General features: G+C 42.7%; 3 protein-coding genes across 4 annotated transcripts in view; 1 reads left to right on the forward strand and 2 right to left on the reverse strand.

The window, feature by feature from the left end:
- The first annotated feature begins 700 nt into the window (after positions 1–700).
- Positions 701–12,379, forward strand: LOC140323703 (FH2 domain-containing protein 1-like). The gene is made up of 12 exons (XM_072401001.1): positions 701–940; positions 4,080–4,655; positions 5,386–5,447; positions 5,547–5,649; positions 5,735–5,820; positions 6,623–6,723; positions 6,917–6,987; positions 7,920–8,027; positions 8,353–8,423; positions 9,747–9,864; positions 10,021–10,185; positions 11,061–12,379. Exons 2-12 carry the CDS (start codon positions 4,164–4,166, stop codon positions 11,817–11,819), a joined length of 2,136 nt encoding a protein of 711 aa, XP_072257102.1. The 5' UTR covers positions 701–940; positions 4,080–4,163; the 3' UTR covers positions 11,820–12,379.
- A 2,652-nt stretch (positions 12,380–15,031) lies between these two features.
- On the reverse strand, positions 15,032–37,101 carry TRIM3 (tripartite motif containing 3). Of its 2 annotated transcripts, XM_072401019.1 has the most exons (12): positions 36,969–37,101; positions 35,928–36,071; positions 31,057–31,291; positions 30,818–30,969; positions 29,525–29,705; positions 27,962–28,685; positions 27,168–27,271; positions 26,914–27,081; positions 26,630–26,810; positions 25,893–25,963; positions 25,019–25,159; positions 15,032–23,300 (listed from the first exon to the last, which is right to left on the reverse strand). In XM_072401019.1, the coding sequence occupies exons 2-12, from the start codon at positions 36,038–36,040 to the stop codon at positions 23,148–23,150; spliced, it is 2,223 nt and encodes a 740-aa protein (XP_072257120.1). In that variant the 5' UTR covers positions 36,041–36,071; positions 36,969–37,101; the 3' UTR covers positions 15,032–23,147. The 2 variants fall into 2 exon arrangements, with proteins under 2 accessions (XP_072257120.1, XP_072257110.1); XM_072401009.1 differs by having other exon boundaries at positions 30,818–31,291.
- A 12,166-nt stretch (positions 37,102–49,267) lies between these two features.
- The window catches only part of DCHS1 (dachsous cadherin-related 1), a 46,160-nt gene continuing 23,338 nt past the window's right edge, over positions 49,268–72,089 (reverse strand). The window contains exons 5-21 of the mRNA XM_072401032.1: positions 69,374–69,610; positions 66,768–67,748; positions 66,452–66,639; positions 65,913–66,009; positions 64,831–64,988; positions 63,909–64,749; positions 62,886–63,125; positions 61,948–62,073; positions 61,651–61,860; positions 60,578–61,447; positions 59,600–59,713; positions 59,208–59,419; positions 58,478–58,632; positions 58,094–58,224; positions 57,021–57,307; positions 56,296–56,437; positions 49,268–55,660 (exon numbers count right to left, since the gene is read on the reverse strand). Of these exons, the coding sequence (XP_072257133.1) occupies positions 53,067–55,660; positions 56,296–56,437; positions 57,021–57,307; positions 58,094–58,224; positions 58,478–58,632; positions 59,208–59,419; positions 59,600–59,713; positions 60,578–61,447; positions 61,651–61,860; positions 61,948–62,073; positions 62,886–63,125; positions 63,909–64,749; positions 64,831–64,988; positions 65,913–66,009; positions 66,452–66,639; positions 66,768–67,748; positions 69,374–69,610 (7,583 nt within the window). The 3' untranslated portion in view covers positions 49,268–53,066. The remainder of the gene's footprint in view (positions 55,661–56,295; positions 56,438–57,020; positions 57,308–58,093; positions 58,225–58,477; positions 58,633–59,207; positions 59,420–59,599; positions 59,714–60,577; positions 61,448–61,650; positions 61,861–61,947; positions 62,074–62,885; positions 63,126–63,908; positions 64,750–64,830; positions 64,989–65,912; positions 66,010–66,451; positions 66,640–66,767; positions 67,749–69,373; positions 69,611–72,089) is intronic.

The following is a 72,089-nucleotide window of genomic DNA, read 5'->3' on the forward strand; positions in this document are numbered from 1 at the left end:
GATTGATGTCTTATATCTGGAGTGACACTGGATTAGGACTAGGGAATTGGAGAAAGTCTGATTGATCTTTTGGATCTGTAGTGACAGGAGATTAGCACTTGAAAGCAGGACTAGCATAGACAGGTGCACTGAATCTGGAGTGACAATAGATTAGGATGGGGAACATGAGCAATGTAGACCAGTCTCCTGAATCTGAAGTGACACTAGATTAGGGATGGGGATTTGGGTATCTTCAGACTGTTCTCTTAGATCTGGAGTGACACTTAAAAAGGACTGGGGGACAGGACAAGCAACATTGTATAGGACTGGGGATCAGGACATTGTGCACGCTTCTCCTGTATTTGGAGTGGCACTAGATTAAGACTGGGGAACAAGAGAATACAGACCAGTCTCCTACATTTGGAGCAACACTGGATTATTACTGAAGACTGAGGACAAGTGTGGGTCAGTCCATTGGATCTGGAATGATCATGGATTGGGAATGGGGAACAAGGCAAGTGTGGACATTTCTATTAGATTTGGAGTAATACTGGATGAAGACTGGAGAACCAGAAATGTGCAGATGTGCCTCCCAAATCTGGAGTGACACTGGATTAGAACTAGAGAACACAACCAGTCTAGTCTGGTCAGCTAAATTGGAGTAACATTGGATATGGACTGGGAAGCAGAACAAGTGTGAACTGGTTCCCTGGATCTGGATTGGGTTTGGAAGCCAGAACAAGTATGGACTCCCGGATCTGGACAACAGCACAAAACCGGACTGGTCTCCCAGATCTGGAGTGACACTGGATTAGCTCTGGGGAACAGCACAAACCCGGATCGGTCTCCTGGATCTGGGTTTCCTGTCATTTAAAGTTCAGGTTTGAGTCAGGGCAGATCCTGACGTCTGAGTAGATTTGTGTGAACAATGAGGAATCTGCAAACATTCGCAGGCACTGAGGTCAGTGTGAGGTTCCTGAGCCTCCATATTGGATGGATTATTTTTCTGTCCAGGATTAGTGATTTATACAGGTGTATGGTGTACTGCAGCTTTGTGATTTGGGTTTTGCTGCCGTTTGCATTGCTGCATTTTCTGCCCCTGATAAGGAGAGATTGTAGCAGCTGATACAAGGTGAATCATTCACTGTTTGTGTTAGCAGGCAGCATTTCTGGTGATTAGGAAATCTCAGCTCACTTGTGCTGGGATTCACCTGGCTCATCTGGGGCTTGTGAGCTAAGACCAGGCTTTGATATGTCCAGCAGGCCAGGATTTCTGGATTTGTGTTTGCTAGCTCTGCTGGCAAGGGGATCAGGACGCCCTGGCCTGCAGGAGAGCTGATTCTGGTGATATATTGTAATCCCTGACATGTGTTTAATGATAATGAACTTTAACTCTCAGGTCTTTTTCCTGGTTTGGCCTCAGTCTGTGACCCATCTGTAAGCTTTGCAGGTGATGCACAGGTGCTGCAGTGCAATTCATTTTGGATAGAACTTCAATGCAAGAAGCTGCATTGTAACTCTCATGTACACCAATATAAGGCCATGCATTACATTAGTAAAATGAGGAAAAAGCTGAACTTTTTTGCACATATTATTGCACTTCAGGCCAGTAAATAGGCCCCTCCATTATTATTAATAAACAGGATTTATATAGCGCCAACATCTTATGCAGAGCTGTACATTATAAAGGGGTTGCAAATGACAGACAAAGACAGTGACGTAGGAGGAGGAGAGGATCTAGGATTGCTTTTAAATGTTCGCATCAGTGCAATAGAAAGCTATATACCATTGATGAAATGGCAAAAACAAAAAAAAATGTTTTAATACCTTAATAATAATATTATTAAATATAGTAAAATATAAAAGGGTAAAAATGAGGGGGGGGGGGTGTAACATTTTAGGAAACCAACAAGAACTTGCACAATGTTAGAAGAGATCCAATCCAAGTAGGACAGGTGCCTTGTCTGAACCTCTATTAAAGGTCGGCAGATCATTGAACATTCCTCACATAGGGCTCTAGTTATAAATTATTCCTGTCAATTCTCTTTACATTCTTTTATATATTTTGTGATACTCCCCCCACCTCCTAGATTGTAAGCTCTTCTGGTCAGGGTCCTCTCCTCCTCCTGTGTCACTATCTGTCTGTCATTTGCAACCCCTATTTAATGTACAGAGCTGCTTAATATGTTGGCGCTACTGTTTAATAATAATAACTTTCATTAATACAGATAGCATTTCCTATTGTAACAGGTGTGCACTTTTGAGATTGACCACTAGGTGGCAGAACGTGCCATTCTTTAAATAGGAACTGGAAAGAAAAGTTTAGAGAAATTCGAATTTCAGATGATTTGACAGGGGAATGATTTATAAATAGAGGACATAATTTCAGGATTTGTGGCTGTGACCCCACAGTCTTGAGCACTAGGAGGGTTAACAAAGCATCGCCTTCTCATCTTATGAAAGTTTTTGCATTGCAGCCATCGATATCTGATATGTGCTGGTGCTCTTGTTTGTCCATGTATCTTGTTTGTAAAATATGTTTGTTGGTGCTAGATCATTTATAAAGTTCTGATGACCAGGGCTCTATATGCTCATCAGATAATTGTCCCCCAAGACGAATGCTTGTGCAAAAAAAATAAAAGTCCCGTCCAGCAGTCCCGAAATTGTTCATTGACCTATCATCATAGCAGATTAATGAATGAACAATCGCCAAGAACCGCTTTACATTTTAGTTGAGGAGAGCACAGCGGGGTGTTGCTCTCTTCCCTCTTAATAGAATAGATCAGTACTGTGTGAATGATACTCTTTTATTCATTTTTCATCAGAAGATAATTTTCAGCGACAATCATCCTACGTTTGTGTACATAGCGTAAGGGCTCATTCTCTCTTTATAAGTGTACAGTGCAATTCTTTAAGCTTTAAGTGCGATGGGATCCTACATTGTTGTGCCTCTAAAATATAATCTGTGAATGGACCCCAAATCCTTCTCTCTTGCCCCAAAAAGCTGTAGCTGGTTAGCTATTTGTCCACTTTTTGCAGCATTGCAACAACTGCACTTTACTGCTCCTTCCTACAAATCTGTGTCAGCCAAAAACCATGCACTGCTTAAGTGGAGCGATGCCGAGCCCCCCCTAGTGACCAATGTATGTATAACTGTATTTCATTTATCTTATGAGCTACAAAGCAAAGTCCCTCTATGAGAGGAGAAGGGGTTTGTATTCCAAATCCAGGGGTATTCCAAATCCAAATACACAGAGGGCCAAAATTAAAAACTTAGACAAAGTCGTGGGCCAACTTTGAAATTTATTGAAAAAATTGAGGACATTTTTCCTTCCTATTAGATATAAACCCATTTCATATGAAAACAAAGCGGTTTTGCTTTACATTCAATCTGGAACAAGCTTATAATAAAGAGGCATAACTTTTTTTTTTTTTTTTAAGAAAAATCTCAATAATATAAATAAAATCTTATGCTTCTTTCTCTATTAGCCTTTTGAGTTAAATTTCAATGGTAACCTTTTTGCACAGGCTAACAATAATAACAATATTCTTCTATGAAAGTCCAACCATTCAAACCATGCCTTGGAGTAGCAAGGAAAGGTACAGCTGAGGGGGAGAGCTGGAAATGCCAGACACGGCCAATGCGGAGCTAAACCTTATGAGTGGCCCGCTGCTGGGACTCCCTCTTCATTGATATAGCGCCGCTACTAAAATTCCCGGCATAATTTGTGTCTATAAAACGGTCCAATGTGGGGCCACGCATAGGCAGAGAGCCCACTGGTCTATAGACGTGAGTGATGCCGGGAATTGTAGTTGCGACGCTATTTCAATGCAGCAGTGGGCCAGCTGCAGTTCATATAAAGGATTCCTTTGGTGGCCAACAAAAAGGACGTTGGGGCCCAGATTTTGATCCAGGCCAGAGTTTGACACCCCCTGGCCTAGGGTGACAACGCTATTCCTTTATAATAAATATGGTGTTTTGGCATAGACACATTAGGATATTGGTGTGTTACTGGCAGGATTTCCAGATCTTTTAGTACTTATATTCTCTGTGTAGGAATAGAATATTTTCTGACTGTTTTATTTCTCTTCTTCCCTAGGTTGATCTTGATCTGCCATGAAAATGCCCTGATTAACCCAGTTTTTACGGAAATTGCCCTTGTGTTGCCTTTCTCTTGTGGCAGATGGATGAGACCGCTTCCCTAAGCATGGTGACCTCAAGGAATGCGCCTTCCCCACCGTTACCTCCATGTCCACCCCCTCTACCGCCTGGCGGGCTTTCCATGGATCCGCCGCCCCTTACTCCCTCCACCGGAGCTTTCCTTCCCCCTCCTCCGCCTCCGCCGCCAAGATTCGCATTACCCCCGCCTCCACCCCCACCTGTGCGGACCTCCTTACTTCCTCAGCCCGCCAATGACTTTTCCACCACCCCCCCTGCACCTCTACGATTGGGAGACCAACGCAGACCCAAGCTGCGCAACTTCAACTGGGATGCTCTGCCCGCTGACCGGGTGCTGGGAGGGCGTAACCTCTGGACCTGCGGCCCTCAGGGGACGAGTTTACAGATTGATGTCACCCACATGGAGGAGCTGTTTGGCCAGAGGGAGGAGCCGCGCAAACCAAGGGGGGCGAGGAGCTTTAAAGTACGGACGGTCCACGGGGGGAGCGAACCGGAGGTGAGACATAGTGGCTCATGTAGTAGTTGTAAAATGTCAGCAGACCCTGAGATTGCACAATCCTGTGAAGCACCCCCACCCTCAACAAGTAAAAAAAATTTTCACATTCACTCTTCGGGGGTGAATGGGGTGATATCCTAAACCCTCCTTCTTTTTCATTAGGCCTGGGGGGTTCTTACATTTTGATTGGGGGATTATATAATAAAATATGGCCACTTAGAACTAGGAGCCACAGGGTGTCTGACCCGCCCCCAGGGGGTGTGTCCATGACAGCCTGGGCTTACCAGTAGCTGGTTAGATGATACAGGCCGTCACAGTGGTGGCTGGAGTTGTTAGGTCTCCAGGGACAGCACCAGAGAGAAGGTTAATATTACAGCAGAACCGAGGGGGAAATAGGTCACTGGACTCCTAATATTGACACCAGCAAAAAGTCCTATTTTTACATGCCCAGGTGGACAAGTAGGGAATCTTGTCCTCAGCTCTGCAGGAAGTGAGTGGCTTGTTGATGGAAATACAGCCGGTGAGCTGGCTTTATGAACGAGCCATCATTGGGGTTTGATTGTCCTCCACAATACTTCATCTGGGTAAGGAGTTCTTCCTCTCCTAATGCCTAGGGCGTCATCAGAGCCATTTTTTGAATGAAAATGACAAATATTGATATCTATGGTGGCTTTGTCCCCTCTATGGGGTGGTGAGGGTTGGTTTTATTCTGTTTTTTTTCTTTTTGCAGATTACCTTACTGGATCCCAAGAGAAATATGAACCTGGGGATCTTCCTGAAACAATTCAAGAGGTCAGATTTTTTTAGCTTTGGTTCAGCCTCCTGAGCCTTTGTTGTTCCTCAGTTCTCCTCTAAGAACATATTTTACCCAAAGTCTTCCTCTCTCTTTAGGCCGGTACATGTGATGGTAGATGATATTAGGAGAGGAGTCAGCTCAAACTTTGGAGCTGAGAAATTGGGGGAGCTGCAGAGACTCCTTCCGGAGAAAGATGAGGTAGTCCTTGGCCTGTTCTATGTATAAAGGGTATCTGGGTCTTCTATTTATGGGGCCATAAGTCATTCTTCTTTATCCCACCAAGGTGAAAAGGCTGAAGGCTTATAAAGGAGACCGAAGTCGTTTGTCTGATCCTGAACTGTTCATGTTGATGTTGGTGGAGGTTCCCAGGTGAGGCATTTGTGAACTTCAACTGTAAGCATTCTAAAACCCAACGGGTCATCCAAAGACCTATTGCTAGATAAATGGCATCTTCATGATATCACTTGATTTTGCATATTGATGGCCATGTTACTTTTCACCTAAAGTCCTAAAACAAAGGATCAGGCAGGATGAATTCTTTCACTATCTTGCATTTGTTGTCCATACCTTTTCTACCCATCTGAAGTTAACTCTGGAGCCAAGGACAGAGCCATGTGGGAATGCCTTCTGATTACATGGAAATTCACTGGGCCCTGAATGTTCCCAAACCTTGATAGCTAGAAAAAAAAGCAATGAGGGAACAACATATTCCTGGCCCTACCAGTGCAGCTGGGTGGCCCTAAGTAGCCTCAACTAAAAGTTTTAAAAAAGGGGAGCTTGGCAATTATTATCATCATCCAGGTAGTCACATAGCACCAGACTAAAAATGGAGTCAGGTGACTAGAAGGTCAAAGGTTTGCCTACAAACTACAGCCCAGACCAGAACCTGCTTCCCCAATGGGCATCTCTGTGGTAGTGTTGGAAAGCCAACTTGGGCACTGGATGTCTTCTATATCAAAGCCCACATATATGAACTTGTCCAGTTCCATGTTGCCAATTTGCCTTTTTGCTGTATAGTTTTAGCCATGATCGGATGGTTTTTGGTCTATTTTTTTTTTTTTTATACTGGGGCTTCTTTATTGGTCTTTGAAGCCTCTACAGTTAAACAAACTAAGATTCGGGCCAGGTAATAGTAACTCTACCATAACACTTTGTGTTGCTTTTATTGCAGCTATCCTCAGCGTCTTCAGGTCATGATTTTAAAAGAGGAATTCTTTCCGCAGCTCAACTCTCTTAAACAGTCGGTGGAAATCCAAACGGCAGCAGCGACAGGTGAGTGGATGGTGTAATGGTGGGTGAAGACCATGATATATAGCAACATGGCAGTCATGGATTATATGGGGATAAAGGGTAAACACTGGCTGTCCATCCTCCACATAATCCATTGTTTTATGTGATTTCTTTCAGTTGCCATATGATTGTATTTGTCTTCATTGACCCATCTAATGGTGTGTTGTGTTTTCAGAGCTGCTGCAGTGTGAGGAACTTCACACCATCATCCATTTGGTGCTAAAAGCTGGGAACTACATGAACGCCGTGAGTTGTTAACATCTATATGTCTCCAAAACTGAAAGCCAGACACTTAGTTTGGGGGAGTGGGGGGATAATGAAGGGAACATTTACTGGCAGTGGTGGTAAAGAGGGCAGCCACCAGGAAGGGTTAGGTGAAGGGCAGCCACTGGTGGTAACACTGTACCATTACCGCTACCATTGGGCAGGAGGGCTACCATTAGGTTGGGGAAGTGAGAGTCACTAGGTTTAAGGGAGGGAAGATGGCAATCACTGGGGGAGGGCTGGTAAGAACACCCATTATTGGGGTAGTGACAGGGAGAAGGGTAGTGAATAGTTTGGGAGTGATAGAAGAGCCTGTAGGTGGGGTGAGGGAAGTTAGTAAAGAGGGGAAGAAAATAATGGGAGTAGGGAGAAGAGAGTAAATATGGAAGCCACTGAGGAGTTAGTTTTTGGTAGGGCTGTGATGCTGGGGGTTAGTATGGTTTGGGAATGGGGGGAGGGTAAGGGAAGTGAATAGCTGGGGCAAAATAATAAGGTGGGCAATCAAGTGCAGGGAAGAGATAGGGAAAAAGTCGCTGTGGAGGAGGAGAGTAGTGGTGGGTTTGGGCTGTCAATAGGAAAGGGGTTTGGTGGTGGAGATATCAGCTTTGGGGTAACATAGAAGAGAAGTGGTGTTGGGAGTTCATTTTCAAATGCTATTGGGTACAATTCTTCCTCTTGCAGGAATACATTCATCAGGGTTTCTTCATAAGCTTAAAATTACTCCAGTCCCCTCCTCCTGGTATTTTCAACACTTTTCTCTTACTGTTTGCACAAATATTAGGCTTATGGATGGGTTTGCAGGGTGCTGTCCCGCCTGGTGCCCCCATCCCCTTTAGTTTGGCTACCTTTTTCATCCCTGTACTGTTTCTTCAACTCTCACCAGTTGCACCTTCTTAATGTTTGTCCTTCTGCAGGGTGGTTACGCTGGCAGCGCCATGGGTTTTCGGATGGGATCCCTTTTGAAACTGGCAGACACTAAAGCAAATAAACCCGGAATGAACCTTATGCACTTTGTAGTCAAGGTAAGAAATTAGGGATTTTCTCCACAATCCACAGCATGTGCAAACCGGGGGGTAGTCGGCTTTTTCATTGTTAGATTACTGGATGGAGCCACAATTGATGTTCTGGTCACCAGACACGGTTACTGCTTTAAACTGAAGACTGGTAGGTTGGTCAGTGATACTTCCACTGGTTGACTGTTGGTGCCATGGTTGGTGCTTACTTTGGTGGTAAATTGGTGGGAGGGCTTCTTCTGGGGTTCCAAGTTGGTTGGTTGCTTTAATTGGAAAGGCTTTGAGATATATATATATATATATATTTATTTATTTTTTTTTTTTTTCTGTACAGGAAGCTGAGAAGAACGATCGGGCACTTCTGAGTTTTCCAGAGAAACTGACTCATATAAGCCAGGCGTCTCGGTGAGTGGCTCTAAAAATAAATCTAATCCTTTTAATTCTTGTTTTGGCTCTGGTAATGCTCACACTTGCCAAATTGCTGGTTATTATTATTATTAATAAACAGGATTTATATAGCGCCAACATATTACGCAGCGCTGTACATTAAATAGGGATTGCAAATGAGAGACTAATACAGACAGTGATACAGGAGGAGAGGACCCAGCTCGAAGAGCTTACAATCTAGTAGGTGGGGGAATTTCACACACAATAGGATGGGAGATATGTAGTGGTGGGAAGTAGTGATGGTTTCAATTGACAGAAGAGGATGGGTAGGCAAGTTTGAAAAAATGGGTTTTGAGTGCTCTTTTAAATGAGCAGAAAGTAGGAGCAAGCCGAATAGGACGAGGAAGACCATTCCAGAGAGTTGGGGCGGCTCTAGAGAAGTCTTGTAACCGTGCGTGTGATGAGGTTATGAGTGAGGAAGTCATTAGTAGGTCATTGGAGGAGCGGAGGGAGCGGCAGGGGGAGTATTTTTTAACCATGTCAGAAATGTACGTGGGACAATAACTGTGGAGGGATTTGAAGGCAAACCACAGGAGCTTAAATTTGATTCTAAGGTGAAATGGAAGCCAATGGAGAGAACTACAAAGAGATGCAGCGGAGGAGGAGCGGTGGGAAGGATGGATGAGTCTGGCTGCAGCATTCATAATAGATTGTAGAGGAGAGAGTGTGGTTAGTGGAATACCAGCGAGAAGGATGTTACAGGTTACTACTTCATTAAAGAAAGATGTTTGCAAAATAAAAATAAAAATGTACACATATACATGGTTACATAGTCGGTTTGAACCACTAGTTGGTCCATCAAGTCCAACCACTAGGGAAATAAACAAATCCCAGATATAAACCCTATAGACATTGTTGATCCAGAGGAAGGCAAAGTTGCCCTTCTCTGCACTTTCAAATTCCACAATATAATTTTTGTGAACTAGTGCCCAAAACTAGACTGCATATTCCAGATATACAGTACACTATTTAACATTGGTTTACCATGTTGCCCCATTCCCCATATATTCGGTCTTTAGACTTGAAGATGCAATGCTCAGGCCCAACGAACAATGGCTATCCTGGCCTCTGTATCCTCCCATAAGGGGTGTGTGGGGGTTACAGCCCTTGCCTTAGTTACCAGAGGACCTTGCTAAGAATATTATCTAATTTCATCTCCAGGCTGTTCGATATGATTCGTATGTGAAAAAAAAAAATTATACACTATATATTTTTAATAAATTATCTGCCTTGTTATATATTCGGCCACCCATTTCCCTGATGACCCCCTTTTGTCTCTAGCATTACGTCCCTGGAGATGGAGAGTGACCTGGACACCCTCACTCGGCGGCTTCGCAGCACCAGGGAAGCCCTCCGAGACCAACCAGACCTGAAGCATGAGATGGCGCCCTTCCTGCAGGTGGGGACTCACTGCAGCCCATTGGGAATTGATTTGTTCCTCAGCACATGAGGGGTACAAATGCTACTTGTAATAAACGTAGACACCTATTCATGACAAAGGTATGAGATAGTGCCAGGTGTACAGATCGGTCACAAACTCTTCTCTGTTTTGCAGGTAGCGGAGGTGGAGCTGTGTGAGGTTTACTGCTCTCTGCAGAGTCTGCGGGATGCCAGGCGGGCCTTGATGGATTACTTCTGTGAAGATGAGTCCACAGTCAGACTTGAAGACCTCTGCCTCATCTTCACCACATTCTGTGCCAAGTTTCTGGCTGCTGCTCAGGTAAGTAATTAATCTGAATAGTTCATATTTACCTTTTGCAGCCAATGGGTGCACAGATGTTGTAGTATAAAGTATGTGGACCTCCTCCCATGAGTTCAGGTGTACCCATCAAAAAAACAGCATACAAAGACCTTGATAATTGTATGCTTCTGATAAGTTGGTATAAATTTAGGGTAAGCTTATCTGCTCCAGCATACCCGTGTACAAAGCTCCATAAAGCTCCATAAAGACATGGTGTCACCAGTTTGGTGAGGAGGAACTAGAGTGTCCTGCACAGAGCCCGGACCTCAACCCTACTGAACACCGTTGGGTATAAACTAGAATGTCTATGACAAGCCAATTCTTCCCATCCAGCTTCAGTATGTGTCCACAAACTATCACAGACCTCCAAAATTACAGGGAAAGCCTTCTGAAGAATGGAGATGTTCACCAATGTTTGGCCATATAGTGAATCAAGGCCCTTTATTGGGTAGAATAATCCAATAATCTATTTGTCCTGGTGAGGGAAACCCGTTGTCACCTGAAAATGAATATTGGTGTGAACATCCAATAGGAACTTTGGTGCCAAACTGTCCTTTAGGGATATACCTCAGTATAAAAGTTTCCTAATGAGATACAACCCCCCCAAAGTAACATGTCATTCTCACTCAAAAATGGTGAGGGGGGGGGGGGGTAGTATTTTCTTTAAATTTTCTTCCAAAACTACTCGGTACACAGAGTAACCACACAATTTTGACATTGAATAAACAGCAATGTAACTTGAAAAAGTTGAAAAAAACACAGATCAACTTGCAGTACTCCATCTTATCCAGAACGTTTTTATCTAAACATGTTTAAATACCTCTGATACAAAATATTTCATTATTCTTGTGCAGGATAACCAGGAAAGGGAGAAAGCAGAACACCGGAAGGAACGCCTGGAGAAACGGCGCTCTATTGCCAGCTGTTCCATACAAGATAAAGACCTTCAGGACGTGGAGTTGGAGTTCTTACTACTTCGGCTTCCCCGCAGAGGACGTCCCAGTAGAGGACCACGCCCTCTTCCTCGTAGCCACTCCACTGAGGTTCTTAACTCTTCCCCAACCAAACCCTCAGCTAACACTGTGGCCAAGGTTTCAGAGCCAATCAGGGAGGAAGAACCTCCAGTACAAGTAAAGCCAAGCCAAGGATTAAGGAGGCCACGGGAAGAAAGCACAGGGAGTGATGGACTTCAGGGGACTCCTGGAAAAATGAACAGGAGGCACACATTGGCATGTCTCCCATACAGGGGTGAGGTAGACGTGCATTCTGTGATTGTTACCTCACCCAGCGGACGATGTCGGGAGTCCTTAACGCAGGGTTTAGAATCTGAGTCTCAATCTGTCTCTACACCAAGTACCCCGACCGCCAGCATTTCCTTTAGCCAAGTCTTAAAGTCTTGGACTACCGATTCTCAGAAGGACCCTTCTTCTTCTCCATCAGGCTCCCCAACTTCATTCCGCTTAGGAGGACTGTTTCAGAGGAGAGGAAGTTTGAAAAGTCCTGAACATCTAGTAATGCATGGAGCAGACACCTCCCCGAGAGGAAGCAATGAAGCCTCTCCTCTTGCCACCTTTTTCAGACGGGTAGACAATGCTCTGCGCTCCCCTAAATGAGGACAAATTTGTACCCCATTCTGACGGTTTTAAATGTTTTAACTTGAAGTGTGATTGTGTGTATGATAGTGGAAAGATTGTTCTTCTTGAGTCCATAAAGCCTCCAGATGTTGGATGTGGAAGTCCTCTTGACCCTTAACCAACAGGCTGGTCGCAATAATCTCAATCTGTGTAGTTTTTGTTTTTAATCTTGTAAATGTAGTAATAGTTCCCTAATGGGGTATATCTCCATGGAGCTAGGCATGTGACACTTGCCAGTGGGGAAGACCTAAATCCCCAGATAGTAACAGAGAAGGGGCTATAGGAGGGAAGGGAGGGTCCAAGGACAGATAGCAGCACTTTGTATAGAGTCTGGCGAGAGTGGCTGGAAAAGAGAGCAGCATTTTATCTATTGGGATATTTCCTTTAGGGGGCAAAGCCAAGACTGGTCTGCTTTATTAATCATTGTGTTCCCATCATGCACTTGGATAGATTTGCGTTACAGATGCATCAAAATGTTTGTTTTATTGTGCAGGCACGATGGTTTGCTATTGGATTTAATAAAGGGGATTAACACTGGAGTGAATGTCCTGTTTTTGTAATTTTATGTTCCAGGCAGTGGTATGTTGGATGACTTTGATCTTCTGCTTTCAGCAGGGGTGTAAAAAGGCAAACAAACCCAATAAAAGCCACCTTTTCTATACAGCTATAGCCACGTTGGTAAAACATCTTAAATTGCCTTCCTTCTTCAGGCACCCACCTCGCTGCCTAGGCATTGTGGACATTTAATTATGGCTGGGTCCTTTTTGAAGACTGCAGTGGTTGTTGTCAGAAAGACAACCAGTCCACTGCAGTGTTGGATTGACCCAATTATCACAATTTGTGTCGGTAATAGATGAGAGACGTCTAGAAGAGCTTTTTCAGGTTTTTAGAAGGAAAGTGCTGGGTGGGAAAGGAAAAGGTGTTGTGTGAAGATGGACCCCGACCTGAAGAAGTCGGGTCTATAAAATTGCTAGGTGTGCCTACTGATCCACCCAAGTACATACCTGGTGGTGACATTTGTCCCATGGCCCAGTACAAAGGTTGGGTTGGTGACCCTGAATGGAGATCCTATCCAGTAATCATAGTTAGCTATACAACACACCCAGCATGTGTCACTATCTGCTCTCTCTTCAGCCAACACTCTTCCGGCTCTACAATGCTTCTGAATGCTGTGTGAGCTATTAAGCCATATTGGAAGAATGCAAAATTGAAACATATCATATGTGTGTTAGTTGTAGGAAGCTGTAATAAGAGATATTTATGATGGGATTGGATTTTTTTTTGGGGGGGCGGGGAGTTTACTTTCACAGAGTAGCAACCATCTTGTTCAACTCATGAAGTACTTGGTTTACAATCCCATTTTTTTATGAAAAGGTGTTACAATAAATTGTTGCCTGCAGACATCTAAACCATGGCCATCAATTACTGTGACAGGGTGTACCTTCAGCCCACAAACAGCTGTCCCTACCATGAAATGGTTTATTTGACCCCCTCCCATGGTGTAAGGTGAGAGACATTTTAGTGACACCACTGCTGACAATCACTGTAGCATACTTTACTTGGTGTACCTTCAGACTGTCTTTGCTAATTAAAGGACCATTAGTTCCCATTATGTTGTCAAAGAGGACACACACCTTGCATGAAGGCCCACAATCGCTGTGATAGTTGATGTTCTTTTAGCCCAAGAGGCCATGAGTCATGAAATGGTCTACTAGGTTCTTCTAACCTTGCCCCATGGACAATGTGGCAAACGGTGCAGAGGGTACTACAGGACGCTTTCCGTTTGCCACTCGGGTCATAAATTCCATGTAAGCCCTGATGGGAATGAACTCTGACTTCAAGATACGGGACAGAAGAGATCAGAGCCCACAGAACAAAACTTTGCATAAAATATTTATAAAAAAATGTGTATAAATGAAATACATTGAAGCTGATCAGTCCTTATATGTGATAGCTACATTAATATTTTCAATTCCCCTTTTTCACTTGGAGCTAACATTTCCAGTCCTGGAGCAGCAACTTTATGACTACGGACAGGAGTGTGACTACAGAAAGCTTCCACCATATTATAAGGGACATGCGTTGTACTGTTTCCACATTATTTAAAACATTAATTGTGTGGTGCATCAATTTTGTATTACTGTGTAATGAGTAGAGAAAAAGGTTCTCTGCCCTGTGCTGGTTTGGGGATGGCACTAAAACAATACCTCCCTCCCCTAAGTCAGTGGTGGCAATGGAAATAATAATCCTTTCCCTATCAAAAGTGGTGGTCAGTAGTTTTAGGATTTCACCCCTCCCCACCTGCAGGAAATGTCAATAAAAATTGATATCCACACCACCAGTGGGACTGTACAATTTTGGGCACTGGGGAGGAGTCACTTTTTGCAATGATTTGAAGCCGAGTGCTGGAGTGAGCGGTCTAGTAATCGGCTGTGGGACACATCCTGGCTATGCGTGACACCCGGACCTTCTGGGACCGTCCCCATAAGACTTGGTGGGATAACAATAAAAAGGTAATGTACTTCTGCTCATGGGGTAACTCCACTGGCACCATTCATATTTCCAAACAAAGTCTTTGGTGGAAATGGGTGAACCAATGGCAAAAATATGCACACAATGTCTGAGTGTCACTGAACGCAATGTTTAAGATGAACCTTACTGAAGAGCTCGAGTTTTTCTTTGCTTTATTAGTAAAGTGATTGGCAAGGTAGACATTGGATGGGAAATGGGTGTTCCATGGGCCAGTGGTTAGCAAGGCAGTTCATTATACAGTATGGAGTTTGTGCACATCCTCATCAGCCATGAACTATACGACCAGCCAATGGGTTCAATGCCTCTATGTCCCTAATAACCAGTACTCACTCAATATTGCCTTTCGCTTTTTAAAGTTTGCCTGCTCAAATCACGACATATGTTCATTGAAATGGTCAAAGCCCAACCCAACAAGGGATCAAAATTGAGCCGCCCTGTATGGAGTCATTGAGGTTTTCAAACCAACAGTGACGGAGATGGTGGTAAACCAATGGCGGCTCCAACCATAATCATAATTAACCATTGGTGCAACTGGGCTTCATAATCATTTATAGAACACAGAAGGACCCAGGGACAGAGCCGAGGTTCAGCCACACGTTTGATGTTTATAGGAAGTATCTTAGTGGGATTGAAGATGGTTGGCCATCAGAAACGAGACATTTCCATGGTGTGATATGGGCTTTATTTGCAGCGAGCCGTTCAGTGGTGTCTTTCCATACATTTATAATACAGTGGTGCATTAATCAGCTTCCTATGTCTGTCATCTTCCTAAATCTGACCCCACCGCCAGCCAATCATCCATGACACATCACACACACCAATCAAAACCTCCCATGCCACCTTGTTATAAACTAGCAAGTCAGTTATGTTGTTCTGACCAGTAGACCACTCACCAGAAGTCTCCCAAGGGCCTCCCTGTGTGACTAATTTTTGGTCCTCCTAGGAACCCTCTGTGCAACAAATTTTTGGGCCCCCCACTGAACTACTGGTAAACCACTGATGGACTGCTTGTGAGGTGTACCTAGGTCTATGTGACAGTGAGAAGGATCCCAGCACCCATTGACCTACCTCTAGCACAAGCTAGGTCCTGTGCAATGTGCACCCCTGATGATGACACCGGGGTCTGTGCACCCATCCTCTAGTGGGCCAATCAGAACATGCAAAGGCTCCTAGTAGTGATTACGAAGATCAGGGTACTACAGTCATGTGACAATAGGCCAGGCATTGAGTGTCTCTCTACCATTGTCAGGTAGCTAATATATAGGATGACTTGATATGGAAGATGACTTGATTTTGAGATTACAGCTGTTATCTGACATGTTCACTGTTCTGCAAGCCTGTGAGCATATTCATGTTGGCTGTGCTACAATTTTAGCTCATTGACTCAATAAGAAGTGAAGCAAAGGACGGTGAAGATGGCACTTGAACCTTCTAAAACAAATCCTCCCTGATATCTTCCATTAAGGAGCCCTTTTAGATCTTTGCTGTGCATTTAGGAACGCTCTTCAAGTATATTGCATTCAAAATAAATGTGCTGCTAATGCACCAGAACATGCTTTAAATTGCACATGACCCATTTTGTTTTCTATCTAAACATAATACAATGATGGGGCACTGCCTCTGTGATGGGTGCCATTTAGAATCATTAGTAGAGCATGTTACATGCATTACAGTAACATGAAAGGATAACGACCCTTGAATTAAAAATATCCAGAAACGGCTCTACAGTGTTCTGATTTGGTTACTGATTTCTGGCATCCTCTGACTGCAAACCTAAGCCTTGCCCACTGGCACGGTAGTTCCAATATAGTCTACTTCAATAGGCATTCAGGGGACTTTCACTGCCCAGGTGTATCGAAGGTGATGCAACTTGGACAACAAGTCAGAGCAGTCTGGCACCCATTATTACAAAGAAACCAGGGGGAAACAATGGATAATTTTCAAGGGTTGGTGTTGATGAGCTTTTGGTTGCTTGAAGGGATCCTCATTCCCATACAAGCCTAAAGGAATGCCTATAGAAATGCAAAAGCCTCAGAAGCCGATCAACTGCCCCATATGAATTGAAGCATCTGAAACAGACGCCATTGCCACAAGCCCACATCCCATTCTCTTAAAGGTCATAGTGGGTTTCCCATGATATCTTCTCCCAGGCAGGATGATTAGAATTAGAAGTAAGATATAGAATTAAGTAAGTTTACAGAGGGTGGGAGAAGCCCGCTACCGGAGGACAGGGGTAAGGGACGAGGAGGCTCAGAGCTGGCAACCAAGAATCCTTTACCATCGTCACCCAGTAGCTGAACCTTTCAAAAATATTTTGTTCAGAGTAAACCCATTATAGCAATACAAGGAGTGCCATTATCTTTTTGAATTAATGGTCATTGGGGAATCAATAATTCTCCAATGACCAGCAGCTCAGGATGGTCACTATCTCCAAACTTACACACCGCTACAGGGCAGTGACTACCATGACCTCCAGAAAGATATCTTCTTCAGCAATGGACACCTTCCTCTAAACCAGTTGTCTTTAATGCAACCCATCAACAAAAGCACCCCCATCACTCCTAAACACCAATCAGATACGGAGAGATGATACCAATAAAGATGTCTGGGTGCATCCATCTTCTGGTCTCCTTCAGCTCTCACTGGTACCTCCCTCTCACTATGAGCTGGTAGAGATCCAGGAGGTGAACACTGCCAGAAGTTTCAGTTTCCCGGTGGAATTTGGTGGTTCATTTTGCAGGATCAGGAAATAATTTGCCAGGAAAGGGGGCATTTATAAAATAAGGGTACTCCTTTGCTGGGACGTTCTGATATAAAGAAAACGTGTCAGAAGAGAAATATGAGGGCTGCAGGTCTTCCTACTGGGTCACTGACCTCCAGCATGTATTCAAGAACCAGAATTCAGACTGCACCAGCTGCATGCTAGCTCTGGGTCATCGTCACTAACTAAGCAATTAAGGCCAGGCCTAGGACCTGCACCAAGTCAGCAATGGCACTTTCCATTTTTCTGTCATCCTAGGTTTACTTAGGCAAGGCTCCATCTCCAAACATAAAACCCTTTTCCTAAACTCAAAACATTCTCCCTTGTGCTTTATCGTATATATAATATATTCAGAATTTGAACATACGGAACAAAAAATAAGATGCTCAGGGTAGGATCATGGAGGGATTTTCTCAAGACTGATTGATATTATAGGCTGTTATGGTGGAGGGTTCCATGCCAGCCAGGAACATGGCTGAATCCGCACAGAAGTGCAGAGCGCACACAGTTTTACTGTCACATGATTTATAATTGGGTTCACTCCGTCCTATAATCAAGCCCCCTCTACTACATAGCACAGTCCAGTGACCTCACTGTTCAAAACTGAAGTTAAAAACTACAAGATGGTCAGCAGCCCGGCCCCGTCCTGTGATTGGATGAAGGTTCTCTTCAGTCGTGTTCTGATTGGCTTTTAGTACTTGCCCCTCCCTCTTATAGGAAGCTGATATTTATGTATTGATGGCAACTGTAAAACACTTAATTATTTAGAAGGAATCATAGTTAGGCATTTTTGTAGAAGGAAAGGCTTTGTGGGTCTTATTCACATTGTGTGTTGCATTTATGCACTGCAATATTCTTGAATAAACTGGCAGCACCTTCATGGGCAGAAAAATGGATGTGAACTAGTGAGGCAACACACCATGATGGACAGACAATTTCACATCATTGTGCTGTGTTGATAAGGTGCCATTCAAAATGGCCCTACAATGCATCACCAAGAGTTTTCCTCAGAAATTTTGGTAGGAAGAAGCTCAGGTGGTGGCCCCTGTATTGTGACCCAACTTTTCACTCACCCACCCAAAAACAAAAAAAAAGTGCCTAGCTAAAAGGAGCTGGGGAGAATACTGCATCATATATAACCCCACGGGGAACACAATTTTTTAGAAAATTATTACATGATCCAACCCTTAGCATCAGGATTACATCACAGAATTGGTCTGTGTTGGCACATAACCTGCAAATTTCCATTAATTAATTCCAAATAATATTAAAAAAAATATATATTAAAAAAAGTGGCATGCGAAATTCCCCTCTGACCCCTCCCCTTGCAGAAGAAGGGGCAGAGAGGAGGAGTCACCAAGAAAGGTGACTTCTCATTTGTAAACCGTCTCCAATCAGAAACGTTATTATAAATATTAACATATAAAACTGGACAATAAATTACATGGCTAAACACAGAACAAAAACAGACCTGGGAGTTTAGTGTCCCTTTTATATGTATCTTTACTCCATGATACTGCTCCAGCTAACCAATCTCCCCTCCCGTACTGACTGTCCCCTCCTATCACTTGCTTTGTCTATCTTCTACAACCCACGAGGTGCTACACGAGTGGGAAAAGTCAAAAGGCATCTTAAAAACAAAAGATGCATTGCAGATTGCTTACGATTCTAAACATAAAACTGTGCAGTGTTCTCTTGATCGATTCTTGTTCACCTTCCTAATTTAAACCCCCTTTGCACTGGGTGTAATAGGACAGTTTAGGAAGGCTGCCAATGGTTCACAAACCCAAACGACTCCCCAATGGGGTGCAATAAAAGTTGTGCATGGTAAAACACGTATTTTTGTGCACCAGGACCTGGAGATGTAAAGGGAGCCAAGCACCCAATAACAGAGCCAGAGGCCAATATGGCGCTTGTTTTGTGAAATCAACGTCCAGGGTTCGTTACGGTTCGTCATTAGGTGACCTCTGATACTCAAGGAGTCAGATTCAGTGTAAATGAGAATACCAAGGAAGCCTGCACAGATAAGGATGTTTTCCCACTCATGTAGCACAATGCCAATCATCTGTATGATAAGACCCACTGTTCTGTAACCCTCATTTCCCACTACCCAAACCTGCACCGTCCTTCCTTCTCGTTTCCTCAGCTGGAGCCAATCTCACTCGCTGTCCATTAATCACACAATCATCCATTGTGCCCCACCTATCACGCCGTCATCCAACGCTTCGCCACAATCTACCCCTTTGTTCCATAAAGTCACACCTTACCGCCATCCTTCCACAGTGACTGCCGATGGCAGGGTCACCTCCCACCTCTACATCGTCACCATTTCATAAAGACAGGGCACAGCACATCGCTCATTGCACTCGCTAGTCTCTAGTACTTGTGGCACCGATGATGACTGGCAAAATTATATGATGTGAAAACAATAATGTGTATAAAAACCTAAAAAAATACAAAAACTTGAAATGCAAAGAGAAAAAGGCAACAATCCCAAATGCTAACAGGCACCGGCAAAATTAATCACATGACACCGAAGGGGTGGGGGGATACTTCTTAGGCAATCAATGCCGGCAGATTTCCCGGTATACACATTTAAAGGCAATTTCCGTAAAAAGAAAGTTTTGGCTACTAACTGGATCTTTACTGCAGGGAAACATTCCCGTAGAATGATAGGGTCTAACCCCCTTATCTAATACAAGGGTATAATCAGATTTTGTGCCAGGCTACCATTGTGACCAGATATATCCTTCCTATAGAGGAGCTAAAGGGCCCAGGAATACCATATTAGCTGTCCTGTTCAAACTAGAACCCGCACCTCATTGGTCATTACAGATGGGGATTTGTTTAAAGAAGAAGTTAAGACTCACGCTGGTCATCACACTCCAAATTAAAGAAATTTTCAGTGGTGTTGCAATTAAAGTTTCATTTGTGTGGTCATGTAAAATTTAGGACATACAATATGTACTTGTGATGGTCCTATGGTGATCCATAGAAGTCCTTGGTCAGGCACTTCCTGTAATTGTGCAATAACAATGTGTTGTCACCCATTCACACACTCCCCCAATGGAGGCTACCAGTGGCCATGCTGACACATTGCACAGGCATAGTCTATTGTCGCCATCAGAAAACAAACCTTGAGGGTTAATCCGAAGCTATAGCCAGGGAAATGGTGCAAAAAAGCTACAGCAGCAGAACTTTAGCAAACCCAACCCCATTCAGTTTAAATTCAGGAGAAGAGCACAACGGGGAGCCTCTCAATTGTTTTTCCCCTTCACCTCTTCATAGAATGTATTAGCTTGTGTGTGTCGCTTTTGGTTCTGGTATTACTGAAAACGATCAGGAAAGATTCATGGACTGAAATCTTGCGTGTATATAAAGCCTAAGTGTAAGATAATATAGGAGCACCATAAGGTACGACATCAGGTCTCTAACACAGTCAAAAAGCCATGGTGACCCTTATCTGATATTCCAAGAAATCTCAGGGTCTATGCCTACAAAAGTTAGTGTAATGACCTCTTCTGCAGCCTGTGTGTCCAACCTTGCCTCAGTTCTCTTGCTGAAGCTTCCATCTGTCTGGTGATTCCACACTTCCCAGAGCAGTGATCTAGGGAGTAAGAAGAAAATACCAGCATTTGGCAGGGATACAGGCATCCCATCACCGTATTTTCCCCAGCGACACCGGGCACACAGCCATCCCTTTTCTGTAACCATCCAGCTGTTTTTCGGTGGTTACTAAAAAGTTGGGTCAGTTGGGTGGGCCACCACAAAAAAAAATTTGGGGAGAATACTGCTCAATGCTCGAAGAATCAAATTCAGCTGCAGTGCTGAAACAGAGGAGATGTACGAGCCACTGGACAATGCAGAATGAATGTAGTGCCTCTTCTATTGCAGAGAAATGGCCCTCTTGGTACTTTCCTATAATGCCTAATGTGTAGTGTGAGTAGTGTGGTGATGTTAGAGTCAGAGGACAGAACCAGGGTTTGGGGAGAGACAAAAGCATCTGTCGCTTGGAAGGGCTGAATGTTGAAAAATCTGATGGCATCCTCAGTGATGGCACAGAGGGAAGGTGGAAATCACAGCGCAGCAAAGAGGTGAGTATCTACTACGTTTATATAACCTCAGATTTATATTTGAAGACATAAGTAACTAAAATTATTTAGCATTTTAGTTGGAAGTTATGGAATTCATCATTTCTCAAGGTGGGTTTTCTAGTGGTGGACTATTCCTGGGCAACATGTTACCTGGCCACTTTATTCACCATCGGGAAAGTGTGAATGGTTTACAACGCAATCTCCTCCTCCTGTGTCACTTGCAACCCACAGTGCTGCTGAATATGTTGGTGCTATATAAATACAGTTTAATATTATTAATATTAAAACTATTAATGGAGATATGGCCAGAGAGTTGTCACCTTATAACAGTAAGTACCATAAGGGAAATCTTCATGACTGGATCACCAAGGTTAATTTTAAATAACAGTAGTTAGTTTCTATTTTAAAAAATCTGGGGAATGTTTGCACTCTATTTGCTCTGAACTACCCCAACCTGTGCACACCATTCCTCATTTAAATATAAAATGACCAAATTTCTGGGTTGATGGAGAAAGTCGCCAATGTGCAGACATTACACAAAGAAGCTGATGTCTAGGGAATGGACAGGAAGAACCTCTTTCACCCGGAGTTTTTTCTTTTTACGGAAATTACTTTAACGCCTGGCGCAGTATTTGGCACAAACTGCGTAGATCAGGACAAATCTGTGCACTGACCTACATAGTGAAAAATTAAGACATAAATAGAAAGAAATATTTAAAAAATAATAAAGTCCACAAGTACAAGTGACCTGGGATTAGAGTCATCTTGGAGAGGCTGAAGATGAGGACCCCCTCGATGTGGGGTGGATGAGAGATCCTGGCCCTGATGAAACCATCCATTCAGAACTGGCTGCCATCTTCTACAACAATGAAGAAAATGAGAATGAATTCTGGGTAGACCCTGTAACATCGGGGAGGACCCTGTTTATCCTTCAGGCATGTACATTCAAAATCCCAGCCTCCATGTACCTTCTGCAGGAGACTGCCTTGATTAGGAGCTCCGTAGATCCAGAAGACACTGGGAGACGCCATGGGATGCAGTGTATAAAGCCACAGAACCGGGTGTTTATTACTAGCTGATTAGGGTGAATGTGTGGAAACCGGTCCTTGAAGGACTGCTCCAATATACCTTGTGGCCAAAACTTTTCAACTTTTCAGGTTTGGGTATACTTCAGTCTCCATCTATCAGAAAATATAACCGATCAGTGCAAATGCCCCGCGAGCAGCCACAGCTACCACTGCAGTGATCCGGCAAACATCCAGGGCTAAAATGCCCTCATAGGAAGAGGAGAGGTCCATGGTGGAGAGATTTGGTTGGACCCATTGGATTCCCTCAAAGCCATCCACGAGTGCAAGAAGCCAGTGAACAGCCCAAACCACCATTATGCAAGCGCAGTGATACAAAAGTCCATAAATCAGTGCCTGCATTGGCCTGTAAACAACAATGTAAAGACCAGGGATGGCAGAGTGTCCACAATTCTCTGTTACCGATAGACATTCAGCAGCGGTCCTTAGCAGATTGGTGGGACCATAAAAGTTCTTAGTACAGGGAATTGCAGGGTTGGCAAAAGACCTTCAGAGAAATTGAGAAAGCAAGCAAAAATATGGGGAGACGAATAAAGAATGGGGGGGGTAGAACAAAGCTTGGGAATGCCACAAACAGCTGGGCAGGGCATCGAAGGTCATCAGACGTTTTTTGTGCTAAGAATGAACCGTTTGGCAGGAGACAGAAGGTTACAGCCGTTTGTACACATCGCATCTGGCACTAGGAAGAGCAGCTGGCACTGGCGGCTTAGAAAAGACGAAGAGGAAACACCATTTTAGGCTGAATATAGCGCTGGGTGGAGAGCTTGAAGACATCTCGGACATGGCAAGGACAGCATGGTATTGTGCCAGCTGAGTCTCCTGTCCCTAATCAAAGTTACTGGAGATACCGGTAGACCTTGAAACAGTGGTTTCCCGAGTCAGCCACCACCACGTGACCGTCAGAGGTGAGCGCCAGACCTTGTGGCCCGTACAGAGGGTCCGCCATGGTGTTTATGTAGGACAAAAAGGAGCCGGAACTGTCAAACACCTGCCATGGGACATGAAGGGAAAATAAAATGGATGTTAATAACTTCATGGTAGACTCAACTGACCTTTACCAATACAATTCTACTTTTTATGATTTATGACTGCCTGTCCTGACACCAATCAAGATGGCATTGATACTTGTCCAATTGGCTTAAATAGAACATGTTTAAATAAAACATTTACCTATACAGGAAGATACTGAATACTTACCTCCCCTGCTGCTGGTAAGCATTTGCACCAAGGGTTGGGTAACCAGGGGGCATGTTTTTTTTTAAATCATTATCTTAGCCACTTTGTGAACAATACAGAGAATGTGATGAGGCAGGTGTGTTTTACTTCACAAAATACATTGCCTGTCCATTCTGGAATATTGAACTTCCATTTTTTCTCTCAATGACTTGACAGCAAGCCTGATGTAAACACAGAGAGGGAAGAAAGCGGAGTCCTCAGGCCTGACAGAAGAACTTCACTGCTGATACAGAAGTCAGTGAGGACTTGTTTTTAAGCTCATTTACTGCTTGGTAAAGGACTATGACTATGGTAGGGACATCAGATTGTGAGCTCCTCTGAGGGACAGCTAGTCACATGACTATGGACTTTGTAAGGCGCCGTGTAATATGTCAGCACTATATAAATACAAAATAAAAATTATGGATTCTCATTGTAAAATAATGTGTGGTATAACCTATTTATAAGCATTTTTACTTACAGTTGTCCCTCTGCAAAATCCTACAAATACTCAATTCTTTTTATTATTGATGATTAGATTACCTCTGGGCATTTCTTATCAAGGTTTTATTTGCCATACATGTTCCAAGATGAATCTCTGTTAGACTAGAGTTAGGGGGCCACTCTAAGTAAGGGGCCCTTCAAAGTAGGGCCCTGGACAGGTAGTGCGGCTTCAAGATATATTTAAAAACTATGTTTTAATGGATATTCTTGTGCGGGCATGCTGTTACAAGAGCTGGAATAAAATACGTATGTACTGTGTTGTAAGCAGAACTTTCATTATAATATAAAAAAAAAAAAAACACCTTTTACAGAGCCCTTGATCCCTCCACAATTATTATTATTATTAGACAGTATTTATATAGCGCCATCATATTACGCAGCGCTGTACAAAGTCCATAATCATGTCACTAACTGTCCCTCAAAAGGAGCTCACAATCTAATGTCCCTACCATAGTCATATGTCATTAATGTAGTCTGAGGTCAACTTAGGGGGAAACCAATTAATCTAACTGCATGTTTTTGGGATGTGGGAGGAAACCCACACAGACACAGGGAGAACCTGCAAACTCCATGCAGATAGTGTCCTGGCTGGGATTCGAACCTAGGACCTAGCGCTGCAAAGGCCGGAGTGCTAACCCCTGAGCCACCGTGCTGCCCGATTTGATTCAATCAGACTTGATTTGAGACCCACGCCATCCTGCATTCTTTCTTTGTGGAAAAACCAGTGGGTATCCGAAGCGGGAGCAGTCCGAAGCCTCCTGGGTTGTGATGTATGTATTCCAGGAGACTGCGGGCTACCCATTCAGTCTTTACCGCCATAAAGTGTTCAAACACATTTTTACTTTATGATAAAAGTACTTTTTATATAAAGTAAAACATTTGGTGATAGTTCCAATTTAATGCAATTGTCAAAACACAATCGGTGAAAAAGATATTTTCTCAAAACCCTCTTCCCAGAAAACTTTCTTACCCTAACAATATACACACCTGAATCCGGCTGTTGCCCCAGTCAGCCACAATAATGTTCCCGTTGGAATCCACAGCAACGCCAGTGGGAGCGTTAAACTGACCGTTACCCTCACCGTGTGAGCCAAACTTAAACAGGAACTCTCCTTCCGCACTGTAAACCTACAGAGGAGAATGAAAAATAGAAATAAGAGGAGAAATACCCACAAGTGAAGTCAGAAGCCCAACGCCAGATATTCAAGATAAACAATAATGCAAATGAGTGAAAAACTGTGGCTAAAAGTTGATGGACACCCAGGTATGTAACCTATATGAGCCTGTTGGACATTCCATTCTAAACCATGAGCTATTAATATGGATCTGGGTCCTCTATGCAACAATTAAAGCCTCTTCTCTTCTAGGAAACCTTTTCACAAGATATTGGAAGTGTTTGTGTCTATTTGCGAGGTCAGTTACTGATGTTGGATGAGAAGAACTGGCTTACAAATACTCATTCCAAAGGTGTTCAGCAGAATTGGGGTCAGGGCCCTGTGCAGGACACATCCCGAACTTATTATACTTTTCTTATAGAGCTGGCTTTGTACACAGAAGCACAACCATGCAGGAACAGAAAGAAGTCTTCACCAAACAATGACCACAAGGTTGTAGGGGATACTTGTCGAAGTATCAGGACATTTCACAGCAAATTTTATAGCGTAAGGGCCATAAAAAAATAAATAAAACGAACATCCATGCCTTGACTAGTGGCAGATGTTTTTTTGTAGTCCAGCGGGGGAAGGCCCAGCCCGAGATGACAACACAATTACAGTGCCATATTCAAGTATTCATGTTTGTTTGTTGTATTTTAGGATTCCTTGAGGGCAGAACTGGCAGAGAGAGTGTGACAATTACTCACCTTTACAGAATGGTTGTGGAAATCTGTCACCACAATCTCATTCTTGTTGTTAACTGCCACAAAATGTGGCCCTAAGAGAAAACAAAAAAAGATATATTAGAAGTACAAAGTGAAACACTGGGTATAAATACTTAACCCCCCTGGCGTTCCAATTCTGTCTGTATTTTTATGCCAGAAGTGGTACATTGTTTTGCAGTGAAATTTATTTTACATCGTAGGCCTATAATTCTGAGGCATAACTTACCAAATTATGTCCAATATTTAATACATTTAAATAAACTTCTGGAAACTAAGGATTACTTTGTATTGGATTCAATAGTTATTTTGTATTCAATCCAATACAAAATTATTTGAATTTCCCACCGCGCCTCCCATACATACGGATGCATGCACTGATGTCACCAGGAACGCCTCTGCACTCGCTGGCAGAAGATCGGAAGAAGAGGACGCATCTCGAGGATGGGATCTGACGGGTAGGACGCCGATGGGACCAGGAAAGTGTTTTTTTTAATGTTTTTAGTTACCCTGAGAGTGGCTCGGGGTTACCACTTTTTGTATGTATTTTTCCCCCCGAGGCACACTTGGGATTAAGGGGGTTAAAGCCTATCTAAACAAAATAATATTTGTTTGTCACTTGCTTGGTCTTCAGCTAGTCTCCATCCTTCTGCCAGTCTCCCAATCTATACAATTTCGCCCTTCAACCCCTTCTGCAGCCCTTTTATTCTGATTGTAATTACCATCCAGTGTTGCAGACTGTTGTTTTTCTCCTGGGCTTCGGCCTCCAAACCTCCCCACCAATTTTCCATTGGACTGGAAGATGAAGATGCAGCAGGATTTGTTGTCTACGACAATCAGATGACCGTTACGGTCTACCGCTACTCCTTTTGGACCCATCAGACGGCCAACACCAATTTTGTTCTGAGAGAGACATGCTACACAGAAATACAAACTTATTAGAGAATAAAGTAAAAAAGACTAACATTTCTATGTATTGACACAAAATCTAAACCTGTAGACATACCTTAAACTTCCCCTCTGGGGAGAAAATGCTGACCCAGCGATTGTCATAATCGGCTACAATGATGTCACCATTTGTGTCCACAGCCACCCCAGTTGGGCGCTGCAACTGCCCAGGGGATCGGCCCCGAACACCAAAACGCAACTTAAACTGGCCCTCATTGGAGAACACCTGCCATGGGGGAAAATGAAACAGAACTAGTAAAACATTGTACAAGAAATATTAAACAATAAGAACGTGACAAAATTCAATCTCACCTGTATGCACTGATTGTTACTGTCCGCCACCACAATGCGATTGTTACTGGTGGTGCAGATGCCGTGCAGGTTGGAGAATTCACCTTTGTCTCGACCACGGGTTCCTAAAAGACATCTATAGTGAGACTTGACATCTGGAGTATCAGCAACCTCGCCATATAAGAGAGCCAGAAGAGCCTTCTACTACCACAAAAATTCCCCCGCTGAGCCCATCTATCAAAAATATCCTCTTTAGAGTCTCTTACTGCAACCAGGATCCCCCCATGGGTCCTTCTACTATCACCAAGAGTCACCATGGGTTCTTTTGTTTTTAAAAGATCCTCTTTATATATTCATTTGCTTCCACGAAAATCCTTTCATAGAAGCTTCAGTTTCTAACAAGATCATCCTGTAGATCCCTCTTCTATCACCAAGACACCCATATATATCCTAATAGCACCAATAGGGCCCTTTACTAATACTAAGATCCCAATACTACCACAAGATCTCCTTTTGACCCCTCTGCTACCACCTAGATCCTTCAAAATAGGTTCCGGATTAACACCTTTGCCTAGAGAATTCATGGCCATCATCAACTCCACCCCACACCAGGGGATAGTTTTGCATTAGTGCATATTATTTTTCCAGATCTTCCAGATTTCCTTCAGATCATTAAAGAACAAAGCTAGATAATCTAGGAATTATTTATGAACATTTAATTTTTATTCTCAATCATTTTCTAAGCCACTCTCGTGTCTGCATTATAGGTCCCCCCTTTCCCTGTTCTAACCATCTACAAGTCTTAGTTTACTCACCAACCCGCAGGATCATCTCATCTTCTATTGGGTTCTCCTTCTTTTTGTTGGTGCTGTACATACTCGACGGTCTCCTCACAGCCTTTTGTCGTATGTGTCCTCCACTGGGGGACTTAACTCTCCGTTTGACATCTTCTGGTGAGGCCGGTACATCTCCAGGTTTAACAGCTCTCACCTTAAATGGACTCCCACGCAGTGGTTGACCATAAAGCCGCAGGGAGAGTTGGTGTTCTCCGTCGTGACGCGGAGTGTAGACAACCTCGTAAGTCCCGTTTTTATTGTCAGTCACTTCCCCGTCATGGATGGTTCCATCTGGACCAGTCAGCTGGGCTTGAAGGATGGCATTACCACTTCGGACCAACTCACCATCTTTGTCTTTAGTAGTGACAGTGACAGAAGTCTGCTGTCCCACCAAGGCTTGGCGCAGACCCTCCCCTGTAGCAACTGAGGCGTGAGCCACAGCACTAGTAGTAAGAAGAGCCCCTAAATTCTGAAGGGATCGCCGGAGGCCGTCAGTCTCCACCCGGAACTCAAGCTGCGGGTTTTGCTGAGGGTGTAAAGGGAAGTCACGAGAGGCCAATTCATTCAATTGCTCACTCATCTGCTTCCTAACCAAGAGGACTTCCGTCTCTGAGCCGTGGCCAAGAGCCTGTTCTGTAAAACGCATGCTGCTCTCCATATTGTCTAGACCTTGCCTCAACACTGAAAGTTGTGCCTGAAGGACCTGGAGTTGGCAAGACAACAAGAAAGTAAGAAAAAAATTAATGACAGAAGCAATGGAATAAGTTACAATATAGTAATAAATGGACAATTACCTTGTGTATAAAAGGCATTGGTGGAATGGGCATAAATGCCAGGGTATGTGACCACATGGTGCTGAAATGGTGTCAAAATTACTAAATCAGTCCAGCTACATGGACCAACTAATACTAAACTCAGAGGAATGGTCCTCACTGTGTTCCGTTTGACACCCATCACCTGTACAGGAAGTGAGAAGACATCTTCCCAATGGGTACTCAGACAGCAAAAGAAACCGCTAAAGGTTCTGACACTTTCCAATCTATCCAAAACTAAAGAATTGTGGGTATTAAGCCAAAAAAAAAAATGTATGGTGCCATTGTTTGTGTTTGGGTTGCCTAAGCAGTGAGCAGTCTACATATCTATGTGGCTCAAGTGGTTAAATCTAGACTTCTATTATTGTTTATAAAGCCATCATAGCAAGACTGTTCACACCCCCCAACAAAACACAGTGCCTGAAGCCATGCAGCCTTCCTTCAGAAAGCTTCCCCGCTAGGTCTGGTTGATCTGGTTTGCATTTAGTGGTCTACCAATGTCTACCAATCTAAGTGGTCACATCTAGATTGACCACTAATGTTAGGTGACATACTTCTGCTGTAATTACTCACAAATGTTCCAAAGTTACCATACTTATGTATTGTGAGCTGTAGGTAAAAAATGCCATTAAAATTCTTTTCAGGGTTCCTTTGGGGTAAAAACGTTTAGAAGGCTGGAGCTGTACATACCAATCCCCACCCACCCCCAAAGGTGGAACAACACCACTACCTTCTGCTTGGAAATAGAGATTGCCTCCAGGTCTTGCAAGAGAGCATTCTTCCTGTGCTGCAGAGCCCGCTCCAGCTCATCAAATGTCGTACAGATCTCGTTGACAGCAGCGTTCTTCCGTTCACTCAGCTGCCGACTGATATCAGTCGCTAGGTCGATAGCGGAGGTGAGCTGAGGGATTCTGGAAAAGCAGAGAGGAGTTTTGTTAGAGTAGCCAGCACCATTTAGCTTCTTACCAACTTATGCTGGGGCAGGATGGCGGGTCACGTGACAGTGGACCCAGAAAGTAAAAAGCAGACTTAGAGGGTGGAGTGGTAGAATTGTTTTGCCCCGATATGGGCTTTAATGGACAATACTGAGTGCAAGTGTGTACCAGTCTTGAGAGCTACTGCATTTTTTTTATTTGCAGATGGCTGGTTACAAACTACAGGAATGCCAATTCCATTAATCGCTGAGCATTCCTACAGGGTGAGTACGGTGCCAGGTTGTGGTTTCAGACAAACCACAGAGCCAACATAAGCATGTGATAATTGCTCACATGAAGTTTGGATTATCTACTCTTGTAGACTGGAAAAATTAGAAGTAATCTAATACATGAACTCTTTTGAACTCAGATCTTTGGTTGATCCTACTCCTTATAGGAAATCACATGACCAAGTGCCTAGGTTTTTGGTAAGTGAAAAGCATGGGGGGGGCATTTTTTGTAAGGACTTCCATTATTGTTTATGAAGCCATCATAGTAAGACTGTTCACAACCTCCCAACAAAACGCAGCTGGCTGAAAGCCATGCAGCCTTCCTTCATATAGCATCCCCACTAGGTCTGGTTGATCTGGTTAGCATTTAGATCTCTGCATATAATCGTCCTTATCTTTTAAATAGCTGCAGATCCAAGGCTACGTACACACATCAGATGATTCTCATCCGATAATTGCTGCAGGGCTGATATTGGACGAAGAATCTGGTGTGTGTACAGCGCTCGTCATCCGGACGACCGTCCTGGTGGACCCACGGACAGGGAACAATTGTATTGAGAGTGAAGGGGAGAGAGGAGAACGGTATGTACAGTGCTCGTTCATGCACTGTGCAGTCTTTTTTGTTGGAAAGGTTCGTGAAAGATCCTTTTCAACGACAATTATTGCAGGTGGGTAAGTCTTAGCAAATGCATTTATTGTGTTCCTTGTCCAACTCCACCTTCCTAGTAAAGCCCAGTGAACCCAACCAACACTGTGGTAGTAATATTGGAACCATGTAACACACTGCCACATTTCAACACTCAACTGAAGACCCCTTACCTGCCCTTGATGTTATCCAGCTGGCTGCGGAGCGATGCTTTGTGCTGCTCTAGAACATCTTTCAGGGGGACGGTGCAATGCTCTCGGTGTTCTCCCTCTGTGCATTCTACACACATTGCAGTCTCACAGGGTCCACAGTAATACTCCATAGTCTGTGGAAAGGCAGGAAATTCATTGACAGGAGGTGAAAAAAAAAAAAAAAAAGGCGATGATGGTTCTGTAGATGGCTGTGGACTTACCTTGCCCTGGTGGTTTGGGCAGGAAAGAGGAGTTCCGGCGGGATGTCCCTCTCCTGGCAGCACATTTTGCTCCTGACGGCCGCTCTCTGGGCTCCGCTGAAGAACCTCCATGAGGTTTGTAATAAAGAAGTTGTTCTGCAAAGCGGACACCCCCCGCTCTGGAAGGATGGAGGTCTGGCGGCATACCGGGCAGGAAAGGGTCAGGCTCTGGGGTGGGATGTAGCTCTGCAGGCACCTGGGGACACATGGAGGAAGAAGAGAATAAGCTGAGGTGTACAGAATCACACTCCCCTCTAACACAAGTAGTACTGCGCAACTTATATAAAGACATAAAACATTATATTTTATTACTAAAATCAGTGGGTACTAAATATATAGAATGAGTAAGTAGGCACTAAGAATTACACACAGGGCACAGGACAATAGAAGTGGTACTGTGCAGGGTCTATACATACAGAATAAGAACAGATACTGAGAATTGCACGCGGGGTGCAGGACAAGAAAAGTGGTACTGTGCAGAGTCTACACAAACAGAATAAGAACAGATACCGAAAATTACACTCAGAGTACTGGACAAGAGAAGTGGTACTGTGCAGAGTCCATACGTACAGAATAAGAACAGATACTGAGAATTACACCGTGGGTACAGGACAAGAGAAGTGGTACTGTGCAGAGTCCATACCTACAGAATAAGAACAGATACTGAGAATTACACCACGGGTACAGGACAAGAGAAGTGGTACTGTGCAGAGTCCATACATACAGAATAAGAACAGAAACTGAGAATTACACCTGGGGTACAGGACAAGAGAAGTGGTACTGTGCAGAGATCATATTTACAGAATCAAAACAGATACTGAGAATTACACACGCAGGGTACATAAGAGAAGTGGTACTGTGCAGAGTCTATACATACACAGATAATTACACTTGGGGTACAGGAAAAGAGAAGTGATACTCTGCAGACTCCATACATACAGAATAAGAACAGATACTGAGATGTAAGGACAAGAGAAGTGGTATGGTGGATTCTCTATGAGTAAAGAATAAGGGAAACAATTGCACTCATAATACACAACAATCAAGACGTAGTTCAGTTTAGAGATGGGAAGTTGGCAGATGATCCTCCTTTGTGTCAGTATCTATAAATGTCTCTTATTGTCTCAACTTCCCTTAGTGACTTCCTGTGTTTGGGGGGAAGTATGCACTACTTGGTGCACCTCCTCAATCACAGAGTTCCTCAAGTTAGAGGAAATGAAAGAATTTCAGCAGTGACTTATGTGTGGCTTTTTGTTTACCTGCACTATGGTCATCTCCACACAACACAACGTCAGTATAACGCTTGTATAATATTGGGCACGTCATCCTGAGATAACATAAAGCAGTGTTCTCCCCGGACCTTTTTAGCTGGGTTCACCACCTGGCGCTTTTCAATACCCGCCCAGTGGTTACTGAAAAGTTGGGTCATAAAAGGGGCTGCCACTCACTTACAGCATTTTCCCACCCAACTTTTAAAAGTTTCTGGGGAGAATTCTGTAGTGAGTTTTCTGAGTTATCAGGCAACATGATTGATGTGCATTTATGATATATGGAGTTCCCCCTTATCACCTGCATAAAGTATTCTCTGCGTCCAATGAGGAGGAGTGATTTTTACGACTTACAGTTGCTGGTTAACCAAATCTGATAGAATAATTTGTACACAAATAATTTATTAGGGTAATATAAAATAAATATAATAAAAATCCTTCCTTAGACACCTGTACATGCAGTATGAGGAAATTTTAAATACAATTTTGAATCTCAACACGATGTCCGTGTTCTCCCAAGCTTCCTTTTAGCTGGGCACACTGCCTGGTACTTTTCAGTAACCACCCGGCAGTTTTTGGGTGGTTACTGAAAAGTTGGGTCACAAGCAATACAGGGGCTGCCACCTGTCTACAGCTTCTTCCCACCCAGCTTAAAAAAAAATTCTGGGTAGAATACTGGATGTCCTATACAACCATTGAGTTGCAGGCTTCATCATTCTCCATTACTAATATGAGGTCAGACACATCCACATCGCGGACCAAATCCCAGCATCTGAGTGTATAATCTCCAGGATATTGTCTGATGGACTAAACTGAATGAATTGCTTGTGTCACGCCTTAAAAAAAGTGTCACACAATATCTAAAACATTCCAGGCTGACCCATGTGTCATCTTTCACATAGATCCCCAAGTCATTGTCATGCAATGTAGGCTCATGTGTCATTGTGACACCACAACATCACCAAGAAGAACAATACTTCCTTGGAGACGCAAGTATCAGCCTTTCCAACACAATATACAACATATTCATAAACATAAAAGGTAACCCTAAACCAGAATTACACATTGGGGTTGATTTTCTTAAGAATTTAGGCTGTGAATTCACTTGGCTTTGTGAACTTGGTGAAAATTTGCTTTGCAAAGAATACTCAATCACACGGTGGGATGGCTAAAGTCGGCAGAGTATCACCACAGTCACTAAGCTTGTAGACTCAGTTTTGCTAAGTGAACATCCCAAATGAACCCCTTTTCCATGAAAACATAAGAATGTTCCCTCAATCGTTCACACAATCTGACACTTCAAAAAATATGAATATTACCATTCCACACCAGTATACATGGAGACATCAATGTCATTATACTCTACACCACATTATATGTCCACCACCTCCATGAAGACACAACCCTACATTTCAACGTAATGTCTACCATTGTGTTCCATTAAAACACAACCCTACATTTCCGCCATGAAAACACAACCCTACTCTTCAACATTATGTCCACCACCTCCATGAACACACAACCCTACACCTAAACGTAATGTCCATCACTTTCACAAAGTCCCAACCTTTCACCCCAACATAATTTCCACCAGCTCCATGAAGACAATCCTACACCTCAACGTAATGTCCACCACTTCCAGGAAGACACAATCCTACACCTCAACGTAATGTCCACCCCTCCATAAAGGCACAACCCCCACCGCAATTTAATGTCCACCACCTCCATAAAGACACAACCCTACACTTCAACATAATGTCCACCATCTCCAAAAAGACACCACCCTACACCTCAATGTAATGTCCACCACTTCCAGGAAGTCACATCCCTACACCCAACATAATGTCCACCCCTCCATGAAGGCACAACCCCCACCTCAATTTAATGTCCACCATCTCCAAAAAGACACAACCCTACACCTCAACGTAATGTCCACCACTTTCATGAAGCCATAACCCTACACCTAAAAGTAAAGTACACCACCCCCATGAAGACACAACCTCACACCTCAATGTAATGTCCAGCACCTTTATGAAGATACAACTCTTCACCTCAACACAACGTCCACCAATTCTAGGAAGACACAACAGTACATATCAAAATGTCCACCACTTCCATGAAGGCACAATCCCACACCTCAATTTAAATAATTACTTTGCAAAGAATACCAAATCACACAGTGGGATAGCTGAAGTTGGCAAAACATCACCTCAACTGCTACGCTTGCAGACTCATAATTAATTTTGCTAAGTGAACAGCCAAAACCAACACACTGGGACTGATTTATTACTCTCCAAGACCGGAGAAGATAGACTATCATGGGAGAACCTAGGTGATTCAGCAATCTAGAATGTATATTTTTTAAAAAAGTTTGCTATTAGTTGGCAAATATTTTAGGTCCTGTACCAGATCTTTTCAAAATTTTCTGGATCACCTAGGTTTTCCCATGATTTTCTATCTTCCCCAGCTTTAATAAATCAGGTCTACACTCTAACACTTCAATAAAAACTTCAACACTATGTATGACAACTCTATGATGGAACACTTGTCATCCTCTTCCACAACAAAACAATGCCTAGCTTAACAGACAATCCAGGGGTTCTCCCCAGGCCCTTTTAGCTGGGCGCACCACCCGGCAGTTTTCAGCACCCAGCCGGCTATTTTTGGGTGGTTACTAAAGAGTTTGGTCAAAATACAGGGGCTGCCACCCACCTACAATTTCTTCTCACCCGGCTAAAAAAAATTTCTAGGTTGAGCGCTGCAATCCTACTCCTCCCACAACAGCACAATATACGGCGAATCTTTTAGGAAAAAACCATGCTTCTCCACATCAACACCAAATAGTTTTTTTACTTTTGAGATGGGAAATTAGAAAATGACATCCACATCTGAATTGTCCTTAGTATGTTAAAGTTTTGAGACCTGAGGTTCAGTGTTAAACCCAGGCATTTTTTAAGCTGGGTGAAAAGAAATTGTGGGCGGGTGGCAGCCCCTGTACTGTGACCCAACTCTTCGATAATCACCCAAAAAAACAGCCAGTTGGTTACTGAAAAGTTCCGTATGGTGTGCCCACGGCTGGAAAATCACGGAGCTTATGGAATGACAATTCCGTGAAGATAAAAGAACTTTCACACCAACGCAACTTGAGATACTTTCATGAAGAGTCTTCCACCCACCATACCAACACAAAGGCCAACAATTCCGTGAAGACATAAATGTCTTATGACACACTAACACAACGGTGTATACTTCTTTGAAGACACAAGCAGTTCTATCCTCTACATCCTTACAATGATGGCTGACCCTTCTAGAAGAACACTTGTATTGCTGTTTGCTTCAGGACATTATGATCTGAAAAGGTCACTCAATCGAAATTGGCCAATAAGTCATCAGTGTGAGGGCCAGACAGAAGATGGACCCTGCCTTGGAGCAGTAATTATCCTAGAACCAATACTAGCCTAGATAAAGGACTACTAACTAGATAAAGGACAGGAAACAAGAGGACCTCTTCAGCCACCCCCCCCCCCCCCCCCCCCCCCCCCCCCGCCAAGAGAAAGCACTTACCTCTCACAGAAAGTGTGCAGACATGGCAGGACCTTAGGAATGTGATAGCGCTCCAAGCAAATACTGCAGATAAGGAACTGCTTGTCAATCTGACGCACCACTGGGCTGGCCATGACTGTAATTATACAGCGATCTATGGAATACCTTCAACACAAAAGGAAAGAAAATGAAAAACACTTGAAAAAAAAAAAGACATGAAAGAGGTGTAAATAGTGGGAAAGGAGGCTCTGCAAAGCCAAATGGATAGAGGAAGACGCTCTACAGGCCAGACGGACAGAAGGTGAGGGGGCTCTACAGGACAGACGGACAGAAGGTGAGGGGGCTCTACAGGACATACGGACAGAAGGTGAGGGGTGATGGGTGGAGGGCACACAGACATTGATGGAGGCCGGTGATGGGTGGGGGACCACGGAGGGCACACAAGACATTGATGGAGGCCGGTGATGGATGCGGGACCATGGAGGGCACACAAGACATTGATGGAGGCCGGTGATGGGTGGGGGACCATGGATGGCACACAAGACACTGATGGAGGCCGGTGATGGGCGGGGGACCATGGAGGGCACACAGACATTGATGGAGGCCGGTGATGAGTGGGGGACCATGGAGGGCACACAGACATTGATGGAGGCCGGTGATGGGTGGGGGACCACGGAGGGCACACAAGACATTGATGGAGGCCGGTGATGGGTGGGGGAGGTGGAGGGCTATGGAGGGCACACAGACATTGATGGGGGCTGGTGATGGGTGGGGGACCATGGAGGGCACACACACACTGATGAAGGGACCCAGTGACAGGCAGAGATTAGGGTGGGGCAGGTAGAATGAAGGTGAGATGGGGGTGGACTTGCAGGTGATGGGTGGGGGTCACACAAACATTTACATGGGGTGGAGAGGGGCAGTGACAGGTGGAGGAGGCTGGGTGGGGGGCACACAGGGTGGGGGTAGGACTGCGGACGGATGGTGCAGGGTGCGGTATGATTGCGGCAGGAGCTCGGTCAGAGGTAATAGGTCGGTGGGGGAGGGGGGGTCAGTCGGTACCGGTGGATCTCCTCCGCTCAGGCCTCCCCGGCTGCCATTGTAGGGAACAGCTGAGAGCGGCGACGTCACTGCAGCGACTCCCATCACACGACCCCGCCTACGTCACAGCCCCGCCTAGCAGACCTCCGTGACGTCAGAAGATCGACGTCCATTGGCCGCTTCGTATCTGGGCGCAGAGCGGCAACTCGAACGAGCGGAATCACCACCGCATAAAGGGGCCCAACCCCGCCCTAGCCTATGAAACGCCACTTCCGGTGTTACCTCACATCATATACCGGACCTCATCCTAGTATTTTACCTCTTTCTTATCTCATTTCAGACCCCCCCCCCCCCCCCAGACCCAGTCTCTCAGCCTAACTCCTCCCCCTTCTTACCTCACCTCAGACCCCATCTCTCAGCTTAACTCCTCCCCCTCCCGTCCCCCATCTTACCTCACCTCAGCATCTTTTCCTCAGTCCTCTCATTTCTCATATTACCTCTCCTTTCACCCCTTTCCCTCATCCTATGACAACCCTGACCCTATTTTATCTCATGTTTTCACTTCCCTCAGACTCCCAGTTTAATACCCCAATCTTAAATTCTCACAGTTCACAGACCCCAATATTATTGTCCCTGCCCCCCAGATTCACCCCTCTATTTTCCTTCCCTTGTCCACAGTCCCCCATTTTATGACAACTCTATCCCTATGTTACCTCCCCTCAGTCCCTTCCCTATTGCACCTACCTGAGATACTGCCCCCCTTCTTACCTTTCCTTAGACCCCCATCCCTCATTTTACCCCCCTCCCCCTTCTTACCTCACCTCAGACCTCAGCATCGCCCTTTCCCTCAGTCCATTATCGCTCAATGTACAAGAACCCCCATCCCTCATATTACCTCTCCTCTTCACCCCTTTTCTCTCATCCTATGACAACCCTGATCCTATTTCACCTGCCCGTGTCCGCCAGTTCCTTATCTTAACTTCCTTCAAACTACCTTTGACTTCTATTCTCATCTTACCTCACCTCAGCCCCTCCATCCTATGCGTTATCTTCTTTCCACCCCCTGTCCCCAACTTATCTCCTCTCATTTCTGACCCCCATCATCACCCCTCCATTTTACATCCCCCATCCTGAGACATATCCCCATGTTATCTCTCCTCATTCTCCTCCCCATTTTACCCACCCTGAGCACCCCCCCCCCTTATTCTTACCTTCCCTCAGACCTCCAGCCCTTATCTTACCTCCTTCCCCCTCCCATTCTAATCTTGCCTCACCTCAGCCCCGCCATCCTCACGGCCAGCCCCGTGTTACCTCCTCTCAACCCCCTGCCCCCCATCTTATCTCCCTTCGGATTTGTGACCCCCAGCTTAGCCCCCCCATATTAAATCCTCTTAGTACACTGCCCCCATCTTATCTCCCCTCAGATCTCTGACCCCCAGCCTATTTGGCCCCCCATCTTCCCTTCAGTCCACTGTCCCCCATTTTACAACAGCCCCTACCCACATCTTGCCTCTCCTCTAGAACTGTCCCCTATTTTACCCCCAAGCCCCTGTCCCATATCTTATCTCCCCCCAGAATTCTGCCCCCCAGCTTATTTCACTCCCCACCTGCCCTCAGTCCACTGTCCCCCATTTTGCCACAGCCCCTACCCACATCTTGCCTCTCCTCTAGAACTGTCCCCTATTTTACCCCCAAGCCCCTGTCCCATATCTTATCTCCCCCCAGAATTCCCCCCAGCTTATTTCACTCCCCACCTGCCCTCAGTCCACTGTCCCCCATTTTGCCTCCAACCCCCTGTCCCCTATCTTATCTCCCCCCAGAATTCTGACCCCCAGCTTATTTCACCCCCCATCTGCCCTCAGTCCACTGTCCCCTATTTTACAACACCCCCTACCCACATCTTGCCTCTCCTGTAGAACTCCTATCCCCCATTTTACCCCCCCCCCTCCCCTCGACCCTCTGTCCCGCATAATACCTCTGCTCATCTACTGTTCCCCATCTTATGACATCCCTGGCCCCATTTTACCTGCCCTTTGCCCCCTGTCATCATCTTATCTCTTCTGAGACTTCTGACCTGCAGCTTGCTTCAATCCCTTGCCTCCCATCTTCCGGTTCACTGTCTCCCATCTTTTGTCAACTCCATCCCTGTGTTACCTCCCCTCAGTCCCTTACCCTGAGCTACTGTACCCCTTTTACCTTCCCTCAGCCCCACCTCAAATTTTACCTTCCCTCAAACCCCCGTCCCCCATCCTAACTCCCCTTGGATGCTTAACAGCCATCTTACCTTCCATCAATGTCCTTCTCTCATCTCTTCTCTCATCCCTTTCACCAGTGCAGCGGGGTTGGGGTGTGTCAGTCACATGACCAGATAGACAGAATTTTTGCAGGTGACTTGGTTCATGCGAACGCTATTTAGCTAAGCCTGGGGCCGAGGGTGAGCCGCCCCCTGATCACCTCTAAAGGAGTCAGAACCTCCCACACACTGTCACACTGGACCTGATGTATCTAAGCTCTCCCAGACTGGAGAAGATAGACTATCATGGGAAAACCTGGGTGATCCAGCAGTCCTGGAATGGATCTGGTCCAGTATTGAAAACATTTGCCAACTAATTGCTAATATTTTTTGAGAAAGGCTTATTGAATTTTCAGCAATATTGGGCGCATATTAGGGTGCAAATGAACCCTAGCTGGCACTTTCTGCAAGCGCTACCTGAACCCTAGCTAACCCCATGGTCAAGTGCTTTTCCAGATCTTCCTCCCTCAAATGGTTAGAGGGCTGCTTGCGTGTGGAATTGGGGTAGTGTCACCCAGAGTTCAATGGTTTAGTCTTGGTATGTATTGGTTAGATGGTATTGTGTGATAGTTCCCCCACCTCCTAGATTGTAAGCTCTTCGGCACACAGGCTCCTCCTGTGTCACTGTATCTGTCATTTGCAACCCCTATTTAAAGTACAGTGCTGCATGTTGACGCTAATTGCGGGAAATTTTAGTGGTCCGTGGGACTGAAAAGGTTGGTGACCACTGAACTAAACTATGTTTTTGGTGACAGTTACAAAAGAACATCTCTGATTTGCACCAGTGTTTCTCGACCAGGGTTCCTCCAGAGGTTGTTAGGGGTTCCTTAAACAATGAGAAGTTTGTGGCTCTTGGGTCAGTTACCAATGATGTTTTTGGCCATCTGTAAGGGTGACAGTCATCCCTCTGGCCAACAATATAACAGGCATTCTTAGCATTGACCACCAGGCTAATGTACCTTGAATTGGGTATATTATAAATATTGGCTAGGATTGCCCGAGACCTGAAATTTAATTCAACAGTTCCCCCATGTTAAGGAGATTGGGAAAGGCTCTTCTACATAGACAGGATAGTTATATAGCCAATGCAGTGTTTGCAAAAGATTTGGGTTTTTATGTAAACTATGAATAGCTATGTTCTGCCTTCAGATCATCGTAGTGCAAAGATCTTCCAAAGCATGACATTTCTAGGACTATAAAAGCATATCTCCAAGTGCAGAATCCTTCCTTTAATCTGAGAGATGGTTGGTGCCAAGTAGGGTGAACAGAGAATCTTCATTTATGGACTCGTCAAAATTAATCCAGTGAGCATACAGGACCAATAAAAACTCTGTACAATCAACCATATTTCCTCCTTGGAGTGGGCTATGCTACTTTCACCCAAATCCACTTTCTGGGCAGCTAGTTGTTCCTCACTCAGCACACTTATGTCTTATTATAACATGAGCTTAGCTCCTCTTTCATTTATTTCCAACAAGAGCCACTTAAAGCAACCATCTTATGTTACAAGTCACTGAATTTATGTGTTTTGCCATGGAGGCCCCAGGAAAATAGTAAAAGTCTATCACTGCCTATCTTAGTTTTTCTTGTGCCTGGCACCTGTGCTCGACTTAATACCCTCACACTAGAAGTATTGCAGTTTTCATAAGAATTTATTAAACCTCTCCAAGACTGGAAAAGATTAATTGTCATAAGACAATGCAGGCAATCCAGCAAACCTGGAATGGATTTCTTGTTATTGGACCAGATCCATCAGACCCTTCGATTACATGCAGGCGTTGGAAAAGAGGTGGCTTCACCAGTGATGATTCAGGTGTGTTATATCAGAGCTGTATATTTATGCAATCCGTTATATTTTTATTTTCAGTTCAATAAGTTAAATCAGAACAGCTTGTCGAGGCGCTGCCATAGTGTGCCAATATTCATGAGTATTTTGGCAGACTTATTTACTTGTACATCCTCCTATAGCGATGGCAGGTCCAGGCTCGCGTTGAGATTTTGCCCCCAGCATCTTTTTACTAGTTTAGCGCTGTTTTTCGGTATTCCTTGGGTGGCCGCTGATGATATAAATCCTGAATATTTGCATAGGAGTTACTTAACACCTAGGGAGTGTACAATGCGCTGTGCTTGTTTCTTCTGCTTTACAAAAACTCTGCTAGTGTTTTAGTATTTTTTTATTTATTTGCTTTGGTATTAATTGTAATGACCTTGATTTTTTGTTGTTTGTGAGTCATTGTGTTTCATTTAATAAAGCTCTTCAAATCTGCAGAAAATACACTATCTTGAGAGAACCTGGGTTATCCAGCAAACCTAGAATGCATCTGCTCCAAGACTGAAAACATTTGCCAACTAACAGCAAATTATTTTGAGGGAACCCATTCCATGTTTGCTGCTTCTCTTATTATAGTCTAGCCTCTCCATTCGTGGAGAGCTTTAATAAATCAGGTCCATTACAGCAATAGACTATTGGGAAGTAATATCACTAGATTAATGCATATAATTTAACCACCTTTGGAGTGAATGGTGAGGGCAGAGGGGGAATTGGGTTCTGTAATATGGTTGGCACTCATTTACAAGAAATAACAAGTAATTAACAAAAGGTTGTGGTTTGACATAAACATTTGCAAACCTCCAGAATTTAAAATTTTAATCTGAGGTCCAGTTGAAGTCAATGGAAATCTAAATAAGTCAATAAAAGCTATATATTACAGTAGAATGTCTGAGAAGCTCCTTGAAGCCCTACTTTGAAGCCAGCTTTGGTCATTTGGTTGATCTTGGCATGATGATACCACAACACATCCATAGCAAAGAGGACACCAGAATCTCCATATCTAAAGTTCAATTCTTCAAGTTAAATGTTGTGTGGCCCTGTGCTCCATCCCAAATCTTGTTTTTTCCATCAAGCACAGCAACTCCATCAGCTATCTAATAATTGTGCATAATATTGGGCACTCGCATAGATTCGTCATCAAGCCTTCCTCAACAAAACACCAGCACATCCGGCCAAGATGGTGGATTGAGAAGACTTTTCATGCAGTGAAAGAGAAGGTAATGGAGGGTGAGTCGCAAGCATCTGGCTTGCATTTGAATTGTAAACAAATGGCATTGGAAGTTACTAATAACATGGAAGCAGATGTCCCATACATCATAACTAAGGCAAATCAGCTACATATTGCTCTTATTAAAAGCTCAGAAAAAAATCACCTAATTGCCCTAAAATATGAGGTTAGCAGTGTGGGAAACTTTACTGAAAAAATTCTACAAAGGTCACATCAAACTGATTCCCAAGCATCATCTCTGTTAGAAAAAGTTGCAGACTGGTCACACCTCTATAATCTACGCATTACTTGCATACCAAAATCTTACTTTGCTGCAGGTTCACATGAATTCTGTGCAGTTACTTTACCTATGGCTTTGATCCTTAAGTCTTCCTGCAAGGCACTTGTCGAACAGAATAATTTATTTCCCAGCCCTACAATTGCACCATAACTAGACTTTGCAGAAAAGACACAAATCATGAAGGTGCAAGTTTATCTTTTGATGTTACTTAACATTCCAATGCTTACAATTCAATCTTACAAACTTTCCTACAACACAGGATCAGATTTGCTCTGAATGAATCTAGCATCTGCACAGTGCACAGCGAAGATGGAAAATTCACTCATTACAAATTCTACAATTTATCCTTAATCTAAAGCAAAACAAAGCTACCGCTGCAAGAAAGTTTGAAAGTTGTTCCTGTACACTCATGTGTTAGATGCTCATGTACAGCAGGGGGAGTTCCACAACCACCACATATAATTCTTATTGCATTGTTTCAGTTAAAGACTTTGTTTTCCATTAAATTTCCATTGATTTTTTTTTTTTTGCTGAAGAATTGTATCAGGATTTGCTGGAGATATTTGCTTTTTACTCACATACTATTGAGAGATAGGACTGTCTTGAATAGCAAACTTTAATAATTGTTACTTTGCATATGGCTGCTGTCTCTTGTTCTATACAAGACGGCTGCACACTGCCATACCAGCTGCTCATGAGGAAAAAAGGATGTTGCTTTCATTGCCAACTAATCTTTGTTTTGACAATTAATCATTGTTAATTCAGATGGTTATAAACTCTTTTCTCCAAATTCCTCCATGGAAAAATCACATTATTACTTTGGGCAAGGATGGCACACCTCCATATGATTTATAAATCATATAGTTACCGGTATATTTATTTAAGCCTTGATTAATATTTTCCCTAAACCTTACAACAGGGATTGGCATTTGCTATCTTTCACATCTAACTCTAAGTTGGGGAAGAGAGCTTCTATGGGAAAATGTTTCCTAATAATTCTTTTGATGAGGATTTTTGCAACTGTGACTTTTATATTTACCTTTCTGATATTTATAGTTTGAAACATATTACTTGTAATGTGAAAGGAATGCTATTTGCTCCCAAAGGTCTCACATTTTGAGCCATCTGAAGAAACTCCCTGTCAAGATTCTTCTGCACAGGACAGAAATAAGGAATTGTCAATAAAAAAAATGGAAGGTTGTCGGTTCTCATACTGCAAGTTGGGCATTAGGAAATAGGATATAGATAATGCATACAGTCCTACTTCTGCTAATTTTGTACAGACTTGCTCTAAAATTGTGTACAGCACCTAGGTCTTTCTGATTGGAAAAGATTTAATACTTGTGTGTGTATATATATATATGTGTATATATATATAAAAAAAAAGCAGTTTTTTTCCCAACATCTGAAATTCCAGGGACTGATGGATTTGCTACAGAGTGATTTAATGAGAAGGTAAGTTTTTAGGAATAGAGAAAAGACAGGCTTTTTTTAGGGCACGGAGTGTTTTTTATAAAACAATAAACTTTATTTCAATCGAAACTATTCTAAAACTAGACAGAGATGACCTATGCTAGTGCCTATTGCTAACATAGGAAAACTAAGCTAGGTAACAGGTAAGTGTATTGTGCAAATAGTTTTGGTCCTGTTCAGACAGCAATAGTTTTGTTTTCCACCCAACACGTTTTTTTGGGCCCCAAATGTGGAGAAGGCCTTTGTTAGTTTCTCATTGGAATAGTTGTCGCAGGTCTTACTACAAATAAGTTTCAAGAGACAGCTTAGGACATATTTAACAGCCATGTACGTTTTTCAATCCTTTACTAGACAAGTTTGTAAAATTTCCCTACTTTTAATATGCCTGTTGAACTCCTTTCTTTTTTTTTTTTTTGATGCCTCTTGGGTTTTTACCTGCTACAAGGTGGAAGAACATGAGATGAAATCTGCAATATTTGCTGATAACATCATTTTGTTCTTTTTAGACTCTAAGACACAAGTAGAAAAACAAGTTGGTAGTTTTTTTGTCAAATCTCCAAATTACTCACTTACTGCCAACATCCCTTAGAAAAAGTCATATTGCTAAAAATTTTTTTTTTTATATGGGACTTTTAGGGCAGTGCATATAAGACAATATGTATATAAAAATTTGTTTAAAAAACATTCCATGTTACAATGGTTTCAATTTCAGTAAACAATATACCACTGAGCATATAAGTAATGCTAGGTACACACGTCCAATGGTTCTCACCCGATAATCGGCTCAGAGCCGATATTGGACGAGAATCTGGCGTGTGTACAGCGCCCATCATCTGAATGACCGTCCTGGCGGATCCACGGACAATGGACGACAAACGATCGTAATGGAAGGGGAAGAGCACTCAGCGGGGTGCCGCCTCGTTGTTCTACCCCTTCCTCCCTCTTTAGAGCAGAACGGTGCTGTATGTACAGCACTCGTTCATGCATCTTTCAGTCTTTTGTCGTTGGAAAGGATCATGAAAGATCCAACAATAATTGCACATGTGTATGCAACTTAGCACTAGTACATGGTAAAAAGGAACTGTTCTTTGTATTCAAACATTTATAACATTCTGAGTGTGACATGATAAGGCATCAAAGTCCCAATGTGGTCTTAGGATACAATCTTTGCCACTAACATAGTGATTCCGAGGGCCATATCTGACTTGTACAATGGAATCGTTTCTCCTTTGATTGAAGAGATTACAAAACAACTTCAGAAAGAAAATACCTGCTTTTTAGGCCAGATACGGATGCCCAATGTTTTGTGATTGTTTCCAGTGATGGGAGAATGAATGAGTGCTGTACACACGGTTCTGTGCTGTGGAGAGGGAAAAAAGCAGGACACCCAAGCTGCTACCCACTGTGCTATCCTCAAAAAGGGAACAGCTGTCATTCCTGATTGAGGGACTATTGTACACATGTCAAAATAATCCCCTAAGATGAGCACAACCCTTCAGGCAACAATTATCTGATGTGCAAATCATCCCTATCTTATTCCAATACAAAGGTACAAAAAACTAAAATCAGCATTTAGTAAAAAAAAAAAACAGAAACCTACTTCGTTAAAACTGCGGTAGCCAGCTATAGTGTTGAGGGTCAAGTTCCCTAATATCCAACATTATATTATGAACTATCTATGTAGACACAACAGAGATATGGGCTAACGCTATGTCTTTTTATGTGAACGTTTCACTACAATCTCTGTAAGTAAAGACTTGAAGGGAATTTTACATTCTTCATTACCACAACTCCCTGTGTACATGAAGGAAAGTTTATTGGTTGAGAAGAGACATAATATTTAGCAGCAAAATTGAAAATGGCTGCAGGTTCCAGGTGTGGTGCAAATGGTCTTCTTTGTTATGAAAATACAAATCAGAGATGGTGGAAATCAAACTTCACGTTTGGATTGCACTATGGAAAGCTGTTATTAACATGATCTGGAGTAAAGTTCAGATGAAAATGATTCCTAATGCTTCTGAGGATTTCAGTATCTTTCTGTATCCCTATAAAGGAATATCAGTTGGATTGGTTAAGTTCTTGTACTTAGTGTAACTTTCCAACTCCAAATATGTTTCATCATTTGGTAATATCCAGTTATTAAACAATATTGGAATACTGCAGTAACCTAAATCAAAACTGTCACAAAAAATGTTACAATTCAGGTTGTTTCATGCAGGGGATAGGTTACCATAAAGTCTGGGACTCAGTGTTCTAGAGCAGGGGTGTCAAAACTTTTTGCAAAGAGGGCCAGATTAGGTGAGGTGAAAATGTGTGGGGGCCAACCATTCAGTACCTACTCAGGGTTAGTTTCGGTGTGGTCTGCGTGGGTCCCGCACAGCACACGCACACCAGGGTGATGTGAGGGATTCCCAATGCACAGAGTCCCAAGCACATGGACCAGAGTAGGCTTGGTCCGTGTGGGTCCCGCACACCACAAGCCCACTATAATGACCTAAGGGGAATTACCTGTGCACACATAGGGACTCCTGTCCTGTCGATTATGCCTGCAGAGTAGCGGGTTAATACTTGCAAAGCGGTTAATTCACTCTAATAAAATAGTATAAAAAATAAAATAAAAAGTAGCTTTTTTGTACGCGTGTATTTTATACTGAGGTCAACCGTGCTGGCAGGCCGCAATTGGCCCCCAGGCCAGACTTTGGACATGCCTGTTTATGGGTGAGGACACATATGTTTATTGAGTTTTATAAAAATCTAAGTGGTTCCAAAACTTAAACTCATTCTTTGAGATTGTGTCCTGTTATTGGACTAATTGTACACTTATGTACTTATGATTTTTTAAGTTGTGGTCAAACTTTATTATGATGGAATCCTCTCTCTAAACTCAATTACGTGACATAATACAGATATACTACAAAGTAAAGAAATAGCTGCATCTTCTACTTCCTTTTAGCTGTGCAGCCTGCGATGTATATTGTCAGCATCTCTAGCACACACTCTGAGTCTGTGCACAGTTGAAGAGGAATTCAGGAGCAGAATAGTTCCTGATCTCAATCCTGTACCTGCCATTGGCTATTTATTCTGGACTTGCCTCTGCTAGAATCTTGGTACTGCTTTATCTTGTTTCTCTGTTAGTTCTTTCCCAGCAACCATGTGCTGAGACGATGCAGCTAGCCTCCCGAGGCTGAGCAGGGGCTTGCTTTAAGTAAACAGTGCCACGTTAGATTGCAGGACTGGTGTATGGCGAGCATTGGTGCTGGATCAAGTTTTTACAGTAACATTTAATTTGTGAAGTTTTACTATCATGGTAAGCAGGTCACACACTCCCATAAGTGTTAGACCTTGCAAGAAGAGCTCTTTGTGTTTAACCTTGGAGCCCCAGGCAACTTGCCCCCCTATTATTTCTGGGCAATAAATTGTAGCCCTGATCCTGGCAACCAATAAGTAAGGAAACTTTTTGCAGAGAGGACACCGCCTTTTGTCCCATTATGCAATAAAGCCAGACCTGATCACGCATTTTTAAAGTGGTTTGACCTTGAATTTAAGTTAATGAATATTTGTAAATCGGCCCCTTGAAATCTATTTACTTGGCACAGGTTTTATTATGGAAATTGTATTAGTTATATGCACTAATAATTGATTTGGAGTTGTTTTTAAAACATAAATTTTGCAATTTTTTGTGACAAAAAATTAAAACTACTATCCACTACTCTCAGAGTCTCTAATTTCAGAAAATAATAAAACGTATAATGTGCCTGATTTATTAAAGTCTTGGACTGGAAAAGATAGACTATCATGGGAGAACCTGGCTGAACCAGCAAACCTGAAATGAATCTGGTCCCGGATCGAAAACATTTGCCAACAAATAGCAAATGGCTTTTAAGTAATCAATTCCAGGTTTGCTGGATCGCCCTCAGGTTTTCCCATGAAAATGAATCTTCTCCAACTTTGGGAAGCTTTAATAAATCAGCCACAATATTTTGGAGTTAAATAAATAAATTGCCCAACTTGCATGTATGTTAGTAAAAACAAAATTATTTGATTTTTGCATGTTCTCATTCTAAGTAGTTATTTGTCACATTCAAATGCACTTGTCCTTGTAATGTTGAGGACTTTTCACCGACATATAGCCTAATCCAGTCATCATGGAATGTGCCACTGCAGATGTTGTCCATGATCAGGATGTGTAAAATGTGTTGAACCCTCCTGTTCCATGATTCCATCCTTGGTGTCAGGAAGTCTGCATAGGTGTTAATCTTCCAATTATATAGCGGAATGTGTGAATTGTTGCCCAAACTTTGGGGCAGAGATGTTAAAATGGCACTATAGGTGGGCGACAGATGGTGTCAAAGGCCCCAACCCTTGTTTAGAAATGGTTGTTCTAATCTGATGTATATGGCCTTTTTCACACCTCTGAAAACTTAAAGCTTGTGTATTATGTAATGCATTAATGTACATTGTGTTTAGGCAGGGCTTTATTGCAGAAAGGGCAGCACAGTTGACCCAGTGGTTAGCTCTCTGGCCTTTGCAGCGCTAGGTCCCAGGTTCAACTCCTGGCCAGGACATTATCGGCAAGAAGTTTGTATGTTCTCCCTGTGTCTGTGTAGGTTTCCTCTGAGTACTCCAGTCCCCCCCCCCCCCCCGCACACACATTCCAAAAAAAACTTGTGAGCTACAGTTAGTTAGTGATAGGACTATGGACTTTGTAAAGCGCTGCATAAAATGTCGGCTCTATATAAGTACTAACTATAATAATAAAAAAGGGATAAGTGATGTTATTTGTGGAACAAATGGTGTAAACAAAACATTTTCAGCCAACCTAATAAGCCTCCAGTGACTAGTGGAAAAAATAAAAGTACTCACTCCCACTAAGGGCTTGTTCCCGCTATGTGTTGCATGTCTTGCAGAGCTTAGAAGTAGAAAGCCAATCAGGCAGCCCAATGCAGCACATTGCACAAAAATGAAAGTACCACACATGGCAGTTCACTGACATGTTCATGATTTTGGATCTAAACTTTCACTGACGATTTTTGATCTAAACTCCATCAATGGCATTTTCATCTGGTCCTCTTCCCAGTTCTCTTTGGCCATCCTAATTTGCCAGGCCAGGATGACCTGCTCATGTACACGGTAGGTCATTATGTAGACATTATTAAGTAGAGACAAAAACAAGGCAACCTTCCACAGTACACAACATAACATCTGAGATACTCAACAGAGTTCAATTCTCATTTTTTTTTATTACAAAGAGATTTTGTTTTTTCCACAAGTTAAAAAGGAATTCTGTATAAAAGTTGGCACTTGTGAACTGGTACACAGAGGGAGACATCGGGTACATAGCAGAGCCCCCCCATTGTGCCCAACATCCACCCTGTATACAATAATCCTCATAAACAACCTTCCCCACCCACCCCACCCCCAAAATAGGCTTTTTAAATACATAAAGAATTAAGCAAGAATGCTGGTTTTCTGGATTACAATAAATAAGGGTGTGTAATAAACAAAGAAGAGACATCGTCCATGACAGTCAATATGATGCAGAGGATAAAGCCAATATATCATTGAATTAAATGTTCTTGTGTTAGCTTGACCGTACTGTCACCACTGGAGAATTTGAAGAAGGATGACAAGCTGGGGACCGTCGACCTCCTGATAAGATTTAGGTATCATATTGACAGATGCTCTACAAATATGACGGGAGAACTATGACAATAAAAGGCCATTCAGACAACAAGCTGCTCTGTGTAAATAATACAGCCTGAAAGTTTCTCCGGTGGGGATAATACTGACATTACTAATAATGTTAGTCAACATTACACCCTCCATTTGGATAATACTGAAAATTGAAGTTTCTTCTCTTCTAAAGATAATACTGACATTGTAAGAGCAATCAGCAGCGTCTTCGTACAAAGTGCCTGCAAGGACGGTCTTCTACGCTACAGCTAACAATAAGAAGTGGCTTAGGCTACAAGTGCATTGTGAGATTGACAGCTGTGTCTTCTAACGCCGGTCGACAAAGATGCCGCTAAAAGTGCATTTTGGGGGATATTTTCTACGCCTGGAAATGTGGACGTTTTCATAACGACATCACAGTGCTTTGTGGCAGTTATACATCTATTGCTAACTGGAAAGGTTTAAAAAACTTTACAGGAAATTTTTTTGGGGAAAAAAAAAGAAAAGTAGGGCTGCCTTTAGGTGACAGCCCTATAGACAAATTGTAGGAATGGCACTGGAGTTCTGTACATAGGGCCTGTGATATGAGGGAAGGTTCCCCCAACGTCACCTTGTGAGACAAATGGAATGAGATTTGGCAGGTGGAGGTTATTAGGAGATGAGAAATGAAGATTGTGAAGGTTAGGCTTGAGAAGAGGGTAAGCTTGGGAACAGGAACTAGATCCGTAGGTTCAGGGTATTTGTTACCTTATGAATTAGAATCAGTTAGGCTTCGCCTTCCGGCAAGGACAGGATAGAAGTGAATTGATATCAGGATTGTATGAAGGGTTAGGGTTACAAAAGGAGTTGTGATGGGTACATTTTAGCACCGCAGCAAGGGTTGGTGTAGAGGTTGGATGCAAGAGAAGCATTAGGATTAGGTAAAGGTTTAGGATAAGGGTACCTGTTAGCATAGGTTTTAGAAAAGTAGCTAAGGTTGGAGTCAGAGTTGAGATCAATGCAATAAAGATGAGAGATAAACATTTATGCACAGAAACAAACATGGAGCCTCAGAGGAGACACACAGGACAGACACAATTAGGATGTGACTTCTTGGGGAAGTGTTATCCTCCCATTCCTACACACCAAATCATTTTACTCCAAACTAGGAGATAAGTACCGTATAAAATAATACGGAGGAGGCATACCTCCTCCTATCCTCCCCCTTACAGATCAGTACAGGAAAGTAGAGCAGTATAACGGGGTATATCTACCTTCTCCAAGACCATAAAGAACTGCTGTACCATATGGAATAATTCTACAGAAATACAGACATGACCACACATCACACGTCACAAAATCTCATGGAGGAACTTATTGCTGAAGATGAAGGACCATCATTACCTGTTTGATTTTTGGAGGTATAGAGGTTCAAGGAAAAGACCTTCGACCCTTCTATGTGTTAATTTTAGTGTTTCTTTTCTTTTTCAAAGGGGAACTAAAGAATATAGTATAAAATGTGTTCATGTTGAAGTAGAGCTATTTCTTTGACGTCAGAACAATAAGATTTACCAGCACTTGTCAAGTGGAAGCTCAATATGTGGCCAGGAATGTATAATCATATCAAAATATGATATTTATGTGTGATATGTGAATTCTCTGATAAAAATGGACACTTGATATGATGTGGCTGGAACTACCAATATACCCAGTAGTGTGAAATATTGAAACTATTCTGTACCTGGGATATAGAGATTAGTTGAGAGTGAACTTACTGGACAAAAAAAAAAAAAACGGACCTCTTGGCTGACAAAGCCTTTTTTAGGCGGCACTATCTGGTAACCAGCAGTAACGTCTTTTACCATGTTAGATATCTGTGAGGGAAAATAGGTGACTTAATTTACACTTCCCTACTATGGTCAGTTTGTATGGCATGGCTTGCTTTTTTTTGGATAAAGCTTCATGTCCTGCACTGGTTAAACCCAAATAATATGCCTTATTGTATATTGCTTCAGTTCTCCTTTGAAAAATGTGGGGGTGTCGGTCTTAAATATATCAGGGTTACAGGTTAAACTATATGTTTTCTTGTGTCTTCACATGTTCCTGGGCAAACATTATGACAGGATCATGATTGCAGGACAATCTTGTGGACCAAATTACAAGGTTCATAACTAACATCCAATATTCCATTACAAACTACCAACCTACTAAACTAGAATGTGGTCATTTTTTACCATTCTTACACAATCAGCTCCTCTTAAATTGCCTTTCTAACAAATCCACATCTAACAAATCTTCTGATTTACTTTCTATGTAGATCACCCATTTAGTAATTATCTTTATGACTAGGTCATATGTTTTTTGACAACTTTTCATCCATGTGTTTGCTACTTTTTATTTTGTATAATTCTTTATGTTATATACTTCGTAGCAAACTGGAGATATATGTGATATATAGATAGCTATAATTCACTGCATTTTGGCAAGTTCCTTACATATTTCCCTTTTAGGGTCAGTTTTGTAAGGTGAATTTTTTTTTTATGGAAACGGGGACAAGACATTTATACTAAGAATTGGCAATATGAAAATGCTGGCATACTTTCATAACTCTATACAATCTTCTCCATACCTTTAATTGACTATACCATTTGACCCTATATAGACAACCTGCAGTCTCTTTCCACAGAACTTTCTATAAACATCATGGATATCCTGATAACATGATGCCTGGTACATGGGCATGTCATCAGATTATCATCTTATATCTGCATACCAGCATTGGCCAGATGGATTCCACAGCAAATCCTGGTCACATGACCCTGACATGGAAAGCTGCCGAGGAACATGATCCAGTACAGAAGCACGGTCTAGACATGTGATTCCTATAAAGAGGTTTGGTAGTGGCCCTTCACATATTCCAGGAAGCTGGTGTGCAGGCCCTGCCTGGTACATAGGAAATGCTGGGGGGAAAAGTAGCTGCCATACTGTGGACAGGACTGCATGTAGGTCAGCTATACAGCTGCAAAATACTTTAAGAAGAGCATTGTTCCCAAAATTGTCCTTTTCTAATTGTCTCACTGGACACTGCACCGGTCATATAAGGCTACCTACCCCTGGTCAACAGAGGGGCAATTAAAGGAAGTCTCATTGAAGAAATACCCATTATTTCAGCCTCAGAAAACAGCTTGGGTGAGAGGCTAGTTTTCCCTAAACCCTCCTGAAAAATTGTCTTTTTTGGCTTCATAGCGGGTGTTTTTAATGGTTCTCATTGTTATTGCCTCTTAGAGACTTTGTTGTCATTTCAAACAGGTAATTCCAATTGGTTTTCCTATGCATATCATCCTCTAAGTTCCCCTGCTGTTTTAAATTCTTAGTTCCCCATCGCCAGCAGGGTCAAGATTGTGCTCTGTGCTGAGGACAGATGCTGAGGGACCCTGGGAGATGCCAAATGGAGACACAACAGGAGAACGAGCTGCCAAAGGAGAAAGAGATGGAGAAAAACTTGGTGGTATAACTGAAGATAGAGAAGCTTCATTAATTATAGGAGAACGTCGAAGAGATGAGAAATTAGGGAAGGTTCTGCCAACAGCTGGTTTAGGAGGCACGGTCTTTGCACCTGGATGAGCCACAGATGTGATAAGAGGAGGTGGGTCAATTCGAGGTTGAGGAATGGCTTTGGGCTTTGGCTGGAAAGGTCTTCGCAGAGCTGACTCATCCTTGAGTCGAGCAATCTCCATAAAAACGCTGGCCAGCGGCTGAAATTGAGGACACCAGTTTAGCAAGTAATCCCAGTTATAGCTGCCACGCAATTCCTCATCACTAGCCACAATGGCTGTCAGGGAGCCTTCCACAGATGGCTTGCCATCTTCAGGGAAAGTGTAGTCCTTATGGTGAGGCATGTTAAGTCCGCAGCCCACCCCCATAAAAGCACCTCCTCCCCCACCGTCATCCCGATATTGACTGGAGGATTTTTTGTTCTTAAACCACTGTCCACTGTCCATAGAGGGGTCGCAGGAAATATCAGACAGTTGATCCGCATCCTGCTGGATTCCGGAATCAGGACCTCTAGCAGATATGTGTTCTTGCATAGAAGAAGTAATGCTTGCCACACGTGGATACTCATTGATCATACGAATTTCATCATCTTCAGCTGCTTCAGCAGATCCACGTCCACTAGAATGTGAAGGGTCCAGAGACCCTCCTCTAGTGTAAGATCCATCTACAGTAGAAGAATCCATTGGGTAACCTGGAAGAGTCTGATGATAAATTCGATCTCCACTGCTAAGTGCTGATTTATCATGTCCCATTCTTTGCAAAGTTCCACCTTGTAAACTGTCCATTTGTGCATCACCTTCCTGACCTTTCTTTTGGATTGCCCGAGACCTACAGACTACCAGTATAATGGCAACTGCAGCTAGCACCACAACCACTGCCAATGAGGAAGCCACTGAAACAATGAGAAGCAAATTCAAGTCAGGTGCCAGACCAAATGATGTATGTGTAATGTCCACTGTAACCTGTGCTATGGCAACTCGAGAGGATGGCAATGGACTGTGGGCATGAACATCCATAGTCATTTCTCTAGTCTCTCTCTTGGAGCGTCCAGAACGATGCCTCTGACTGTCTACCTTCAAATAAATATGCCCAGTAGTCTCGTTAATTCCAAAGTATGGTGATGGTTTGGAAAATGAGTAGACAACTACCCCATCAGCCCCTTCATCTTCATCTGTGGCTTGGATACGGCCAATAGTTTGACCTTTAGCAGCTCCTTCTGGCACCTCAAAATTGAAATAGGGAGCTACAAATACAGGATCGTACTCATCCTCTCCAGTCACAAGGACTTGTACAGTGACAGTAGCGGAAAAGTTACCAGCGTCGGTTGCTTTTATTATCATGCTGAAGGCTTTACTGCGCTCATAATCAAAACTCTGCCTGGACAGTAATTCCCCTGAAGTTCTGTTTACAGAGAATACATCTTTTCCAGTCAGCATTCCAGGTTCTGCTGGTGGAAGCTCAATCACGGTGTACAGAAGCTGGCCAAATACTCCTGTGTCAAGGTCAATAGCGTGAATGATTGTAAGCAGAGTGTTTGCTGGTTGGTTCTCCTTAATGCTGGTTGTCAGTATCTGTACTGGGAAGTATGGTTTGTTATCATTGATATCACGGACCTCCACAGTTACAGGAACAAGAGCAAAGTTGGCTGGTCCATTTTGGCCATCAAAAGCCAAGATTACAAGCGTATGCATGGCTTGCCTTTCCCTGTCTAGTTGGCGGACTAGCTTTATTGCTCCAGTTGCCTCATTGATCTGAAAAAGGTGGTTCTCATCTCCGGATGTGATTCTGTAGTGGACCATGCCATTGTCACCAGAATCTGAGTCCTGTGCCAAGACCCGAAGCACTTCAGATCCAACAGGAGCAGCCTCACTTAGAAGAACACTGTAATCCGGTCGTGGAAACACTGGAGGGTTGTCATTGACATCCAGTATGGTTATTAACACAGGAACAGAATGGCTGCGTTGGGGGATGCCTCGATCTGATGCCCCCAAAGTCAAATTATAGAAGTTAGCGGTCTCAAAGTCTAATGCATCAGTTAAGATGATTGAGCCGATGTGCTGAACATGTCCGTTCCACAAGCGCATTCCACTTTGCACTTGGAACACATTGCCTACATTCCCGCTCAATATAGTGTAATCTAGTCCTGAATTTTCCAGACTCGGATCAGCATCAGTGGCCTCTAGGATTAGGATAGTACTACCCAATGGAAGGTCCTCAGGCACTGACGTAGTGTACTGTTGCTGTGGGAAGACTGGAGCATGGTCGTTTACATCCATTAAAAAGATCTGCACAGTAACAATGGAAGCCAGACTTGGGGAGCCATTATCACGAGCTTCAACTATGACATCCACTAGTGGTCCTTGTGTTTCCAGCTCCATGGGCTGTGTTGTGAAAAGTGTTCCTGCATGAATGAAAAAAATTTGGTTACCCTCCGAAAATATTTATATAACTGTGTACTGTACATGTTGTGTTACTTTCCTTTGCTGTTGTAGGAGCCTCTACATTTCTAGGAAGCCTCCGCTAGATGCTGTTGCCTCTACCCTTCTCAAAAGACTCCACTAAATGCTAGCTGCCTTCCTTTGCTCTTAATAAATAGCCTTTACCGATCTGGGAAAACTGGTTCTCTCTTTGCTTTGATGATGAAAACCAGAGGCTGTCTGACTTCTGTAATTGGTGCTCCTTCCTGAGTAGCCATGTTCCTTGCTGACCATGGATGTCAATGGCAGCCGCTAATGAAACATAACAGCCAAACTAATAGGGCGCCTCTAAACTCCCTACATTTTTTGTTAATGATGTTTGTATCTGTAACAAGCGCTGTACACAGGCCACATTTTTGGACGATACTTGCCCTGAAGCGATAATCGGACAACAACCAGACGAGTGTACATAGCCTTACTTGTTAGAAATGTGTTGTAATTCATTTTTAGTGTCTTGTTGTGATCTTGGACAATCTTTGAGAATTAATTACTTAAAAGTACATGCAGCTAGCTCTGGGGAGAATTTAAAGGACCCTGCTCATGTATGAAGAGAACTTACCATTCTCTGGATGGATGTAGAAAGCTCCACTTCCTGCTGACAGCACTGTGTAGGTGATTCTGCTGTTCTCTCCGGAGTCTCTGTCTGTGGCTGAGATGGTAATAAGGGGAGTCCAGGCCTTTGTATGTTCAGTGATGGTCACCTAATAGAGCATGGTACATACAGTTATTACAGGAGCTCTGGGGGAAACTTTGTACTTAAGGAGATTTTTCCATAATTCATAGGGGCCATTTAAAGCTCATCTAATCTATACAAACCACCATAAATTGAACATTCCACTTACTACTATTTTGGAGTACTATTCTGTTTTGTTTGTACATTTTTATGTATATATATATTTTTTTTAATTATCTTTTTATTAGCTTTCAATAGGTAAACGATGGGTACAAACCTTGGTGTTTACAACTAATAGCAAACTATGTTACTTTCAAATTATAAATATACAAAAATTAAAAAAATGCATTCAAGCAAAACAATAGGGGAAAACAAAAATGTTCTGGAATGGTTGTTGGTAAATTTAGCACAGTGTTGGATAGCATAGTGGGATGTCACTGAAATCATGCAATGCTAATTTTCCTTTGCCTAAAGCACACATGTAAGCAAGATATAAGTTAGAGGTGACCTTATGAGCTGACAGTTCAGGGGAAACTATTCTCCACTACGAGTGGATGTCATGAGGAAGAACCGGAATCTATATTAAAGTGGTAGATTCATGGGACATATACCTGATACAGGCTCTGGCGGAACTCTGGAGCATTATCATTAACATCTTGTAGTAGGAGGCGAAGGTCAGCCCGGCTCTGGTGTTTTCCATCTGATGTTTGAATAGTTAAGGTGTAAGAGGTCCTCTCCTCGTAGTCCAATGGTTCTGTCAGCCAAATCTGACCACCATAGCGGAAGATACTAAATGCGCCCCCTGAAATCCCATCCACGGACAGCATGTACCATAATGGGGGTCCTGAGTCCACATCATTCGCTGTCACTTGAGCAACCTCAGAACCAATCACAGCATCTGATAGGGAGAAAAAAAAGAGTAATGGATGATAAGCTGAGATATTTCTAAATCAAGTAACGCTAAACTGTTTTACCTGCCAAATGGTTTTCTATTCTATTCTTGTGATCTGGAATGCCTGCTTTACTGCATAGCCAGCACTGGTGACACTGTTTTTAAGTACAATTAACATAATCAGAATACTGGTGTCCTTCCTTTAATTGACAGATCTGTGCAGTAGTGATGAGTGAACTTGTCAGTGTTACATTTGAGAAATAACGTTCAAAAATAAAATTCTTTTTATGTAGCTTAGAGGGCAACAATGAGAATACGCAAATTCTTGAAATATTGTTTTTCAGTAATGCCTTGAAGTGGGATGTGGTGTTCATTTTTTTAAATTAAAAAACTGACATGTGATTGCCCCTTATTTTAAAACCAGGCCTTAAAAAGGCATGGAACTTGTTTGTCTATGGGGGGCAGAAAACTTGTGCATCCATTCCTTCTGAATACAACAGACCCATATGAGCTGCCCAGGAAAGGGGGGTAGTGAGCATTGGCTCCCAAACCCTCCTAGAAATACCAGACCTTCAGGCTATCCTAACAGTGGAGCAACCCCACAGTTGAGGGACGTGGCCTTCTGTATTCCCGTTGACTTGTATGTAGAGAAAATCAGTTCTGACCCAAATACATGCCTCAATGTATGCATGGCAATGAAAATGACAGGCTTTATTTTTATGCTTTCTGACCAGCACGTAATTATATCATTTTGGTGTAAATGAGACAGTACAGAATGATTTAAAGACTCACCTTCGGGAACACTGAGCTCCATTTGAATGGGGATAGTAGGACTGTTATCATTTACATCTATTACTACCAGGGAAAGGGTAGCCGTCCCAGTCAGTGAAGGAGACCCCCGATCTGTCGCTGTCACCAGCAACCTGGAATACAGTATACAGTAAAGAGAGGTTTCCATATTGGACCCATATGATATGACACCTTAAGAACAGGAGCCATACACACATAGGTAATAACATTACAAAACTGTAAAGTATTAGTTAATGAAAAAAGAAATACAGAGGAATTATAAAACATTTGGAGAGGGTGTCAATGTAAACACAAGTGGACTGGGATGTGGGAGAAATTAGCCGCAAGAGGGAAAGAGACAGGTTACAGCATGGAGGTCATACTCACCGTGCCTCAGACCAGATTTCCCGGTCTAAAATAGCAGCTGTTGTGATGACACCCGTCTGGGCATCAATAAGAAACAGATCCTTCATGGGTTGTGATGGTCCAAAAGCATAAATGACCTGACCATTCATCCCTTGATCTGGATCTTCAGCAAGAACCTAGTGGATAAGAAAATGTTTTCTGTGAGGGTTCTCTCATCCAAGTCATTGTATAACTGGTAGATGTTTGTGACTTGGGCTTGTTCTGGTCATGTTGAGGCTGTTTTGTAGCTTGGCTAAGTCACTTGTTACATCTCAAGCTACAAAACATCCTCAAAGTTACAAAAACAAATCCAGATAAAGGTGACTAACTACTACTAGATATAGAAGAATGGTCTTCATTCTTCTTCATTCTTCAATCATCACCCTATTCTGTTCTCTAGAACCTCAATTCCCAAATTGTCCTTGACAGTCAACATTTGCCTTGACACATTCCATAGAGATTGAGTTGACTGTGTTACCTGTGTGGCTTTAAATGCTGGCGTATGTTCCTAACACTCATTCAAATAAAGAAACCTTCTTGGTTAAGTCATCATAAACATTACGTAACAAGTTAAATGTGAATCACTGCTATTAACTATTCTGTGAACTTTATAAATGAAAACTTTCACAGATGCATTCAAAGACAGTATTCATTCAGAATTTTAAAAAGATTACTCTTTGCTAATCTGAGTTTTTTTCTGTTGAGGGATTACCTGCACAATACGGCTTCCATCTGCCTGGGCCTCCCATATGTGAACTGTGTATTGCGGGAGTTGAAAGCGCGGAGCGTTGTCGTTGGCATCCTGCAGCAGTACATTGACCGTTGTAAAGGCGTAATGTTGAGTTGTCTCTGCCTGGATCACCAACTTGTGCCGTGGGCTTGCTTCATAGTCCAACAGTGCCGGTTGCAAGACCGTAATCTGCCCTGTGGAGCAATGCAGAGATTTCATCCCTGTTAATATGAATCAATGGCAGAAAAGTAATACTTCCCTATATTAAATAAAGAAAGTGGTTATTCAAGGCAGAGCAGTAAGCTTTTATCTTAGGCCAGTATTCAGTGTGATATCTGAAGGAGGTTTTATATGGGGTCTGTCCATGTGGGTACCTGTGTTTGGGTTGATGTTAAAGGCTCCAAACTCATTTCCACTGAGTAAGCTGTAAGTGATCCTTCCTGAGGAACCTCCATTGTGTGTGGCTTTCACCACGGCAACTACAGAGCCTGTTAAGGTAGAGAAACACATAATGCAACAGCTAAAAAAGTAAAAATATAAAATTAGAAGTAAAAAAAAAAAAAACCCTGGTTATTCTGCTATGAAGGACCCCCCATCCCCATTGCATGGGTTTTGATGGTGTCTAACAGTATTTGTTTCAACACATAGTCCATTGTTGTCACTCAAAGGAAACCCTTAATAAGTAATGGCATGCCAATTTTTCCAATTCATAGTGCTATATAAAATCTTATTTATTTTCATCATTAGTAATAACTCTACACATATGAAGCTAAAGGCTTTGGCAATGTATGAAAGAGGAGTGCTGAGGTAACCCCACATATGAGGTGGGTATGTGGTATACAGGGTATGTGTAAATAACAAGGTGGAACAAGATGGCTATTACAACAGAAATAAATAAAAGATATTGTTGGAGCCCTTCTTTGCTTCCAGGACCTTATTGGTGGCCATGTGACAGTATTTTATGGTTTTGGTGGGGCTGTAAAAAGTTTAATGAGAGCTCTGTACTAATTTAATTAGCAATTTAAGTCAGCCTAATTGCTCAGTGGTTAGTACTCTGGCCTTTGAAGCGCTTGGTCCCAGGTTCGAATCTCGACACTAGGACACTATCTGCATGGAGTTTGCAGGTTCTCCCCATGTTTGCCTGGGTTTCCTGCAGGTACTCCACTTTCCTCCCACATTCCAAAAACATACAGTTAGAATAATTGGCTTCCTCCTTTTGAAGGACAGTTAGAAACATGACTATGGACTTTGTAAAGCGCTGCGTAATATGTCGGCACTATATAAATTCTGAGTAATAATACTAATAATAATAATATTAAAAAGTCCCAGGTCTGACATGGCCTCACTCCCACCTTGCTGGCTGTTTTCTGACAAGCTGATGTCCGTTGAATCTCTCGCAAAACGAGGTCCTCGGGCTGCTGCTTCCCGTACATGTATGACCAACACCGCTGTGGTGGAAAGTGGAGGTTCTCCAAGATCAGAAGCTTGTACAAAGACTGTGCGATCTTTGGGGCTCATCCCCTCCAGTGGCTCCAGCAAGCGTACCTCCCCAGTGTAAGGATCCACTGAAAACCCAGTTTTTGTTGACTGTGGAGCCAACCTGTACAAGATGGAAGCATTGGCACCTGCATCTTTGTCTTCAGCTCTCATTGCAGTCAATGTCCGCTTGATGGGTGTGGTACGAGACAGGTTTACAAGAAATGGGCTACGCTGAAACACTGGGGCATTGTCATTCACATCTCGCACTATGACTGTCACAGAGGCCTCTGCACTACGCGGTCCTGAAGGGTCCGAATCCATGACCCAAGCTATAAATGTGTAAACAGCTCGGCGCTCACGGTCAAGCTGAACTGCAGTTGTTATCTGTCCAGTTTGTGGATCGACATGGAAGGCTCCCTGAGTACCATTAGATAGATGGAATGTTGTTTGACCATTGGGGCCATGGTCAGGGTCAACTGCTGCCAACTTCAGAACTAAACTACCCACAGGAGCATCTTCTGGGATCTCTGCATTGTAAGATGCTGCTGAGAAGGTTGGGGTATTATCATTAAGATCTAGCACAGCCACAGTGATAACAGTGGTGGCACTGAGGGATGGATTGCCGCCATCTTGGACTAATACTGTCAGGCGATAATCTGACACAGATTCTCGGTCTAAAGCTCGTGACGTGGAAAGGGCTCCAGATGTGGAGTCTAATGTAAAGTCCTTGGATGGATCACCATCTGAGGGGAAGCAGAAGAAAATGACAGGTTTTGAAGATGTTTACTAGACAGAGTATAGAACTACATTGTATTCTTCAGTCCTCCAAAACATCAAATCTCAGACAATCCTTTAATGTGCATCAACTATACATCACAGCTCTACTTTGCTCTCATTTAGTCCTTGGCAATCTGTAAAAATGCTGAAAAAGTTTAAAGTTTCCTACCAATAAGCCTGTATTGGAGCTGCCCATTGCTCCCGGCATCGGGGTCCCAGGCACGGAGAATGCACAAGGTGTTGGGATCCTGATTTTCAGGCACTTCCAGAAACACATTTTCATTCTCAAATTTAGGTGTATTGTCATTCTCATCATCAATGGTGATATGCACTCGAGCCTCAGACACTCTTGGTGGAGAACCTCCATCCCGAGCATAAACTATAACATGGAAGAAAAAACAGTTAGTGGATATACACAGTAAATGTCAGACTTGTAGGGGTCCATATTTCTATACTGAACATTTACCTGTTAGTTTGTACACCTCTTTCATCTCACGGTCAAATGGCACCTTTGTAGTTAGGATTCCAGTTTTTGGATCAAGCGAAAACTCATCCCCAGTGACTCCTCCATAAGTGATCTGTCCACCAGGACCTGGGGACACAAGAGGTATTTTGAAGACTGATGAGTTATTATTCCCATCATACTGTAGAAAAAACTAGGCATAGAAAATTAGTATTAACTGTAGTGATTAAATTCAGTAAATTACATTCACGAGAACATTTTAATCATTAGTGAGGTATTACACAGCCTAAATAACTGGGACTGATTCTGTCATTCACAATAGTCAAAAAAGACATGCATTCACCTTAAAGCACTGGACCACCCAAAGTGTTATTTTGGTCATAGCAGTTGTCTGCAGGGTTGAGCCAGTTCCTAGATTATGATATGTCTATGATACTCTGTGTTATCCTATAGATTTTAATACAGCTTGGATTCATTTACAGTGATATCACTCTTCCATAATCCACCTGAAACTATGTCCCAGTTACATTCTCCCTATTACTATATATAAGAAATCCTACTGAGTTGGTGGGAGTTCTTCATACAGGACACATGACATTTATAGACCCGGGAAGTCTCATCGGGGCACATCAGGTGTATAGATCTGGGAATGATAAGAACCCCCTAAAATGGGCACAGCAGGTTTGGAAACTCTGGGATGGTGGGAAATCCAAATATAGGAACTAATTGCTGTAAATGATAAATACAAATTTCTTCTACAACAATCGAATGTGTAGTTGGGTTGGGTTGACCATTTGCCTGGTGTAAACACATTAATTAACGTTAATAAATGCATTAAGGAAACATGTTTTACTACCCATTTCAATGTATTTCAACATGCCAGGGAAAAGTCTTGGTGGTGCCTAAATAAAGCAAACCCAACCACAGGTCCATTCACTCACCGAGATCTCTGTCCACAGCTCGTAGCTTCAGTACACTTGTGCCGGCAGCCTGGTTTTCCAACACTTTCCCTTCATACTGGACTTTCTCAAAGGTGGGTGTTTCATCATTTACATCAAGAATAGAGATAGAGAGTGTCTGTGTGCTGGACAGACGAGGTGTGCCATGGTCCGTCACCACTAAGGTTAGGTTATATCCAGGCGTCTCCTCGCGGTCTAATGCTCTTACCACGGACAGGGCACCTAATCAAAAAGACATCAAAGTGTAAACAAATATTGGGAAGCAAGAAATATTTCAGTGAGACAGTCATTTGTTGTAATGCTCAGCAAAACTGTTTTTTCTCTTTTCTCCCCGAAAAGATTCCAGTATACTACAACCACTATTCCTATTAGATGCTTGGTGGAAACCGACACCAATATCGGTAAAGCCATTCTCAAAAATAAAAGAAAATGTCAAACTTCTACAGTGAACCCCTTAAAGCACTGTTTCTCAACTGGGGTTCTTCTAGAGTTTGTTAAGGGTTCCTTGAGCAATGAGAAGTTTGTGCTTCTCTGACACCAATTTTTTTTGGCTATCTGTAAGGTGGCATTCTTCCCAATGTCCAGCAGTGTAAAAGGTATTCTTCATATTGATTCTAATATACTGTGAATATTGTAATTATAGCTGTGGTTCCCTGAAAATTATTTTAAGGACTTCCTCTATTGAGAAACACTGCCTTAAATAAGCAAAATATGGTTGTTAGCAGTGCTCAGATCCTTCCAAAAACATTAGTTATGATGATTTAAGCCCTTATCTCAAAATATGTTGTAGGTTAGTTTATGTTTGATTTCAGCGGCTGAGCTCACACTGATACACCTTTGACTTGGCAGCCTGTTGGCCTTTCTTAATACTAGTGCAAGCTCAGAGCATGTGTACAGGAAGAAGAGAGAGCTTCTCTTGTAAATTTTGACCATGAATTGATCTATGGAAGTTGCTACAAAGGTCAGTGAGGGTTTTGTTCATTTAAATTTACCAACTGATTTTACCTGTGTTTGGATGTATCTGGAATCGTCCATCTTCATTTCCTCCTGCTATCTGATAAGCAACTCTCCCATTCTCTCCTAGGTCTGGATCTTGTGCCATCAGGAAAAGAGCTGTAGATCCAACAGGCAGGTCCTCAGATAACCACAATGTAGCTGGTGTGATGAACTGTGGTGTGTGGTCATTCCGGTCACTGAGAAAAATCCTGGCAGTAACAGAAGTTGACCGACGTTGGCTGGCATTCAGTGCCCGATCTGTGGCTTCTACCATGAGGAGATAAGATGATATTTTTTCACGATCCAATGGCTTTGCTACACTTAATACCCCAGTTTCTGCATCCAATCGAAAGGTAGATTCAGCAGCTTCTGACTCCTGCCGCAGTAAGGAGTATCGCACCTGGCTATTGGGGCCTGGACCATCGCGGTCTATAGCTTGAAAGGTGAAAATCGAAGAACCAACTTGGGCATCCTCTGGAATCACCAATGTCAGTGGATCTTCTGGAAACATTGGTGAGTGGTCATTCTTATCCTGAACTTCAATCTCTACTTGCACTACCCTTGGGGGAAGATACATTCCAGAAACTTCACGGGCTTCCTCAACGCTCACTCGAAAACTGTGACGTGGCTGAGATTCAAAGTCCAATTCTTTTACCAGAAATATGTTGCCAGTTCGACCATCCACCATGAAGTTTCCATGTTGGTCATCCAATAAAGTGTAGATTGCAGAACCATGGGGAGATTTAGGGGAAACAGCACCTAGAAGTGACCCTGGTGGTAGTCCTTCCATTGGCGTCAGGACCAGTACGCTGGGATTGGGTTTTGTAGGGTAGCGAGTAGCTGGCACCACCTAAAACATAAGTGTAGCTATAGTCAGTATTTGGAAATGAGTTTTTTTTAGCATTTTGATATTTATCCACAGTTTTAGTACCTGAATACGGACAGTGGCCTCTGAGCTTTTAGCTGGAGATCCAGTATCTCTAGCCTGCACAGTCATTGTGTAGTGGGATCGCTCTGTGTGGTGTAAAACTGTTGCTGTGCGCAGCTCTCCCGTGTGTGGGTGAAGGGTGAACCGTTCTGCCCATGGACCTGAGTAGTGATAAACAAGATGCACATTACTTGATGCATGAGTACATTTAAAATAGGGTCAAAATATATACAAATTAGAGAGTTGGGAGTCATGCAAACAGGCAATCTGGAGCAATAGATTTTAATCTATAGCAGCAAAAAATGCACTCGTGCCATTGGTTAGTTGGATTATCAAAGACCTTTCGCTCTGACAGTCATTGGAATAATTGGGAATAAGAAAAGCCCCCTTTTCTCAAGTAACTTAATTGGCTTCATGTCTTGCAGTGTTTTTAATTTGAACATTACAGATGAGACTATAAAGTCATCATCCAGTTGGAAATCATGCTCTATTGAGACTGTAATAGATTGCTGAGTCTAATATCCTCTCTTGACTGCAGCTCAGCTTATGTGCAATGAGAAAAATCTGCATGCAGGGCTTTTTTTTTACTGTGGGGTTTGTCTATGGAAACCAGTAACCTGTAATTTGGAGAATGCTAATCTACAGGGATATTTCCTGTATACAAAAATAATATCCAGGTATATTTTGCTTTTCTAGTTTATGCTTTCTAACAAACCGCACAATTCTTAATCTCTATGGTGCTGTTGAGAAGAGAAGATTGGTTTATAAACCCCAATATAACTATTTAAAAGGGCTTTATAGGTCAATTCATTCAAAGCTATTTGACTTTTCGTTGAATGCAGTATCTGCTGAATGGTTATAGTCCTGAACCTGCTGATGAGGTCTTTGCATCTGCAATACTAGCTATGCCTCTGCAAGGACCCATTTCAGGAGCTCTCACCTTGTTGACGTTTTTGGAGAAGTGAGGCTCCTTGGCAGCACTGATACAGCTGGATACTTAAGAACAAACTATTGATATAGATCAAACCTGTGGAATCCCCATGAAGGTATTAAGAGCTGTACTGACACCCCAACATCATAAGCACCTGACAAGCTGTAGATGACTGTTCCATTCTCCCCCTCATCTGGATCCTTTGCCAAGATGGATGCCACAAACATACCCGAACTTTTCCCCTCTATTATCTGCAGAAAGAGAAGATACAGAAGGACATTGCACTTTGGTTAGAAAGTTGATACACTGAACAGCCTCAATTTCATTATTACTGTCCACACCACTGTTTCTCAACCTTTTTAACATGGAGGAACCCCTTGAAATAACCTTAAGATCTTCAGAGAACCCTTTCTATAATTTTTATATCCACAATTTACAGTACATTAATGTGGTGGTCAGTAGAAAAGATGTCTCTTACGTTGCTGACTGTTGCTGTTAGACTGACCTTAGGTTAAAAAACTGAACATTCAAGGAACCCCTAGCAACTTCTGGAGGATCCCCAGGGATCTCTGGCTGAGAAGCACTGGTCTAGACACATGATGTACAACTAATAGTTGCTAAATTTATAGCTCTTTCCAGCAACATCCCTCCAGCTCCCAATACCAAATTAACTCCCTCCTCTTTTCTACTCACCTGTATTGGTGTCTCCCTCCCAGATACAGGGTAGAAAAACTCAGGTTGATTGTCATTCTCATCCAGGACAGAAACATGGATGGTTCCAGTCACACTGCGAGGAGGTGCTCCTCCATCCTGGGCAATTACCAGCAGCTGGTAAGTAGCCTGGTGCTCCCGGTCAAGGCTCTTTCTTACAGACAGTTCTCCTGTACAGAGAAAAGTGAGGTTATACACAAACGTTTTCTGAATAGATATTTGGGAGGATGACGAAGGATTGAGGACATATTTCTTTTTTTGAATATTTAACACAGAATTTCACTTAGTAATGACTTACCAGTATGTGGGTGTATACTGAACTCAGTTTCTTGAACTGGAAGTCTATAAGTTATACGTCCATTCTGGCCAGCATCTCTGTCTGAAGCACTGACCTTTCCAACAATTTCCCCTGAGGGTCGATTCTCAGGAATACTCATGAAATATCTCTCCTCACTAAGACGAGGAGCATTGTCATTTTCATCAGTCACTCGAACACGCACAGTGCAAGAAGCAGTGCGGATGTCAGAACCTCCAGATGCCAGGACTGCCAGGACATAAACCTCTCGGCTCTCTCGATCCAAGGCCCCTCGTACATACAGCCATCCAGTCTCTGGCTCCACACTGAACCCCAAGGCATCAGCATCTGGTCTCAGCCTATAACGTAAAGGGTTCTCCCCTCCACCAGGAAGCAAAGCTTGCACCTGTACCAGCCGGCTCATTGGAGGGCTACCTTCTCTGACCTCAACACGATAATCCGAAGCGCCACAGGCTGGCTCAGATTCCTTTTCAAGCACAAGGACAGTCATTTCTAACTCTGATGACAGCTGTGGGTATCCACCATCCAGGGCAAGAACACGCAGCTCGTAACTTTCTTGGGTCAGGGGCCCAGTGGTTTGGATTTGTCCAGAACTGTCAATAGTAAAAGGTCCCTGTGACATTATCTGATATTGGATCTGTCCATTGGCTCCAGTATCAGGGTCTCTTGCTCTAGCAGTAAATATAACAGAACCAGTAGGTGGGGAACCTTGGAGTCTCAAGGTATGTGACGACAAAGCAAAAGTTGGTGGGTTGTCATTAATGTCAGTTATCTTCAAGTTGATCCGGGCACGAGTATAGGCTGGTGGCGACCCACTACGAGCTTGAACTTCTAGAGTAAATTCTGCATCTTGCTCCCGGTCAAGTGGTCGATGTGTGGACAATATTCCAGAACGAGGATCCAGAGAGAAAAGACCACGAGGGTCACCAAAGGCCAAGGAGTACAGTATCACACTTGAGACACCTAGGAGGAAAAAAAAGTCACTTGGAGACTTGTATTCAATATTCGATGGAACCACTTTTGAAGTGAATAGGTCAACATTCTGTCTTCCTACAAGCACTTTAAAGCCTAATTCTGATACATAAGGACATGTAGAGGTATTTGTAGGGAAGGACACCCGACCAATATACAAATAAAACAGATGGTGGAATATCACTACCTAAGTGTACATAACATTGAGGCATGTATGACACTTGGATATAGCTTTTGTAGCTTTATGGAATTAAGAAATTTGTTGTAGTTTTGCCAACTTTGAAGGTTCTGCAATATTCTAAGAATAGAAACAATGAGTATTTTTGCTTCTGCACACAATCACCAAAACAATAAGTATTTAAAATTATTTGAATAGTTGGCAGTCACATTTATACACATGGGATGAACACTGCTCAGAATAGCTTATTCATTTCCCTTTTGTAACTCTTTCCAAATCTTAGACGGAAAAAAGAGAGACCCCATAATATGCTAAACAAAGTGAAATAGATTGTACTGAAGACCTCATGGCTGACAATCATATGATGTCACAATTTCAACAAGTGAGGTTGTGGTGATGAGAGAGGACAAAACTGACCAACCATTACAGAGCTCAGGTTAAAAATATTTATAGTTCATTATTGCTGGTTGATAAACACGAGTTCTCAACCTCATTAAGGCTCTGGTGGTGCACAATGTTTCAATATTTTGTGGACCCTTGCCAAATCAGTGGACTTTTTTTTATCAAAGGACCAACCATTTGGAAATTATAAAGGAGCTCAGCTATGAGGAGAGATTAGCTAAACGGAATGTATTCTTCCTTGAGAAGAGATGTATAAGGGGAGATCACCCTGTATAAACATATACAGTAAATGGTCCATATAGAGAACTCTCTTCCCAAATATTCACTTTGAGGTCAATACAAAGAACAAGAGGGCACTCTTTGCGTCTGGAGGAAAAGAAGTTTAAGCTCCGGATAAGGAAGGGATTTCTCACTGTAAGGTCTGTGAAAATGTGGAATTGAGTCCTTCTGGAAGTAGTTTCAGTAAGTTCTATATATTGCTTCAAGAAAAAGCTGAATGATTTCTAGAAACACAGAATATTACTGGATATTAAAGTTTTAAAGTAAAGATAACAGAGACTGTTGATCTAGGGAGCATCCGATTGCTTTATGGATCAGGAAGGAATTTTTTTCCCATGTTGGAGCAAAGTGTACCAGGGTTTTTACTTACTCTGGATCAACTATGTCCTTAGGGTTTTATATCTGGGATATGTTTATTTCCCTAATGGTTGAACCTGATGGACTTATGTCTTTTTTCAATCTGACTATGTAACTTTGTAACCCAATAATAACACCTTGACTTGGAAAGGCAATTTTAGTAAAAGTACCCCTATTTTTTTAAAGGAGCTTGAAATTTTTCCAGAAAAATTTTTGAACCTTCACAATACTCCAGCACAACCAGTGCTCCATTCTTTTACATTACTCTTTGACCTCCTGTAATAAAACCCCCAACTTGTCAGTAAATTCCTATATAACTAAGGCAATTCAGATGTATAAGTCTTAAAAAAGGCTTATGACTTTATAGATACACAGTGTATAGGTGATATTGGAAATATACCTGTCGGGTTGCTGGCTTTCACAGTACCCACACTGGTTCCTGGAGGGGTGTCCTCAGGTACAGTTATGGCATACTGGGTCTGCAGAAAAGTTGGCATGTGGGCAGTGCTCGTCAGGATGCTGACATTTACCCGGGCATTCATTTCGGCTCTGACTCCACCTCCATCCTGGGCTCCCACTTCCAGATGTAGGACAGAACCAGCCCGTGCAGAAAGAGCACGAGCCACAACAAGAGTACCTGAAAGAGAGTCAAAATAATATCCAATGCAGAGTGTATCATGATAGCAGATGTAGTTTACTAAAACTACCACCACAGATCATAGACTTAGGGTCCCACCACCACCACAGATCATAGACTTAGGGTTCCACCACCACCACAGATCATAGACTTAGGGTTCCACCACCACCATCACAGATCATAGACTTAGGGTTCCACCACCACAGATCACAGACTTAGGGTCCCACTACCAAAACAGATCATAGACTTAGGGTTCCACCACCACAGATCACAGACTTAGGGTCCCACTACCAAAACAGATCATAGACTTAGGGTTCCACCACCACCACAGATCATAGACTGAGGGTCCCACCACCACCATCACAGATCATAGACTTAGGGTTCCACCACGTTCCACCACCACCACAGATCATAGACTGAGGGTCCCACCACCACCATCACAGATCATAGACTTAGGGTTCCACCACCACCACAGATCATAGACTTAGGGTTTCACCACCACCATAGGTCATAGACAGTGTGTACTTCCACCACCACAAAAAAATAGACAAAAAAGACTACCACCATCATAGATAAAAACAGTGTTCCATACACCACCAACGTTCACAAACAGTATAATAGCACAACCATAGATAATGGACAAAAATACTACTCCCACCCTAGATGTAGACAGTGTTCTAAAGCCAGTGCAGACCATAGACAGTGTACTACCACCACCATAGATCATTGACAGCATTCTACATATCACCATAGATTTTTGACAAAGTGTACTACTACCACCATATTTGAACGACAAAGTATACTACCAACATTAACTGGTCACAGACTGTGTTCTACCCACCACCACACATAATAGACAAAATCTTCTACCACCACCACAGATAAAAGACAGTATTCTACCACCATTATAGACCAAAGACAGTGTACCACATCCACCACAGATTACAAATACAATGTACTACGACAAGTGTAGGTCACAGATACAGTGTACTACCACCAATATACATTATAGACAGTGTACTACTACACCATAGATAATAGACACCACCAGAAGTTATAGACAGTTTCCCACACATAATACAACCAGCATAGATAAAAGTTAAAGTGTACTACCAAGATCACAGACAGTGTTCAATCCATCACGACAGATAAAAGGCTGGTACAAGAGCACCACAAACGGTATACCACTACCAAAAGAGGTCATAGGCACAGTGTATTACCACCACCATAGATCATACAAAGTGTGCTACCACTACTATAGATCATATACAGTATACTACCAACACCATAAATTATAGACAGTATACCACCACCAACATAGAATATAGACAATGTACTACAACCACCATAGAAAATAGACAACGTACTACCACCACCATAGAATATAGACAATGTACTACCACCACAATAAGTCTCAGAATTACTAAGGCACCCACCATTACTTTGTTAGTGATCTTGGTAAAAACAATTGTCCATTCGCTTTACCAGTTCTTATGTCTCATACATTCTGTTGATCCAAAAAAAAGCACAACAAAGCAAAAAACTAAATAAAATTGATTATAAAAAAAAACATACTAGTGAGTTAGATTTCCATTTTAAAGTCCCAACAGTGAAAATAAATTCCTGAAGTCAGTTTATTTTCTTAATGTTCCTAATATTTATTAATAACTAGTTGAATTTCCCATTAATTTAATTAATTGTTTCAAAGATTCAGTTGTCTTTTGTGAAAAAAAATTTGCACTAAAACTCAATGATCAACAAGGATCAGTATGTTGTGTTCCTCCCTTTCCCTTGGGAAAGCAATAATTATATAGTTGTTTAGTAGGAGGTAAGGAACATGCAGACATACAAAGCTGTTCTTGCTTTGTGTAATGCAAGCCTTTAGAGGACTGTATGTCATTTTAGATTTTTCTAATAGTTACTCCTATTATACATCTCTTTGGACTGGCCACTAGAGGGAGCCCTGTACCTGACATGCAGAAAAGCAAGAAGCTGAAGCGGAGTTTGCAAAGCAAATATGACTGCCCATTACAGTTCCTTTAAATACAATTTAATGAAAATACAAATTACTGGAATATTCTTTGTGTTAGTATTGTACAGTCAATTTCAGCATAACATAACAAAAACTCCAAGCCCTGATGAAGTCCTATGTAATTCATAGTGTAGATGCACGCTGAAGGGTTGGCGGGAAGGGTTGCTGGAAGAATTGCTGGAAGGGTTGGCGGGAATGCAGAATCTCACAGGTACTGCTTGCATGTTTCATTTAGTGTACAAGATCAATATACACTAAATATGTAAGCATATTTTTATTACATGGATAAATGGTTTAGGATAATTTTATGTTATGAGCAATTTTTATATTGTGTTTTAAACTGTAGACTGCAAAGTTTTTTTTTGGATGATTGGCATTTAAGAAGAAGGTGCAATTTCCTGTCCATAATAAACAACATCAGACCTTACTAATGGACTCTATTTTTAA

The sequence above is a fragment of the Pyxicephalus adspersus genome, chromosome 1 (assembly GCF_032062135.1).
Source record: "Pyxicephalus adspersus chromosome 1, UCB_Pads_2.0, whole genome shotgun sequence".
Classification (NCBI taxonomy): domain Eukaryota; kingdom Metazoa; phylum Chordata; class Amphibia; order Anura; family Pyxicephalidae; genus Pyxicephalus; species Pyxicephalus adspersus.

Bases quoted from the DNA above. Each gene is read 5' to 3' on its own strand.
- LOC140323703 (XM_072401001.1), top strand. From the start codon at position 4,164: ATGGATGAGACCGCTTCCCTAAGCATGGTGACCTCAAGGAATGCGCCT. The intron at 4,656-5,385 runs GTGAGACATAGT...TTCTTTTTGCAG, and splicing joins ACGGGGGGAGCGAACCGGAG to ATTACCTTACTGGATCCCAA. The intron at 6,724-6,916 runs GTGAGTGGATGG...TTGTGTTTTCAG, and splicing joins CCAAACGGCAGCAGCGACAG to AGCTGCTGCAGTGTGAGGAA.
- TRIM3 (XM_072401009.1), bottom strand. From the start codon at position 36,040: ATGGCCAGCCCAGTGGTGCGTCAGATTGACAAGCAGTTCCTTATCTGC. The intron at 27,272-27,961 runs GTGAGTAAACTA...GATGTCTTTTAG, and splicing joins TGAGATGATCCTGCGGGTTG to GAACCCGTGGTCGAGACAAA. The intron at 27,082-27,167 runs GTGAGATTGAAT...CCCCCATGGCAG, and splicing joins GTAACAATCAGTGCATACAG to GTGTTCTCCAATGAGGGCCA.